This window comes from Engystomops pustulosus, chromosome 1 (genome assembly GCF_040894005.1).
Source record: "Engystomops pustulosus chromosome 1, aEngPut4.maternal, whole genome shotgun sequence".
Taxonomy (NCBI): Eukaryota; Metazoa; Chordata; class Amphibia; order Anura; family Leptodactylidae; genus Engystomops; species Engystomops pustulosus.
The window spans coordinates 7874230-7946318 of record NC_092411.1 but is presented as its reverse complement, the minus strand read 5'-3'; positions in this window follow the sequence as shown (position 1 = coordinate 7946318).

The following is a 72089-nucleotide window of genomic DNA, read 5'->3' as shown; positions in this document are numbered from 1 at the left end:
TGTTTTACCTTGGAGTAAATTTCCTTCTGCGCATGGTGTCTCATTCATGGCTATAGGTATGTGACACTTGATATTCTGATTTTACTAATTGCTTATTAAAAGTTATATTTTAACATTGTATGCACTCACTTCCCCTTTTGAGCTAATTTAAGCAATTGGCTTAGTTATAGAAAACAGAGGGTGGTCATTAATGGAACATTTTCAGATTGAGTTGAAGTTACTAGTGGGGGCCAAAGGGGTCAGTATTGGGGCCACTTCTTTTTAATATTTTTAATTAATGACCTTAAAGATGGTATAAACTGTTGAGTTTCAATATTTGCAGATTATACTGAAGCTCTGTAAAGGAGGATATTAAAGCATTACAGAGAGATTTGTAGAAGCTTGAGGAATAGGAGTAGAAATTGCTGATGAGGTTTAATGTAAATAAATGTAAGGTTACATACTTGTGCCATGGAAATTAAAAGTATAATTATGTTATAAACAGTTTCTTAAAAACTGCAGCTGAAAAAAGACTTGGGGGATAGTAAACTTATTAGGTAAGTTGGGCTAATTAGGTAAATAAAATAATGGAAATAGATTCTCATGATACGGAGATAGTTTTGCCCTTATACAAATACCAGGTCAGACGACACATGGAATATTGTGTACAGTTTTGGGCACCGGTGTATAAAATGGAACAGGTGCAGAGGAGAGCAACCAAGATTATTAGGGGGATGGAGGGACTAGAATACAATGACAGATTATAAAATTTGAGATTGTTCAGCTTGGAAAAAAGACGGCGGTGGGGGTGATTTCATTACAATATACAAATACCTGAATGGACAGTACAATGATTTCTCCAAAGATCTTTTTACACCCAGGCCTCTGACCAGGACAAGGGGGCATCCGCTACACCTAGAGGAGAGGAGGTTCTACCATCACCATAGACAGGGGGCATCCTCTACACCTAGAGGAGAGGAGGTTCTACCATCATCATAGACAGGGGACATCCTCTACACCGAGAGGAGATGAGGTTCTACCATCACCATAGAAAGGGAGTATACTCTATACCTAGAGGAAAAGAGGCAATTGTACCATCACCCTAGACAGGGGGCATCCTCTACACCTAGAGGAGAGGCAGTTCTACCATCACCATAGACAGGGGACATCCTCTACACCTAGAGGAGAGGCAGTTCTACCATCACCATAGACAGGGGACATCCTCTACACTTAGAGGAGAGGAAGTTCTACCATTGCCATAGACAGGTGGCATCATCTACACCTAGAGGAGAGGAAGTTCTACCATTGCCATAGACAGGTGGCATCATCTACACCTAGAGGAGAGGAGGTTCTACCATCACCATAGACAGGGGGCATCCTCTACACCTAGAGGAGAGGAGGTTCTACCATCACCATAGACAGGGGGCATCCTCTACACCTAGAGGAGATGAGGTTCTACCATCACCATAGAAAGGGGGTATACTCTATACCTAGAGGAAAAGAGGCGATTGTACCATCACCATAGACAGGGGACATCCTCTACACCTAGAGGAAAGGAGGTTCTACCATCACCATAGACAGGGGACATCCTCTACACCTAGAGGAGAGGAGGTTCTACCATCACCGTAGACAAGTGTCACCCTCTACACCTAGAGGACAGGTGGTTCTACCATCACCATAGACAGGGGACATCCTCTACACCTAGAGGAGAGGCGGTTCTACCATCACCATAGACAGGGGGCATCCTCTACACCTAGAGGAGAGGCAGTTCCACCATTACTATAGACTGGGGACATCCTTTACACCTAGAGGAGAGGATCTTCTACATCAATATAGACTGGGGACATCCTCTACACCTAGAGGAGAGGAGGTTCTACCATCACCATAGAAAGGGGGTATACTCTATACCTAGAGGAAAAGAGGCGATTGTACCATCACCATAGACAGGGGACATCCTCTACACCTAGAGGAGAGGAGGTTCTACCATCACCATAGACAGGGGGCACCCTCTACACCTAGAGGAGAGGTTGTTCTACCATCATCATAGACAGGGGGCATCCTCTACACCTAGTGGAGAGGATGTTCTACCATCACCATAAACAGGGGGCATCCTCTACACCTAGAGGAGAGGAGGATCTACCATCACCATAGACAGGGGGCATCCTCTACACCTAGTGGAGAGGATGTTCTACCATCACCATAAACAGGGGGCATCCTCTACACCTAGAGGAGAGGATGTTCTACCATCACCATAAACAGGGGGCATCCTCTACACCTAGAGGAGAGGAGGATCTACCATCACCATAGACAGAGGACATCCTCTACACCTAGAGGAGAAGAGGCTCTACCATCACCATAGACAGGGGGCATCCTCTAGTCTACACCTAGAGGAAAGGAGGTTCTACCATCACCATAGACAGGGGGCATCCTCTACACCTAGAGGAGAGGAGGTTCTACCATCACCATAGACAGGGGCATCCTCTTCACCTAGAGGAGAGGAGTTTCTTCCATCCACCATAGACAGGGGGCATGCTCTACACCTAGAGGAGAGGAGTTTCTTCCATCCACCATAGACAGGGGGCATCCTCTACACCTAGAGGAGAGGCTGTTATACCATCACCATAGACAGGGGGCATCCTCTACACCTAGAGGAGAAGAGGCTCTACCATCACCATAGAAAGGGGGCATCCTCTACACCTAGAGGAGAGGAGGTTCTACCATCACCATAGACAGGGGCATCCTCTTCACCTAGAGGAGAGGAGTTTCTTCCATCCACCATAGACAGGGGGCATGCTCTACACCTAGAGGAGAGGAGTTTCTTCCATCCACCATAGACAGGGGGCATCCTCTACACCTAGAGGAGAGGCTGTTATACCATCACCATAGACAGGGGGCATCCTCTACACCTAGAGGAGAAGAGGCTCTACCATCACCATAGAAAGGGGGCATCCTCTACACATAGAGGAGAGGAGATTCTTTTTTTATTTCATTTGAATTCTTAAATTAATAAATTGATAAAAAAAATAATTTAAACGTGTAATAATTATACTGCAAAATACCACCACTGATAAGAGACAGAAGATTTATGTTTTATAATATAACTAAAATGACGTGAGTCATTTTTTAGATTAAAATATTATCTTCTAGCTTAATTCACACCAATGTTCAGGTTTCTTCATTTATAGCCCCCGGTTTGAAGTGCATCAGAAGCTCTCATAAAACTCCATAAAATCACCGGGATTATTATCAGACGTGATAAATTACCCCCACAGCAGAAAGCCATTTTCTGGAGATGTTCGCTATGTGGTGAGTGATAGCTCTCTGACCCTTGTTGGGAATTGTTATTTATTTGACATAAAATAATTGTGTGTCTTCCTAATGTGGTGGAAGACGAGCCTAAATCATAGAGGGGAGAATACTCAGTGTCTCATCCCCACAAAGGAGAAACTCTTCCTTATTAGTAACTAAAAATGGAAAAGCTCTTTAGAATGGTAATTTTTAGAGGGTAAAATATAAGAAACACACAACAAATATAACCAAATATAAGATACAGTTAGTATACAGTGATGGGGGGCATTTGTGACACATTTGAGCTTATTTACTAAGGGTCCCGCAACCACACTTTCCTGGGATATTCTGACGTTTTGGGGGATTGTGCTGCTGGGACAGGTATTTAGTAAGGGAGTTTTGGCGTACGCGATCAGATTTTGGTGCAATCGCACCGACCTTCATGCGACAGAAATCGGGGGGAGACAATCTGACAGATTTGGACTGAGCGTGGGATTTAACTTTAATATTGTGTCTCAAGCCATGCACTTACATGCACTAGGAATAAGATGGTGAACTCCGGTGGACCTGAGCGGGGAAGCAACACATGCAGGATATCAGGCGCACAATCTTATTGAATCACGGCACAGTGCATTGTCGGCGGACAATGCACTTTTGGGAACTCCTCCGAACCGGGTAAGGTAATGTGCCCCATTGTGCCCTGGGTTATGCTCCATCATGAGGTTATACCTTGCCTGGTGTCTATTTTGCTGCGACCATGTTCCACGTTTGGGGTTCTGGTATCGCCAGATTCTAGGCCGAACGGCCAATGTGGCAATTTGACCCAACTAGTCATGGAGACCCTTGGCCAATAGCATTGGCTAGTTAAAAAGGGTCTCAGTTTGCCGGATAGAGGGTTTGTCAAAGGGCAGAGTGGACTTACACATTTGATATAGCCTGCAACAAGAGACGTAGGGTCACCTCACAACTCAGATATATTGCCAGATGGGCGGCTGAGCATGAACCTGAATGGGAACATCGAGTCCACTCATCTCGAGACGCAGGGTTTGGGCTAATGTCAGCACAAATCATGGCTTGCACTCCAAAAAACTGGCTTACAAGCTCTAACATTCCCATTTAGAGATTTTCAAGTCTAATTTGACATAATATATTGGTGAGTTTATTGTCAGAAAAATGTAGCATAGCAACTTCCAAGATCGTATCATAGAAATATGCGTGCAGCGCGCTACTCTAAAATATGTCAAGCCAAGACAAAAGAGCTAGTAAACCGAATAAAGCATGTACGCCTGCACTCAGTATGGGGGACTTCACAGGGTTTTTATGTCCCTTGGTCTCCAAACTGATGGGGAACCCAATAATTAGACCCCCAGCGGTCAGACATTTAATCGCGATTCTGTTATTTTGTAGGAAAATCGCTCTTAATAGAAAGGGCAGAATCGCTCTACCATTCTATTGTATATGGCTCAAAAGAAGTAACAATTACTCCAAATGCAACCAAATAACCAAAAAGAGCCCCTGTAAGGACTGGTGTCTGGTTTTGTAATCTGCATTAATCACGGGTTCCATCTAACTAATTAATAATAGTACATAATAAGTTGTAAAAATAAACAGATTTTAACTAATTTATAAAAAGCACAGACACATTGGGAGACATTTTTTATACACCAGTGCATCATACACCGGCATATGATATAAGCTCTGCCCCTCCCCCATGCCAGATATATCAGAGTGCTCCGGCCCTTCTGCTGCACCAGGCCCTTGCTCTATTACCAGTGACCCTTCAGGCTTAAACTGTCAGTGGCCATAGCACTTGGAGCCGATGAGCAGGGAGAAGAAGCCGAAGGTAAGTATAGATTTTTTTACATTTTTTTCAAGAAGGCCCTTTTGTGGACATTACATCAATGATGTTATGATGGGGGGAGCTTATGTAAAGGGGGCATCTGAGGTGCACATTGCATTAAAAAGCGGATCCTGAGGTGGACAAATTTTTTAAAGGTGGGGGTAATTTATATAAAGGGGGTATCTGGGGGAACATTCTGCTGTGGAATTTCATTAAAGGGGTGCATCTCCAATGGACATTTCATTAAAAGTGACATGTGCTGAGGACATTTCTTTAAAGGGGGGGTCTACTGAAGGACATTTCTTTGATGAGGTGCGGCTACTGCTGGACATTTTATTAGAGTAGCGGCTGCATTTTCTACGCTAGGTCTTATACTCCAGTAAATAACTTTTCCCAGTATTTTATTGTGGTAAAATTAGGAGCCTTATCTTATACGAGAGTATATACAGTAGGGCGTGGGAGTTCAGCTGCAGAGCACAGAGGCCGGGCCGGCCAGGGGCAGCATCCACATCTCCTACACTGTCTGGGAATTTATTTAAAAAATAACAAACACCACATACTCACCCGCTCCATTCCCCAGCAGCTCTCCTCTTCCAATCTTCCGCTGTGATGCCAGTAGATGATGACGTCTGGCACCTGCCGGCTTCAAGGCTGCAAGGGAACAAAGTTACTAGAGAGAGCTGATTGCACTCTGCATCCTCATGATATTCAACACTACCTGTGTTTGAGGGACACAGATAGAGTTGAAGCCCTGGCACGAGCAGCAGGGGTGGAGCTAACACCGACAGGGGATGGGGTCTTCATTGACAGGGGCAGAGCCAAACTGTGTCAGGGCACATCGGTGGCCCAGTCCAACCCTGCACCTAAACACTGGACAAATGAGCACCAGGGAATGAGCACCATGTCTTTCTATTGTTTTTATGTAAAACATGTGTTGCCTGTTCAGTGGAAATGCATCAGAGATCAGGCCAAGCCCCTCCCTGCAGACTTTGAATTCTGTTTTAAAATGCAATTCAATTGCTACATCTGAATGCATCCTCAATCTGGAACACCCACAGAGGAATTGCAGACAAGTCATGGTGGATATCTCCTGGGCCAACTGCAGAATATCTGATGTGGACATTTAAAACTTTAACCAAATTTTCCCAATGTCGGTAAAACCTATGAAGAAATTAACATCTAAATTCCACCGAAAAATGTATAGATGCTACTGATTTTGGTCGATTTTCCAGTAATTTTTGGCATGGACTTTCCAGCACCCAGTATGTGTGGCTAAAAAGAGAAAAAAATTGTGAAAATAAACTATTTTAAAACTACTACTCCCAGAATTCCCTAAGCTTGAAAACCACAGGTCACAGATTTTTACGGCCGTAAAGTGAGGTACCAGAAGACTTGGCTTTGTCCACAAGAACTTGTAATCTACATGCAAAGCCGCATTCATCCTCTGTCTGCGCAATGGACCGGACTCAGATATATTCACAGAATGGTCTCTACAAAGTGTTTGTATTACTCCGTAATGTGTATTTATACGGTTTTGATAAGAAGGGATATAAAAACTGCAATGACCAAAATTAGGCTTTAATTAGCCATGTCCAATGCGCTATTCTTAATTAATTGAATCCGCAATTACTTTATAACTCTGCAATCCGCTCACACAAAACAATAACAACTTTTAAGTGCTCGTCTCCTTCTTCTCTTCTTCTTTTGGTTCTGTTTTGGTGAAGTTGAAGCCCGAGAAGCAACAACGACCTCGCCGGTTTCAATCATCTCCAACGAGACAGACGATGCAACCGTTCCGAGGTGACAACAGATGGCAGCATTGACAAAGGTTTGGAGCAGGACGTCTCCTGAAATCAGAAAATAGCAAAATGCCTCCTTGTATTTGACACCTCGTGTGATAATATGACTCTTAGTATATTGTTAGTACACTAAAAGGAGAAAATGAGGGTAGTTGTCAGGATAATTGTTGACAGAATGGACACAAATGTAACTCAGGGAAGAGAGGACGAGGGCTGAATTAAAGCCTTGGAGAGGAGAACATGAAAGGTCTGATATTTCTATTGTTAGCTCCTGACTTGTGTGTAGATCCTCTGCTATCACTGTAAATGATATTGCAGGCGGTCCCCTACTTAATGACACCCGACTTACAGACAACCCATAGTTACAGACGGACCCCTCTGCCCACTGTGACCTCTGGTGAAGCTCCCTGGATGCTTTACTATAGTCCCAGACTGCAATGATCAGCTGTAAGATGTCTGTAATGAAGCTTTATTGATAATTCTTGGTCCAATTACACCAAAAATTTTGAAACTCCAATTGTCACTGGGGCAAAAGAAAAAAAATTGTTTAGAACTTCCATTATAAAATATACAGTTTCGACTTACATACAAATTCAACTTAAGAACAAACCTCCAGACCCTATCTTGTATGTAACCCGGGGACTGCCTGTATAAGCAACCAACATATTTTACTAAAAACTGCATTAGGGGCAGTTTATGACATTTAACACAAGGATGGGCCACTTACAGTCCCCAGAGAAGTGGTGAGGATTGAGCTGGCAAGTCACACACAGTAGATTTGGAATTTTAGGGGGCCTTATGCAAAGTTTTGTCTTAATAACCCCAATAAATACTTCCCCAATTTTCTGATGGCCAAGGAGGGACAAAAAAGGCAGTGCATGCTCCCAGAACACTTTGCTTGCAGGAATCTCTGGTCACTCCCTCCATATCTCCCCGGCTTCTTTTATTGCACCTTATGGCCCACCAACAGCTCTTGAGCCCTAATGTGATTGCAAACTCTTTACCCTCCCAACGAAGACCTGTATCTTTAACACATATATTGTACTAGTAGCACTTTACTTCCCTTGTACTAGAGGAAATTTTCTAATTATGTTAAGTGAGTTCTTTAGAATTGGCAAAACATTTCTATATTCTTTAAAATGGGCTTCTGGACCCCTACTACATTCCGGATGGGTCATCAATATCTGGTCATTGGAAGTCTGACACCCAGAATCCTCAACAATCAACTGTTCTGGCTTCCTCTATGCACTATAATATACATAGTGGACAGTTTTATAAGTCAAAGGCTCCATCTAATGTTTAGTGGCAATATCTGGGAACTGCAGCTCAGTCCACATTTAGAGGCAAATTAACTCATTGGGGCACATTTACTAAGGGTCCGAATCACGTTTTTCCAACAGGTTTTCCGATTTTTTAAATTGTGCGCCGAATTGCCCCAAGTTTTTGGTGCACGCAATGGGATTGTGTCGCATCGGCGCCGGGTTCCATACGACAAAAAACGGGGGGCGTGCCCGTTGGAAAACTGAACAGATTCGGAAAAATCACGCTATTTAAAAATAAAGTGTCGCTTGATACACACTTACATGCACCAGGAATAGGTGTACCTCGGCGCAGCACCTGGTGGACATCGGGCGCACGACCTTAGTGATTCGCCAGAAGACCCGAATCCTCGTCGGAGAACGCGCCGCTGGATCGTGACAGGACCGGGTAAGTAAATGTGCCCCATTATGGCTGTTATGTGGTGAACTTGACTTCTGCTTCTTATTCCATCCAGCTCTAGTTACAGCTCCAGGATGCAGCCACATCAGTTGGTGACAGCAGAATTTGGGTCAGACCCCACAAACCACATACTTGATGGTCCATCCTCAGGAGAAGGAGACCAAGATACCCCTTTAAATTCTTTTTTTTCATGAGTGGTTTGAAGCCATGGGTCTGTTCTACCATAGAACATGAAAAATGTCTACCCTCCTCCTAAATGTATTGAAATTCATCCTTGCCGGGGCTGTGTATACATCCAAATTCTTCTATTTCATGTCCGTGTCTATGTTTGCTACGATCCAAAGACTAAATATAAAATTAGCAAAGCATGCGCTGAAGAAAGTGGATGATAACGTCGACGCTGACATTTTTTTGGAGAAAATAACCTCTCAATAATCCGTAGCTTCTGCCTCCCAGCCGTACAATGGCGTCTTGTAGACTGTTAATGACTTATTGTCAGGATTTTAATACTAATATTCCGAAAACAGAATCAGACTTGTATCAAAACAATGAAATGCAATGTTGCAATCTCCATGAATTATTCGAGTTATAATGGGAAGTGCTGAAGATGCACATGATAAGACAAAGCGGGAGTGAAGGCGACGAAGGCTCGAAACTCATGGATCAGCTCTACACAAGAGAAAACATCTACTGGAGGACACTATTCCACGTAAAGCTTCACACACTATGGATGGAGGGTGTGAGAATTGTTGATTATTTTCAGTTTGAGATGGGATCATAATAAGGTTGGAGGAGTCCCATGGCTATGGTAAAGAAATTTGGTAGAAACATCTTTTACCAATTATGAAATCCAGATCCCTCCTGACTCCCTATCACAGCAGAGGGAGCTCCTCAAACATCTCCAACAAAGTCATATTATGAAATTAAAAAAAAAGCACATACGCCACCACTCCACACGAGGGGGTCTCCTGAGGCTGCAACAAGAGTCACGATTGTCCTAAAAACAAATATTTTAAGCATAACTGTGACAACCTCATATTGGCCTCCATGACAATAATGACAACATGGAATCGACTAAAAATGAAAAGTTTACCATTCATTATTGTCAGGCTTCTGGGATAGTGAACCTCCTGGACCACCACGGATAATGGCACTAGCCGACACCTGGGACCGGAATCTAAATGGCACCCGGTCTTCACCAGAGCCCACCGTAATGCGGGTTGGATTTGCTGTGGCATGGTACTATCAGGTCGTTCCACAGGCGGGATTTGTCCTCGGTGGCAGCCAAGGTCGAGGTACAAAGTCAGCAGGCAATCTTGTGGTTGCGGACAGGCAGGTGGTCAAGGCAGGCGGCAACAGTTCAACGTCTGGGACAGAGCAGGACGTCAGGGCTGGAAGCGGAGTAGCAGAATCGGGAACAGGTCTGGGGTCACAACAGGAGGTCAATATACAGGAACTAGTCACAGGCGAGAGCTTTTTCTGGGGCATATGAGTGCAAAGATCCAGCCGGGGTTGCTGGGAGAAGTTGACTTTTAAACAATCCTGGGAAGTGGCCAGCGCATACTATGAGGCTTTGGTAATTACTATGGCATCACATGTTAAAACCATGGTGTCATGACAATCACCTTCCTTCTAAAATAAACTAATTATGCTAATGAGTCTGAAGAGCTCTGGGGGTGTTACCAGAGCCCATCCACACTGTAGCTTCCCAGATTGTTACACTGTGTAGGAGCACTTCCCTTTTCTACTTTGTGAGATAACACCAAGTGCCACTCCCAGAGCCCTTCAGGCTTATTAGCATGATTGTAAAAGTTGATTTTAGAAGGAAAGAGACCAAGGATAACAAATGTTTAGGTTATGTTAAGGATGCTAAACTATAACACGGGCAATGTCTCCATTATAACAAGAATCACTAGTGCCCCCCTCGTCATAATACCCCTTTTTCAATCTCAAGTGGTGGATATTGATGAATATAAGAATGTTAGAGTTGTCATGGTAACAAAAAAAATTACATCACTGACAGCATGAAACTAATTTTTGTGAATGGTTGGCATGGTACCCATAATAGTTGTTTCAATATCCATGAAATACCATGGTTGTCATGGTAATGATGACTATAAAATCACCATTAAATGGAGCCCTAATGATATTGAGTCTTAAGAGCCATTTTCAATATAATCTATGGTGACTATGTGAATCAAGGAAACTCTGAAAATCAACGATGTCAGCATGATGTCCTGACTACATGGAAATTATTAGTGTGATGTCATCCTTATACCGGAGTCACTGGCTGAACTTTTTTAGCATGTAACTGTATTTATATGCTATTTCTGGGTCTAGAATCTGGATTCATTTTGAGTGTAGCCTAGGATCAGATTTTTTAGGGGGACGTGGGAACTTTCGTCAAGTGATTAAGCAGTGCTGCTACTTACTTTAGTACTGTCTGCAAACTCTCCACGGAACTTTGTTTACAGGTCTGAACACTGATGCATAGGAGGAGTTGTAGCAGGAGAGTTATTAATCATCCTGCTCCCTCCCCTTTCGTTATGTCTGTCAGTGAGATGGACTGTGAGAGAAATGTAAGTCGGGGTGGCACACTGTTGTGGTTATGCAACACACAATGTATTTGTTGAACTTTGTTGTGTATAGTGATGTGCACACGCAGAGCAGTGTGGGGGTAATGCAGATTTTTTATATTTTAACAGTGGTTCCTGTAATTGTCTATAGTGCCAACATGCCTAAAGGAAACCTACCACTATCGATCTACCTATTAAGGTAGATTCGGTGGTAGGCGCATCTAACATATGTAAGAATAGCCCCTTTTAGGGCGAATCCTTTACTTCCCACTATCTTTTTTAATCTTTAATCAGGGTAATATGTAAATTTTCTAAAGAGGCTACTGCGCACACTCATCCGCGAAGCCGGAGTTCTGCACATGCGCATTATCTCCAGCTTCGGAGCCAAGATTGTGCAGCTGCCGGCCTGCGTTCTGTTCATGCGCAGAATTCCAACTTCGCAGATGACTGTGTGATAGCTCCTCCTTTTCTGGTTTGTGGATCAAAGCTACTGAGGCTACTGAGGTGTGGAGTAGCCATGCTGTGTAGCCTCAGCTTTGGCTACTCCGTGCCCCAGTAGATTCTTTAAAAAATGTGCATGTTACACTGATTAAAGATTAAAAAAAGATAGAGAGGAGTAAAGGATTAGCCCTAAAAAGGGCTATCCTTTTATACTTTAAATGCACCTACCACCGGATCAACCTTAAAAGGTAGATATGTAGTGGTAGGTTTCCTTTAAATGAATTTGTCAGGATCAGGTGTAGTGGACCCACTGTACCACTGCAAGCGATGACACCTGGGAGCGGAGTCTAAGCGGCACCTGGTCTGCACCAGAGCCCGCTGCAAGGCGGGTTGGACATGCTGTGGCATGGTACCACCAGGTCGCTCCAGAGGCGTGACTTTGCTCGAGGTCGTGGCCAAGGCAAAGTGCAGAATCGTAAGGCTGAGACAGAGTCGTGGACAGGCTGGAGGTCAGGACAGGTGGCACGGGATCGGAGTCAAAAACAAAGCAGAAGATCAGGGCTGGCAGCAGAGGAGCAAAGTCAGAAACGGGATCATAGTCACAACAGGAAATCACACTAAACCCACTGGGAACGGGAAACAAGCTTTCTCTAAGGCATAAGGCACAAAGATCCAGCAGGGGACACAGGAAGGAGTTGGCAATTTAATAGGGAAGGCGGCCGGCCAAATCTTCGAGAGCTGGTGCGCGTGCACCCTGGGAGGCGGGGACGCATGCGCTGGAGCGCTGGGAACGTTGCTGCAATGGGGGAAGGTTAGAGCTGCAGCCGGGCGACATGGGTCGCAGAAGCACCTGTGACAGTATTTTTGGGCATTAATCAATATTTTATTCAATATATTGTGGCAGCTTCATGTTCTTAATTGGATGTATGTGAAAGAGGCACAGTGGGTGATGCCATAAGAAGTCAGGAGGTTTTGAGGTCAGTGCGGTGAGAACAGGGAAAGACTAAAACTATCCAATGAGGGAAAGGTCCAGCTACATATATATTCAGAGACAAGTCTAACGGAAGGGATTTTTTGAAATATGGCCAACCGCGTTAAAGGGTTAACATCCAGCACTGATCACCGGGTGTTCTGGTGCAGGTTTGAGTACCCTAAGCAAACTTTTGTTTGAGGTTTGTCCGAACCTGGCAAACTCAACCTAAATGGATACAATCATCCCTAATTCTGAATGAATCACTGATGATTTCATTTATTTAGGGTTGAGGAGTGAAGTGTAAATACATTTATGGGGTTTGGCCTTTGGGAGGAGTCATAGTGATCTGGAAGAAGAAAAGGAAAGCGAAAATTAGTCATCAAAGAATCAAAAAAATAAATAAAAATAAAATGAAAATGATACTTTTGTTTGAATTAAAATTAATATATAAAATTCAAAATAATAAAATGTTTACAATCATTTGATGTGTGGGGGGAGGGGTTATTGGTTAAGGACTTGAACTGAACTTTCAGGGGAACGCCCATCCCTAATCATGAAAAAAAAATAATTAGCATGGGTTAGTGAGACGGAAAAAAAGGATAACGAATCTCATCAAGTGGTTAATTAGTATGAATTTAATTTTTTTGGAAATGTACATTATTGCGGCATATTCCGCCTTTGACCCCTTATATTACACTGTTCACAGTGATTGTCTGTTAGGTCACAGCGATTGGATGATTGAACTCCATAAAAGAAAAGAGAAATGTTTTCAAGTTTTTAAAGCCGGATATGAAAGCAGAAATAATGATTTAATATTATTTGACTGGTCTTGTGACTGGCACGCCGCACCGTTGTAATAAAACATGGCTTGTATTGAAAGCATCTGTCACTGCAGATAAATGCAATATAGAGAAAAGCGCAATTCACAGTAGTCACAACTTGATGGATCTGTTGGTAAACAATAATGTTTTTCACTTGACAACTTTTCTCGGTTAATTTTCCTGGCGCCGGCAGATCTGCCTGGTAATACCCTATAAATAGAATCAGCGCTTGTCTCCTATTTAAAAGTTATTGTTCACGCCAAAAGTCTTAAAGCCGGCCTCACCTCTCAACAAACTTTGAATGCAACCGTAGTCCTGAGGAGCAACAACTGGGCATTTTGAAATTTCTAGCAACATTCTCCTCTGCAGTCTCTGTTTGCAAATTGCAGTTGTCTCTGAGCTGCCGATAGGAGAAATGTCCGCCCTCTACCCTACTGCACTGAGCACAGGAGCGTCACTACAAGGGTAGCAGCCATAGCAGCTGCTATGGGGCCCACAGTTTCAGGGGGCCCCGTCATCCAACCTGACACACTAAAAAGTGAAGGGTGTGCACCAGTATATACCTAATATGCTGCACATTGTACAACATAATGGGGCACATTTACTTACCCGGTCCTGTCGCGATCCCCGATCTGGACTGTCCAATGAGGATGAAGTCCGGCTCGGTTCACCAAGATATCCTGCATGTGTCACTTCCCCGCTGAGGTCCGCCGGAGTTCACCTTCTTCTTCCTGGTGTATGTGAGTGCATGTCTTGCGACACAATTTGAATTTTAAATCCTGCACTTAATTTGAATCGGTCGGGTTGTTCGACGGCACCGGCCCCTATTTGTGTTGCATGAAAGTCGGCGTGGTTGCGCCAAAAAACCCTTTTAAATGCGGTGCAAATTGAAAAAAGTCGGGAAACCCGACCGGAAATGCGGTCAGTGGACCCTTAGTAATTGTGCCCTAATATGTATATAACATATATGTGTGGGGCAGCATTGTGGCTCAGTGGTTAGCACTACAGCCTCGCAGCACTGGGGTCCTGGGTTTTATTCCCATCCAGATCAACATCTGCAAACAGTTTGGATGTTTTTGCATTTGTTTCCCCCCACACTCCAACCTGGTAGGTTGATTAGATTGTGAGCCCCATGGGGACAGGGACCGATTTGGGAAGCTCTGTGCAGTGCTGCGGAATCTGTGTGCGCTACATAAATAAAGGAATTATTAATTATTATATGTGATGTATATATGCTGTACATGTATGTGGTGTATGGTATGTGTATACCTTATGTTGCATATATGCTGTATGTTTGTGTATGTCACTGTGTGTGTATATGCTCTATATGTGTGCACATGATTGTAAACATATGTGATTCTAATTTGCATGTGTGAGTATGCAAATATGTATATTTTTGAAGTAGGAAGAGGGGCCCCATTCAGAAGTCTGCTATGGGGCCCTTCCTTTCCTAGTTATGCCCCTGATTGAGCTTTCTGTCCGTTGTCTAGCATGATGGAATTCAGCAGAACTTTTGGACTTATAAGAAGCTTAGGAAGGGAGGTGGGAGGATGATAAGAGCAAAAGTAAGTGAAGAAAGAGGAATTTATGCTCGTAAAATACAATTACCACAATTTCTGCTATTAAATTATTTTTCATTTATGCCAAGTTTGTTGAAAAATAGCTGACAATTAAAGGAGATAGCTGTGAGAAATGAGCATTATGCAGCAGACACCCATGGTGAACACCCATGATTAGTGGTGGCAGATGAACCCGGATGCTCTTCCATTTCAATACCGTGGTTGCTGCAGGTCATTGGAGGTGGTGATCTGTTGCTAAGTCTCTCAAACATCCAGGTCTCTCATAGATTGATCTGAATTAGACCCAGTCATTGTCCGATTCAGATGCAGTAAAATCACAGTATACTGTAATACATTAGTAATGTAGTCTTGTATCAGTGATCAGACCCCCTAGGGTTTAATTACCCTAGGGCAGTGGTGGCAAACCTATGGCACGGGTGCCAGAGGTGGCACTCAGAGCCCTCTCAGTGGGCACTCAGGCTGTTGGCCCAAGGCAGAGTTTGCAAGAAGAGAGAGGAGGTGTGGACAGGGTCAAGTTATCATTGGAGCTCCTTCTGTGTGACCCCTGAATCTTCCTTTTCAGGGCTCTGTTAAGGCAAACCAAATTTCTTCTCCTTTAGACATATTGGTGCCCTCAGGACCATTGAAAGATGTGGTATAGCACAGAGCAAGAAGATTGTAATAAGTTACTGCTTGAATTGCCGTGTTGGCACTTTTCAAAAAATATACAGGTTTTGATTATTCCCTGTGGTGCAGCCCATAATGGAAAATAATATCCAAATGTCAAATTTGCCATTTTTGGCATTGTGCCAAGAATAACATTTGATCAATATGGTATCAATGAAAATGCCAGATTGTCCCACAGAAAGTGACACCTTAGACAGGTGTGTACACCAAAGTATGAAAAAGTTACTGGTCTCAGCGTGTGATGATACAGCGGTCAAATGTCTTTGTATAGAAGGTTTTCATTTTTTAAGTCCATAAGAAAATAATTTCCAGAATTTTTTTTCCAGCTTCCCAGTACACTGTATGGAATTTTAAATGGTGCCACTAGAGTACAAATTGTTATGCAGTAAATAATCGCCTCTATAATCAGAAAAGTAAGTTATGGCTATTAAAAGGAGGGGTGCAAAAAGCTGAGGCACAAAAACAAAAACAGGAAGTGGTGGTAAGGGTGAATGAAAATATATAAAGTCACGAGTCATCAAGGGAACTTTGTAGCTATTCAGCTGACAAACTCTTAGTACATATGCACACTCAGGGAAGCCGTGCTGCATACATGTGTTTTGGATGGAAAGAGGGAATATGTCAATGACCATGCAGAATCTTATCTACTTCGAGGGGATCTGTCTATATACTGTATATAATGTATAAACTAACCAACTTTCACTAAACATTTCTTTGAAAACTGCAATTAAACAGAAGTAAAACTATCCCTATATTGTTCCTCCCCATGCTGGTAAAGTTCCGTAGACAGTTCAAAAATTTGACTCACCATCTATGCAGATTCATATCCTTCTAGCTCAGCGTCACCTCCAGAGGTCCAGAGGCTTTGCTACATCATTCACCCAGGAATAAGGCTATATTCACACTGCTGTTGCCCGCCCGTACCGTACCGTAGCGGGCAACGGCAGTGTACGGGGAGAGGAGGAGGAGGTGAGCGCAGCTCACCCCCGCCCCTCTCCATAGCAACCTATGGCGCACGGCGCCGTATTACGGGAAAAGATAGGACAGGTCCTATTTTTTTCCCGGGTACGGAACGGTACGGTGCCGCGCGTGTGCTGCACCGTACTGCTCCCATAGGGTGCCGTGCGCCCATAGAAGTGTATGGGGGACGTATATCGGCCGTATATACGTCGGCCGTATATACGTCCTCCATACGTTCGTGTGAATGTAGCCTTAGAAAGATGCTGGCTATATTTGAATGACTCAATGAAGAGAAATCAGCTCCTCTTTCACCCCTCCCTTAGAAATTCTCTTAAGTGAGTTATACAGTCAATGTCTCCTTCATTCCTGAGGATGGAATGATCTGGAGATGCGATTGAGCAGGGGGGACATGTACGGTATATACAGAACTCAGCTCAGAGAATGATTGGACTCATATGGAGTCATTTTCACAGATGGTAAGTCAAATACATGTGGAGCTTTTTGTGGAACTTTAAAGACATAGGGAGAAAAAATATTAGGATAGTTGTTCTGCTGTATAATAACATTTTTCAAATATATGCTTACATAGTGTGGGGTAGTTTATCTAGCAGGTTCCATTAACAAAAAAAGAATTATTGTGATTTCCCATTTTTAATTTAAAATTATTATCAAAAGCAAGTAACCCAGCAACAATAAAAGTGCTAGGTAGGGGGCTATAGGTTATGGATATGCAAATCAGCTTACAAGTGCATTGTGGGTGGGTCTAAGTTACCTACAGGAGCTGTGATGCAGAAAAAAGTAGAAAAAGAAAACAATTTCCGAGACATTTTGAAGCACTTATGGTTTTGTGTAGAAATAATGGGGCAAATTTACTTACCCGGTCCCTCAGAGTTCCCGAATTGTGCATTGTGCACAATGTGCCGCGATTCACTAAGATGCGCCCAATGGGGGTCATTTACTTAGGGTCCGATTCGCGTTTTCACGACGTGTTACCCGAATATTTACGATTTGAGACGATTTTCCCTGTATTGCCCCGGGATTTTGGCGCAAGCGATCGGATTGTGGCGCATCGGCGCCGGCATGCGCGCAACGGAAATCGGGGGGCGTGGCCGAACGAAAACCCAACGTATTCGGAAAAACCGCCGCATTTAAAAACGGAAAATCTGTTGCGGAGATTGCACTTACCTTCACTCAGCCTGCCTCGGTGTATTCCAGTGCGTTCCGATGCTCTTCATCGCAGCAGCGCCACCTGGTGGACGGCGGAGGAACTGCCTTAGTGAATCCCGGCCGGACCCGAATCCACCGCAGAGAAAGCGCCGCTGGATCGCGAATGGGCCGGGTAAGTAAATGTGCCCCAATGTGTGCCCAATATCCTGCATGTGTCACTTCCCCGCTCAGGTCCGCCGGATTTCCCCTTCTTCTTCCTGGTGCATATAGGTGCATTGTCTTGTGACACAATTTGAATCTTGAATCCCGCGCTCAGTCCAAATCGATTGGATCGTCCGATGGCCCGCCCCCCGAATTCTGTCGCATGGAAGCCAGCACACAATGGCATAACTAGAAGCTGATGGGTCCCAGTGCAAAGTCTGTGCCAGGCCCCCAACTATAATGTAAGGTTTATAGTAATAGTCTTCTCATATGGGAAAGTGACACCATAAGGGCCCCCCTAAACCTCTTGGGCCCGGGTGCGATCGCAACCTCTGCAACCCCTCAAGTTACGCCCCTGCCAGCACAGCTGCGCCAAAATTCGATCGAGTGCGACACAATCCCAGCGCAAACCCCTGTTAAATACCCGTCAAAGCTGCGCAAAACCCGAAAACCGTGAACAGTCCGACGAAAGTGCCATCCGGGACCCTTTGTAAATAAGCCCCATTAGGTCCACAAGACAAGTATCTATTTTGGAGCATGAAAAACGCTACAAGAAGATTCCTAATAATTTAAAATGCGCCCATCTAGTGTTCCCCTAGGCACAACCTGAATTAACGAAAAAATAGCAAATTCTATTCATCTAATTTACCTTGTTGTGATAAAAGATCCGTAGGGAGTTCAATTATCCCGTGACTGGCTAATTTCAATCGGCTTTTTTTTTCCTCTTCTGACTTCACTCGGATTTTATAGATCTGTTAACGAATACCCCAGAAGACTCGAAGCTTAATGGAATTTGTATTAAAACACTAGGCAAAGTGTCCCGGGCAGAAGGTCGCCTCCATTTATTCTCATTATAAGCCAAGGAGGAGCGGGGAGGGAGACGCGTCTGTATCTCTTCTGTTGTCTGTGTTATGATTTATCTATTATTATATATTGGTGTTACACAAATTGCCCCACACGTTTGATAGAAAGATCCAGAAAGACGTATGAGATCATCTAATTTTTAATCTCGGAGAGGTGAGAGGTTTAAGTGGTCCAGTTATTGTTTTTATATGAGGTGACCCGTGACATTTCGGTTGCCATTTACTACTCAGAAAACAGGTCAAGTTTTACAAATCACAAAGTTTCGCTGCCTCCTTCACTTCGGGGAGAAGGATCTAGAACAATGTTAATTATGAAATGGCCTTTCGGGCTATAAATAGAGTCACGGTGGAGAACAGTGTATGGATTTTCCAGTTAAAATTTTATTTTATTTCGAGTTTCAAAGGTTTGACCAGGATTTAAAAAACAAAAAAAAACTTTAGTAAATTCCCTAAATCTACTAAAATAAAATAAAATGATTTCTTATTTTCACAATCCAATGCTGCAAACCCCCCCCCCCCCGCTATTCCCAGTCTTAGGTGGCATCCAACCTCCATTACCTGCCCTAAAATATACATGGGTACTATTGATTATGAGAGCACCATACAGGGATCCTTCCCTGAGCTCCTGTGCAGCACTCTCTTACACCTGATGATGTCATATCAGTCCCTGCAAATACAACAGGAGCCAGAGACATAAGCACCAGTATGCAGTGGGAACATGGGAGCGGGAAGTGGTTTTCTTATTTTACAAAGTGAACATATGAATGGACCTATATACCACACACCCCTCTAAATTTGCATATAGATGATGCACCCCCATCCCATATATGCTTAACTGTGGGATGGGGGTGCATCATCTATATGCAAATTTAGAGGGGTGTGTGGTATATAGGTCCATTCATTATGGAGGAAGCACTGGGTATGTGCTTTGTTTATAGTGCAAGCATTGTTCTTCTGCTCTATTGCTGTACGGAACCTGGTTCTGGTGCTGTATTCCATTACAGATCCTGGTTCTGATGCTGTATTTTTCTATGGAGCCTGTTTATGGTGCTGTATTTCTGTACATAGCTTGGTTCTGGTGCTGTATTTCTCTATGGAGCCTAATTATGATACTGTATTTCTGTATATAGCCTGGTTCTGGTGCTGTATTTACATAATTGGGCACATTTACTAAGGGTCCGGCGGGCGTGATTATGTCGAATATTTCCGATTTGGGCTGAATTGCCCCGGGTTTTGGCGCATTCGATCTGATTGTGGTGCATCGGCCCCGCAACAGAAATTGGGGGGCGTGGCCGTCGGACAACCTGACGGATTCGGACAAACCATAGAATTTAAAAAAAGAATTGCAAGATCAGCACTTACATGCAACGGGAAGAAGAAGGTAAACTCCGGCGGACCTCGCCGCAGCAGCGACACCTGCTGGATATCGGGCGCACGACCGTAGTGAACCCCGGCCGGAACCGAATCCTCATCAGACAAAGCGCAGCGGGATCGCGACTGGATCGGGTAAGTAAATGTGCCCCACTGAGTATAGTACATGCAATGTATTTAATATATGTAATTTGTGGCAGGACACTGTTATAATGTTATAATTAATATTGTGGGCATTGCCCTTTAGGGTAAATTATCTAGAATCTTCCCTGGTTGCTAACATGATAACTCCATAATAGCAACCATCACACCAGTGACTACAGAACAACATATGTTACTCACCATTAAAAAATAAAAAGGACTGGGAGCATCAGAGCTGCAATGCTGGATCACCTGGGGAGAATAAGGTGAGTTATATTAGTTTAAGAAAAGTTCAACCATAACAATTAAATTAAAGGAAACCCAGCATGAGAAATCTACCATGAGAAGTAGATCTGGTGGTAGATTCCTCCTCCCTCTAATCTGTACTTATAATCCTGGAACCTAACTTGTTGAAAACTTTATTTTAGTAAAATGTAAATTAACTGCAGAGGCTACTGGGGCGTGTACTAGCCCTGTTGGGCTCTGAGAGCTAAGGCTTCTCCACGCCCCATTTTTGTGCTGGAGTGACCATCTGTCATAGCAGGGTTGGGTTCACACAGATAAATGACTAACACTAGGCAGGGGTGTGACCTTTTTCCCCAAACAGACCAACTTGATCTGCAGGACATGTAGAACAAACTGTATCACCTGGATGTCCCTACAGGAGTGGGTTCAGAAAGCTGATTGGATAACACTAGGAAGGGGTGGAACCTTTTTTGTAATAATAAGGTAAACATATAGCATCAAAAAGGGACTGATGTTGCAAAAGGAAGTTCACCTATGGAGTCCGAGACCAAAATATAAATCTTGAAAAAAGTGATCTGAATCAATAGCAGGAATTGGGTCAAGACGTGAGTCACATAACCTGAGGGAGTGTGCACCCCTAATCTTTGAGCTTGGTCCCTTAAATTTCATTGTGCTGCTCCTGCAACAAATTTTTTTGGTTACAACTGTACATGGTCACAATAAACAAGCGGGCTAGAAAAAAATATATATACTCACCCCCAATAATACCCTGCCATTTGCTTTAAGACAGCTGGTTGGCTGGAGTAGTATTTCTACCCATTTCCTGTTGTGGTGGGACAGGAACAGGAAGTAGAGCTCAGGAAAGTCCTGGAAAGCAGGGACATAGCTGAACACTCTTCAGGTCAAAAGTTTTTCTTGAGACCAACACACAACTTTTTCCTCTTGCCTCATGCTTAGATGCAGCGGCTCAGCTCTATGTATGGTAGATACCGCTATAACATTGTATGAATAGCAGTTGTACATGATGAGAAGTGATGACGCTCAACTTACTGTATATTCAGTGATCCTTTTCTGAAAGTCGACATCTGTCACCCTTGCAGCTGCATACTTCTCTATAGCGTTACTTAACCCATTATATGTAGACCTGCAGTTCTTATGATATTGAATGGGAAATAATTTCAAAGGGGGAATAGGGAGTGTCTGACAGCACAGAGCCGGTTTTATTTATGATGCTTAAATTGCCAAAATTCAAATGTAAGCAAGGCATAGTAAAATGTCTTGTTGTCCCTCTGGTTTATGTGCCAAATCACACCAGTGACCACTACAACCTCTATAGTTATGCCACTGTTTGTAAATCATCATGCCGTGAGTGTGAGCCCTATTTCTACTCCCTAAACTCCATATTTATGAGTGGGATAATACTTCAACTACTCCATTAACTTAAAGTCATTGAAATACATATCTCATAATGTAAAAGGTATGCCCAACATGTGAAATACAACAGACCAGGCCACAACTACTAATTCGTGGCAGAAGTGCCAAAAGAAATTGGTTGGGTCTTACCTGTCTGTAAGGAGTCTAAGGGGAGTCCAGGGGGAGGAGCCTGACTGCCAATAAATAAAGAGAGTGGTAACAGCACTGGCCCTAATGAACCATATATCTGTGCATTACCTAATATCCCCATTAATTAGCTTGTGCCCTAACAAGGGCAGTCACAGAACTGATTCTAAGTCAAGCTGGAAAGTCCGAGTGTTTCTAGGATTATCCAAGATTGGCCTTTCCTCAGTGGATTAAACAAATTATATCAGGTTATAAGGTGAATACACTCGACTTGAGGCTCTAAGTGGGACAGTGGTCAAACTCACTAACACTTTGGTGTATACTGATGAGTGTCATTACAGGACACAACGACAAATTCATCTCTGCTCCATCGGTACGTCATAAATCTTTACAACAATTCTAATTTCCTCAGTCCTCTCGCTGCACATACCACCGGTCTAAGACGTCCCTCACTACGGAGGTGCGATCCACCTTATTTAATTAAAGCAACATGATAAATTATGCATAACAGGCTAAATTACCCCCTAGGATGGCAAATCTGTCGAGATACAGTGTCTTCCACCCGGGTGGCGAGTTATAATCCACTTTCCTCAACGTTCATTAAATAAATGTTAACACGTGGAACCGATTATGCAAAGAAGATTGTTCATTAATCACCGTAAATGAAATACCGACATCGGCATATTTTAACGCTCCCGATCCCCCCCCCCATTAAACAAACCCCAACAAATTAAAGGTGCAATTTCCTTTCAATTTTTTTAAAAATTTTCTTTGCAATTGTGTTATTGTTTTTTTATTCCGACGTGATGTATTTTGTTGTTTTTTTTTTTTCCCTTAACAAACAAATTTGTCAAGTCTTGTCAATGATCTAAGCGGCTCGGTGTACTGTCTCTTCTGCTGGAGCAAATGCAGAGCAAATCTCAGATAAATTACGTCCCCTTTCACACTCTGCTCCCCTGAGGATTTTTACTCGCATTTCCTCTGTAGAGATATGTCAGGCAAAAAGACAGAATGGAAGTGTGAGAGACAACGAACTGGCAGCAGCCATCTATTCTAAAAATACCAATTATGCAAATAGTTCCAAGAACACATTGAATGTTTTCAGCTCTTGAGGCATAATAGGTTATATTACAAACGCTGCTAACAATTATCAATTTACCAGGATACAGCCATTTTGCTAAGCATCCGAGCTTTTTTTTTTTTTTATTATTACGGCAAACGCAGAGCCTTTGATAAATGTAGGTATTTATTAGCTCTAATCTTTGCCGGAAAATAGACTGACACTCCATGTTGCAATGAAATGAAATATAATAAACGTTTCTCCCATTATGTAAATTAGTGTCTTCTGTTGACATGCAGGAAGATAAAAAAAAAAAGGCATAAAACCCCATCATAAAAATATGTAAATAAATGTCAGCGCAGACTCAAGTTTTAGACCGAGGCAAGAACTTCATACAGAAATCGGCGTAATTGAGAGCGTCAGGTTTGGTTTAGTTTTTGGGTGTTTTTTTGGGTGGCAGAAGGTTTTTAAAAAGAAATGTGTGCACTAAATGTGTTGTTAGGATCCAACGCAGAGATGACAACCGACCAATATATATCTAGTACAGCGTCCAAGGTAGCAGAACACTGACTCTATTGAATACATCAATTGGAGTCAGTGCCCAACGTACAATGGGGCTCATTTACTTACCAGTTCCTTGGAGTTCACAGAAAGTGCATTTACGACTATAATGCACGTCTGCCGCAATTCACTAAGATCGTGCCCCCGATATCCTGCATGTGTCGCTTCCCCGCTCAGGTCCCCGGAGTTCACCTTCTTCTTCCTGGTGCATGTAAGTGCATTGTCCGTGTATAACGCGCTGTGCGGGGAGTCACTAAGGTCCGTTCTCCCGATATCCTGCATTGTCGCTTCCCCGCTCAGGTCCCCGGAGTTCACCTTCTTCTTCCTGGTGCATGTAAGTGCATTGTCCATGTATAATGTGCTGTGCGGGAAGTCACTAAGATCGTGCTCCTGATATCCTGCATGTGTCGCTTCCCCGCTCAGGTCCCCGAGTTCACCTTCTTCTTCCTGGTGCATGTAAGTGCATTGTCCGTGTATAATGCGTTGTGCAGGGAGTCACTAAGATCCTGCACCCGATATCCTGCATGTGTCGCTTCCCCGCTCAGGTCCCCGGAGTTCACCTTCTTCTTCCTGGTGCATGTAAGTGCATTGTCTCGTGAGTGGGATTTAAAATATTGCTTTACAGCTATTACAAAGCACACCCTGAGAGCTGCAGGTTGAAAAATTTGGTGATACAATGGCTGAGGCATTATTAATGTGATACCTGTGTCCTGATCAATGAACATAGGGCATCAGTTCACCTAGTGCTCATGTTTTGTAGTATACTTCTATTTAGCATTTTGTTGGACCATGGTTTGAAGGGATGATGTACTGATTTCATTATTATTTATTTATAGAGCAGCATTAATTCCATGGTGCTGTACAATCAATAAGAGGTTCACATCCATTACACAGAGCAAATACATGTACTAATACAAAAACTAAAGACATCTGAAACAAGTGGAAGGAGGACTCTGCTCACAACCTATATGGGAGGGTAGATGGAGACACAAAGTGAGGGCACAATCTATATGGGAGGGAAGATGGAGACACGAGGTGAGGGCTCACAATCTATATGGGGGGTAGATGGAGACAAGAGGCAAGGGCTCACAATCTATATGGGAGGGTAGATGTAGACACAAAGTGAGGGCACAATCTATATGGAGGGAAGATGGAGACACAAAGTGAGGGCACAATCTATATGGGAGGGTAGATGGAGACGAGAGGTGAGGTCACAATCTATATGGAGGGTAGATGGAGACAAGAGGTGAGGTCACAATCTATATGGAGGGTAGATGGAGACACAAAGTGAGGGCACAATCTATATGGGAGGGTAGATGGAGACGAGAGGTGAGGTCACAATCTATATGGAGGGTAGATGGAGACACAAAGTGAGGGCACAATCTATATGGGAGGGTAGATGGAGACAAGAGGTGAGGTCACAATCTATATGGAGGGTAGATGGAGACACAAAGTGAGGGCACAATCTATATGGGAGGGTAGATGTAGACACAAAGTGAGGGCACAATCTATATGGGAGGGTAGATGGAGACAAGAGGTGAGGTCACAATCTATATGGAGGGTAGATGGAGACACAAGGTGAGGACACAATCTATATGGGAGGGTAGATGGAGACAAGAGGTGAGGTCACAATCTATATGGAGGGTAGATGGAGACACAAAGTGAGGGCACAATCTATATGGGAGGGTAGATGGAGACACAAAGTGAGGGCACAATCTATATGGGAGGGAAGATGGAGACACAAGGTGAGGGCACAATCTATATGGGAGGGTAGATGGAGACACAAAGTGAGGGCACAATCTGTATGGGAGGGTAGATGGAGACACAAAGTGAGGGCACAATCTATATGGGAGGGTAGATGGAGACAAGAGGTGAGGTCACAATCTATATGGAGGGTAGATGGAGACACAAAGTGAGGGCACAATCTATATGGGAGGGTAGATGGAGACACAAAGTGAGGGCACAATCTATATGGGAGGGTAGATGGAGACACAAAGTGAGGGCACAATCTATATGGGAGGGTAGATGGAGACACAAAGTGAGGGCACAATCTATATGGGAGGGTAGATGGAGACAAGAGGTGAGGTCACAATCTATATGGAGGGTAGATGGAGACACAAAGTGAGGGCACAATCTATATGGGAGGGTAGATGGAGACACAAAGTGAGGTCACAATCTATATGGGGGGGTAGATGGAGACAAGAGGTGAGGTCACAATCTATATGGGAGGGAAGATGGAGACACAAAGTGAGGGCACAATCTACATGGGGTGAGGTCTCAATCTATATGGAGGGTAGATGGAGACACGAGGTGAGGTCACAATCTATATGGAGGGTAGATGGAGACACGAGGTGAGGTCACAATCTATATGGAGGGTAGATGGAGACACAAAGTGAGGGCACAATCTATATGGGAGGGTAGATGGAGACACAAAGTGAGGTCACAATCTATATGGGGGGTAGATGGAGACAAGAGGTGAGGTCACAATCTATATGGGAGGGAGATGGAGACACGAGGTGAGGTCACAATCTATATGGAGGGTAGATGGAGACACAAAGTGAGGGCACAATCTATATGGGAGGGTAGATGGAGACACAAAGTGAGGTCACAATCTATATGGGGGGTAGATGGAGACAAGAGGTGAGGTCACAATCTATATGGGAGGGAAGATGGAGACACAAAGTGAGGGCACAATCTACATGGGAGGGAAGATGGAGACACTAAGTGAGGTCTCAATCTATATGGGAGGGTAGATGTAGACACATAGTGAGGGCACAATCTATATGGGAGGATAGATGGAGACAAGAGGTGAGGTCACAATCTATATGGGAGGGTAGATGGAGACACAAGGTGAGGGCACAATCTATATGGGAGGATAGATGGAGACAAGAGGTGAGGTCACAATCTATATGGGAGGGTAGATGGAGACACAAGGTGAGGTCACAATCTATATAGGGGATAGATGGTGACACAAGGTCTAAAAGGCAAAACAGGAACACTAAATGGAAAGCTTAAAAAGCATAGGGATAAGTGTAGGGAAACCAACAATCGTAATCCCACGAGATACAACACAGTATGAAATATCAAACACAGGAATTGTGGTGCGGCTAAAAGCTCACACGCTGATACAGACATCGTAGTTTGGTGGCGCAGACGAGTTCCACCAACTTGTTGAGAAATGGCCGCCTCTGTTGCATCTGTGGAATATGGACTATCATTGATACACTCCACCTCTCCATATAAGAACATGGATCTCTACATAATAACTAAAGCTTCTACCAACACAAGAAGATATTATTTCTGATATTAGCTTAAGGCTACATTCACACAAACGTATGCCGGCGGGCATACATTCGCAGCAATGGAGAGGAGGAGTGGTGACCTCTCCCCTTTCCATTGTAAGGCATGGCACACGGCGCCGTAACACGGGGGAGGATAGGACATGTCCTATCGCAGTGGTGGCGAACCTATGGCACTCAGAGCCCTTTCTGTGGGCACCCGGGCCATCTCCCCAGCACCCCAGACAGGACTCAAAGAATCTTCCTCCAGTTCCAAGCAGCAAAGATGCTGCTGTCAGTCATATTTTGATACTTACTTCGCTACTTGGGACTGTAGGAAGAGGGAGAATGAGTAGACAGGGCCGAATTATCTTTGGAGAACCTCTTGCCAGCCCCACGATTCTCTGTGTACAGAGGGACACTGGAAATTTTCCATCTTTCTACTGTGTTGCTGTCCTTAGGAGGCAAATCTGAAGTTGTTGAACAGGGAGCAATAAGTTACCGATTTAATTTTTGGGTGGCACCTCATGATAAATAAGGGGTTTTGGGTTCAGTTTGGGCACTTGGCCGCTAAAAGGTTCGCCATCACTGTCCTATCGTTTCCCCGTGTACGGAGCGGTATGGTGCCACACGTGTGCTGCACCGTATCGCTCCCTGCCCCCACTGCCAGCCTATGGGGGACGTATGTACAGCCACAAGCTTGCGGCCTATGGTCGTGTGAATGCAGCCTACGAGTGTTACTTTGCTGACCTGGTAAAGTTTGTAACAAGAGGTCAACGCATCCCCTATGTGTAACACCCTGATTCATAAGCACCCTGCATCATGATCAGTCACTTTAGGGGGTTAATAGATATTTTAACCCCAGTGCTCATTTTCCTTTTTGTCTTGAATATTATGTCGATGTTCTGCCCACACTGCGATGGTTAGGACCCCTTTACCATTAGTATAAGAAATTCCATAAATGTTACGATGAAAAAGGAGTTTTGCATTGGAGACAAGGATTTTTTTTTTCATTTTCCAACCTTGTTTAAGGGGTATTCCCATTTCAGCAAATACGTTTTTTTGTTTGAATTATGGAAAGTCATATAATTTTCCAATATACTTTCTGTATCAATTCCTAATGGTTTTCTAGATCTCTGCTTGCTGTCACTATAGGAAGAATCTATGATTACTTCCAGTGGACAGAATCTGACCATGGTCACACAGGCGCGCGGCTCGTTATATCACACAGCTCTGATTACTCTCTGTGGCCGTAACAAGCCGTGCTTCTGTGTGACCACGGTCAGATTTTTGTCTACTGGAAGTAAACAATGACGCTTCTTATAGAATGACAGTAAGCAGAGATCTAGAAAACCATTAGGAATTGATACAGAAAGTATATTGGAAAATTGTATAATTTTTCATCATACAAACAATAACATTAATTTGCTGAAATGGGAACACCCCTTTAAGTTTAGACTGTCATAGTAGCTTGAATGGCAAACGCAACATAACTTTAACCTAAAATCAAGTAGTACCTGTCCACATGGGGCTCAGTGTGAGACACATGCAACAGTTTACAATTCTAAAGAAGCCTGAAAGATATGTGATAGGTCATCTACCTCCGGCGCCACCACCAATCAGTGACAAGCAGACAGCTCTAGGCCTAGTGGTCAAGCCGAGTCATTGCATTCAAGTAAATGCAGTAGCCAGATCTAGCCACTACGTAGAGAATGGAGCTATTTTCTTCTTACATTTGAGAACAGCTAATTGGTAGCACCCAGTGTCAGCCACGAAAAACGGTCATCCAAAGTTTATCATAAAAAACCTCTATAAGGTCAGCAAAGTCTTACCAATACCAATGAAAAACATAGTCAGTTTGGTAAAATAATTCTTTTGTTTTTTATAATCTTTTAGATTGAATTGACTCTTTTTTAAATTTTATTGTTGATTTATTTTTAGATAAATATTTTTATATTTATTTATTTTTTTGGAGGTGTTTTTTTTTTCTTTTGCCCTTATACTATATTTTTTGAATTAGTGATGTTATCACGCACAAGTATGGAAAAAATCCACAGGAAATCATATTTAAGAACTCCGAATGCTGCATATCTGAATATATTTATGTAAAATTGACTTTAGTGTTTAAAATGTTTGTTGCCGAATAACTTGTAAATTTTATTCATCTCGGATTATATCAAAGATTAAAAAAATCATTGCCTATGTATGAGACTTAACATTCCATATTGGCGGTTAAATACTTTGGTAGATAATCACATGAATATTTAGCGCTTTTTAGCAATTTTTCAGATGATAAAAAGATGAAAGAACCTGAGATACAAGTTAAGCTTTAAAGATGACGTATTAAGGTTCAGCAGTAATACAGCAGTAATACAGAGCAACTGTGAGCCGTGAGGGACAAGCAGAACCGGAAATATTGCAGGTTGAATTGTAAAGAGTAAAATGTAATTTAACATGTAACTCAAGACAAGTAATGTCATGTATGTACATAGTGACTGCACCAGCAGCAGAATAGTGAGTGCAGCTCTGGGGTATAATACAGGATGTAACTCAGGATCAGTGCAGCTGTAGTGTTTGTGCTCCTGAGCTCCTGGAGGAAGATCTGCCACCTAGGGCCTGCTCTCTCCTCTCCAAGGTTTTGGGAATGAGTGAGTGAGCCAAGTCCCAGGCTCCTGCTTCTCGGACTAAGACGGCGGGAGGCAGGAGAGAACAGCAACCGGCCACTGTTATGGAGGACTCAGGGGTGAGACGTTCCACCAGGAGTCGTAGCAATGCGGCTCCTACTCCCCCTCAGAAGCGGAGAACCCAGAAGCTGGATGCCCAAGTTGGTGTGGGTGAAAGCAGTCATTACAGGGCTGGAAGTGTGGAGCGGAGTGCTCATGGAGGTAAGGCTGACCATGCAGGGGGAGGCTCGGCGGTGCAGGGGCCCCGGGAGTCCAGAGCCACCTCTGTGAGTACGAAAAGGTGACTAAGACCATGTGGAGGCTCCGGGAGGAGCTGCGATGTGCCCAAGCCAGGGTGAATACAGCAATGGGGAAGCAAAGGTCAAAGATAACTGGTGAGATTAAAAGACTGAAATCAGACATTGGAAAGCTTGTTATAAGAAAAACAGTTATTTTTTTAAAGAAAAACTATTAAATGATGACAGTTTTGCAGACATGACTGATAAGAGAAAGCAAAGGCTGGTGGGTTTGCAGCCCAAGAGCCAGGTGGTGGAGGAGGATTATGATGACAATGAGCAGCAGGAAGACCAGCAGGCCCCTTGCAGGACAGCCAGCAGTAACACTTTGCTCAGGGGAGGACAGTGACACCGGCAGACAGGTAGGGGCGCTCCTGGCGCAGATCCAGCGGCTTGAGTCCCCAGCGTGCATGGAAAACTTTTCCTTTGGAGATAAACTTCCAGAGGAGAGCGGCCAGAGGAAGGCAAAGACGACCAGGCCAAAGCAGAAATAAGAGGTAAAACTACTTTTTACCCCCCTTCCTGTAAAGACCCCATGGGCAAAATGCAGCATCAGCTCACTGTGCAAGCCCTGCTATCCAAACTCTCCCTGACTGTCGGCCCGTGGGGGGCGCTCCATCTAGCACCAGCACTGTGGTCTGCTCCCGAGGGGGAGGGGGGGCAGCCTGGTGTCGGCGGTGGTTCTGGGTCCCAGTCCTTCTATTATTCCATGAATTAGAAAGTACTGTTTAGTATTGGAACTGGAAATGCTGAAAAGAGACATCCTGTAGAGACTGGTGAAAGATGGACTGCAAATAAACGCAAACTGACATCTGACGCTGAAGGAGCAGAGGGCAAAAGTCAAACTGGGGTTGGGGTCACCTCTGGACAGACCATGCGGGCAGGGAGAATTGGTGGTCTATGCCCCCATGGCCAAAGATGCTGAGGCTGTCCTGCCGTCCGTCGTTACTGCCGGTCTAGCAAGTGTGATTGGTGCTGTGGCTGATGGGTCGTTATCAGGGGGAAAAATTGCAGGTGATGGTGTTGCTGTGAGTGGAAGTGTTGCTGTGAATGAGGGGGCTGTTGTGAGTGGGGACGCCGCTGTGAGTGGAGATGGCGGTATGGAGAGAGGTATTGCCGGGACTAGTGGTGCTGCTATGGTGGGTGGTGCTGCAGTAATTGGAGAGGTTCCTGTGATCAGAGATACTGGTGGGGCTGGAGGTGTTGCTGGGACTAGTGGTGCTGCTATGGTGGGAGGTGATGGTGTGGTGGGATGTTTTGCTAAAAAGCAAAAAAAATCCTTCTGGATAGAGAGGCATGGCCTTGGAGCCTTCCGAGACGAAAGAGGGAGGTCCATCACTGCATGGTCCCTCCCTACAGCGGGGCCTGGGTGGCACCCAAAGGAATGTGGTCCGTCTTTGGTGGAGAGGAAGTAAAGTGTGTCCTCCTAGAGCTAAGGTGGTTGAACTCCTTCTAGAGATGGGCTTCAAGGCAGTAGACATATTTTCCTTGATTCATAGCTATGGCACATCTGAGTTTGATGTCAGTTTGATCTCTTCTGGGGGAATTATGAGCTGAAAAATAACATGCCCGGTTGATGATACTTTGCTGTTTAGGCGGTGGTTTGCCACAATCCGGTCAAGAAGGTGCTTAAGCTTAAAGACTGATCTTGTATTGAGAACTGGCGGCCCATATCGCTTCTCAATGTGGCCCAAATTTCTTCTCAATTCTCAATGCTTCACAAAACAGAATGGATTTGGCAAAGGTGCTGTTTAATCAGCTGGTGCAGTTTCACCCTGGCTCCCTTTGGTTGACCACGAGTACCTCTGGTCTGTCATTCTGAGGTATGGCCTGCCGGGGGAGTTTGTAGATTGGCTGAAAGTTTTGTATGAAGGAGCAGACTTTTTCCAGCTTGTGAACAAGTTGGATCGGCCACTCTTTTGAGGTGTTCACCAGGATTGTCCTCTGAGCCCACTTCTGCACATGTTTGAGATTGACTCATTCCTTAGGAGAGTTGATCATGGGCCGTAGGTGGGAGTCATGATGGACCAGACGGCACTCTATGGGTGGTAACATATGCCGATGATGTCACGGTTTTTGTGTTCTCGTGAGGGGAGGCACAATGGGTAATGTTGGAGGTTGACTGCTACTCAGAGGCTTCTGGGTCCAAGATCAACTGGCTGGGAGAAGAAGGTCCAGGCTTTGATCCTCTGGACACATTTCCAGGGCGCCAAGACTCTGCCAAAGTTCTCGGAATCGAATTTGACCCGGGGCATTACCCCATGCAAAACTGGGACAGCAGGCTTAAGTTCACCGCTCAGAAGGTGGACCAGTGGAAGGGTTGGTCTTTGACCCTGAGGGAAAGGGTGAACTTGATTAAAACATACCTGCTTCCATTACTGATTTTTCTGGGCAATGTATGCATGTTTCCAGAACCCCTCTGGACTCGGGTCTACAGTCTGTTCTTCCAGCTCTTAAGGGGGAATAGGCTAAACCTAACAGTGAGGGAGGTTACTTACCACACGAGGAGACAAGGGGGTTGTGTATGGTCAACACTGTGGTATTCCTAGTGAATACCTTTCTTAAGATCAATGTTGCAAACCTCTGGAAAGAGAGGGCTCTTCCGTTGGTATACTGGGGAGGACCTCTCTCCTTTGGAGGGGGTTCTCCTTTAGTGTCCCTTAGTCTGTCATTTCCCCTCCTGGTGTTGGGCTGATTCTACACTGTAGATTTTTGTTTTGTGTTGTGAGTATATAGTGATGTAGGGCTTGCAGGAGCCGAACCTGGGCTTTATGTGGTATTTTTGTTGTTCATTTTTGCTTTCTATTGTGTTTTCTTTGCTATGTTGTAAATAATGTATATTTCGCATATAGTGTGGTTATGGGATATACTGCTAGGTTGGGAGGGGGTGATGGTGATGGGATTATTTCCATTATGTACTGATATTGAACACTGTTCTGGACTACTTAACACAAACTTTGGACGTTAGACTAGTGTCTGAGGGGAATGGAAGGGTGTGGGATTTAGTTTGGTGTAGTATTGTGTATTTTGTGTTTGTACGTCTTTGTTGTTTATGTGTTCAGTTAATGATGTGATAATCAGTTGGGTGGGGTTTGTGGTATTTGGTGTTTAATCATTTTGGTGTTTGTTAAGTTATTGTTATTTCTAGGTATTTTTGCCAGGTGTGAATGTGGCTGAACCAGCAGGTGAGTTATTGTAAATATTTGTATATATTGTATATAATGTCTGGCTTATGTTTTGTGCTATTGTTATGTTTTACATTTTCAATTTTAATAAAAGATCTACAGGATTTAACTCAGGATCAGTACAGGATAACTAATGTCAAACCTTAATACGAAAGGTTGGTCTGAACCATGAGAGAATCATTGACCCTTCAATTGAGCCCAGGCTGTAACATAATAAACCCAGGATGTCCAGTGGGAAAGTTCATGGTTTCGTGGTTTTCTTCCTTAGATGGTGCAGTCAGTGGTGATGAGTAAGTGTTCCTGGTTTATCTGGCGGAACCGAGCCGGTAGATTTTCTTTAATATAGTAAAACTTTGTAAACATGGCCACGTTCTACTATTTCCCCTTCCTTCTCCAGATACAACTCGTCTACTTGAAGATTCCGATCACTGGTTACATTTCCCGGTATCAGTGTCTACATCAAGAGAACGAAAACTCAGAGATAAAAAAAATTTGTGAATAATTTATTATTTATCACAGATAACTCACATCCCATCTCGGAAGAATTTTAGGATTAAACTAAAAAGATGTTGTAGGTCATAAATCTTTTCACGAAATGCATCTTCGAATCCTACCGGGTTCTTCAATTCCCTCAGCGATCTCCTTCATTGTTCTTCTTTTAGATGACACCTAATTGTATTGTGGTGACAGCGGGTGGATATGGAAAGTGATGGAAAGAATTATGCAATAACAAAAAGAAAAGAAAGAAAAAAAATGTTGATGAGTTGTTTTAGGTCGAGCATCAATTCCTTGAAAGCCGAGACTTGTTCCATTATGCATCGCATTATCCGGAACCAAATAGCTCGGTACAAGCAACTAGTGGAAAGTACATGAATACTTTACAATGAAATATATTACTTGATACTCTCATTTTTACAAAGCAACTTCTAATAAAAGAAAGACTTTCAAGTCCTGGCTGAATGATTTTTTTTTCTTTCCTCAAATAGCCCGACTGCACCGAGGAAGATCAGAAATGTATATTATCAAAGTGCATCAGAAATATATCAACTCCATCTCTCATACGGTACATGAAACGTGCCGGTGCACTTAGCACTGACAGATAAACTTTATACCTCGAGTATTCATTAGTTCTATAAACAAAGACAGCGGAGAAGCTGCCAAGAGGAACTTTCATTTGCCGCAATTCCAGAAGGATTCTACAATTTATCTTTGATGGAATAACAGAGCTTACCTGCCGAAAATGATTGAAAACTGCAGATGGAATTTGGATGCCGGGGAAGTGAGCGAGATATTGAGCTAATAAACAGGCCTTATCCTGCACAGAGAGGAGACGGGAGAAACTACTGCAAACTTCTCAACTCAGGAAAGTAAAAGAATAATTTTATTAAAGGAGATTTTACATCTTATACATCGGGAATAAATTCTGACCAAAACTGGGATGGTTGGCATAACTTATAGTAAGTTTTATAATAGTTTATAGTAAATATATTCTTGTACATAGGGGGACAGTATTATAGTAGTTATATTCTTGTACATAGGGGGCAGTATTATAGTAGTTACATTCTTGTACATAGGGGACAGTATTATAGTAGTTATATTCTTGTACATAGGGGGCAGTATTATAGTAGTTATATTCCTGTACATAGGGGGCAGTATTATAGTAGTTATAGTCCTGTACATAGGGGATGTATTATAGTAGTTATATTCTTGTACATAGGGGGCAGTATTATAGTAGTTATATTCTTGTACATAGAGGGCAGTATTATAGTAGTTATATCCTTGTACATAGGGGGCAGTATTATAGTAGTTATATTCTTGTACATAGGGGGCAGTATTATAGTAGTTATATTCTTGTACATAGGGGGCAGTATTATAGTAGTTATATTCTTGTACATAGGGGGCAGTATTATAGTAGTTATATTCCTGTACATAGGGGGCAGTGTTATAGTAGTTATATTCTTGTACATAGGGGGCAGTATTATAGTAGTTATATTCCTGTACATAGGGGGCAGTATTATAGTAGTTATATAATTGTACATAGGGGGCAGTATTATAGTAGTTATATTCTTGTACATAGGGGGCAGCATTATAGTAGTTATATTCTTGTACATAGGGGGCAGTATTATAGTAGTTATATTCCTGTACATAGGGGGCAGTATTATAGTAGTTATATAATTGTACATAGGGGGCAGTATTATAGTAGTTATATTCTTGTACATAGGGGGCAGTATTATAGTAGTTATATTCCTGTACATAGGGGGCAGTATTATAGTAGTTATATAATTGTACATAGGGGGCAGTATTATAGTAGTTATATTCTTGTACATAGGAGGCAGTATTATAGTAGTTATATTCCTGTACATAGGGGCAGTATTATAGTAGTTATATTCATGTACATAGGGGCAGTATTATAGTAGTTATATTCTTGTACATAGGGGGCAGTATTATAGTAGTTATATTTTTGTACATAGGGGGCAGTATTATAGTAGTTATGCAAGAATAAACAAGAGGAGAAAAGCGTCCTTCTGCACTAGCTTGAGTAAAAAACTTGAAAGTTTTATTAGTATCAAAAAAGAGTGATTAGATTGCTAATCTAGTAATTTACCTACACATCCATATTATTCATGTCTCTTTTTGCACTCACTAGTCACATGACCTCTGGGCATTTCCTCCTGTCACATGATATGGAGGCAGGTCTTTCACATGTGATCTGGGCTTTAAATGTCGGTCAGTCTATATGCTTGCTAGGTATGAGTAAGGACCGCTAAAAATGTAAAGGTCCGAAACGCGTCACCCAGTCGTCACCCATGTTTGTACAAACATGTTTTTATCATGTTTTGTTATTTTTTCACTATGTTTTCGATTTTAATCACTCTTTTTTGATACTAATAAAACTTTCAAGATTTTTACTCAAGCTGGTGCCGAAGGACGTTTTTCTCCTCTTGTTTATTCTTGCATAACTACTATAATACTGCCCCCTATGTACAAAAATATAACTACTATAATACTGCCCCCTATGTACAAGAATATAACTACTATAATACTGCCCCCTATGTACAAGAATATAACTACTATAATACTGCCCCCTATGTACAAGAATATAACTACTATAATACTGCCCCCTATGTACAGGAATATAACTACTATAATACTGCCCCCTATGTACAAGAATATAACTACTATAATACAGCCCCCTGTGTACAAGAATATAACTACTATAATACTGCCCCCTATGTACAAGAATATAACTACTATAATACTGCCCCCTATGTACAAGAATATAACTACTATAATACTGCCCCCTATGTACAGGAATATAACTACTATAATACTGCCCCCTATGTACAAGAATATAACTACTATAATACAGCCCCCTGTGTACAAGAATATAACTACTATAATACAGCCCCCTGTGTACAAGAATATAACTACTATAATACTGCCCCCTATGTACAGGAATATAACTACTATAATACAGCTCTCTATGTACAAGAATAAAACTACTATAATACTGCCCCCTATGTACAAGAATATAACTACTATAATACTGTCCCCTATGTACAGGAATATAACTACTATAATACTGCCCCCTATGTACAAGAATATAACTACTATAATACTGCCCCCTATGTACAGGAATATAACTACTATAATACTGCCCCCTATGTACAAGAATATAACTACTATAATACTGCCCCCTATGTATAGGAATATAACTACTATAATACTGCCCCCTATGTACAAGAATATAACTACTATAATACTGCCCCCTATGTACAAGAATATATTAGTAGAAAGCTATATTATAAGACAATATTAATGCAATATTCATGGTAATATTTAAGACCAGTAATGACAGATTTTTGCATGTACATACATTTGTATTTTTTAACTAGATTTCCAAGATTTTGCAATGGTGTCTAAAGACATTTAAATATGTTATTTTTGGGTCATAGTGAGGTCTTCTGCTACATTATGAATGTTTTTACCTCTATAAAGATGCTTAACTTTTCTCATTTGTCCCTCACTTCAGCACAATAACCTGTTTTACATGTCTCACATATGGGAAAACAGCCTTGAAAGCAACCTCTGTAAATTTTAATTAGACATTGTGTTTCATGCTTATTCATCCAACAGATTGGTTTTTATACTTTCCATAGTTTCTTTTTTGTAGCCTGTAGATTTCTATCGGTGAGTGTACAGCCATTTCTCATTAAATAGTTTTGCAAAAGAAGAAACTTTTAATTAGGAGACAATAAAAAGAAGAAATGAATATTTAAATCTTCTACGCCGGGTTTTCGTTTTTATTTTGACAAGATCTTTTTACCCAATTACAGGGGCATTTTATTATATTATTGTCATATTTTGTGCTTTTCGTTTGCTTTTATATTTTGTAATATATTGTGATATTTTTTTTCTAAGTTTGATAAAAGATTTTGGGGCAGATTTACTTACCCGGTCCATTTGCGATCCAGCGGCGCGTTCTCTGCGGTGGATTTGGGTCCGGCCGGGATTCATTAAGGCAGTTCCTCCAACGTCCACCAGGTGGCGCTGCTGCGCTGAAGAGCATCGGAACGCGCTCAAGTTCACCGGCCTATTACTAGTGAAGATAAGTGCAAGCTCCGCGACACTTTTTTTTTTTTAAATGCAGCGGTTTTTCAGAATCCGTCGGGTTTTTGTTCGGCCACGCCGCCCGATTTCCGTCGCGTGCATGCCAGTGCCTATGCGCCACAATCCGATCGCGTGCGCCAAAATCCCGGGGCAATACAGGGAAAATCGGCGCAAATCGGAAATATTCGGGTAACACGTCGGGAAAACGCGAATCGGGCCCTTGGTAAATGACCCCCGTTGTTTTTAGCAGCAAAAAAAGGATTTAGCTTCACTTAAGCTCAATTCGCATCGCTAAAAAATTTTATGCGTTTTAGCCAATTTTGAGTAAAAGTAAAGCATGATGGAAAAATTTGCATTACTACAGATGGTCCCCTACTTAAGGACACCCGACTTACAGATGATCCCTAGTTAAAGACGGATCCCTCGGAGCATTGTGACCTCTGGTGACCTCTCTGGATGTTACTATAGTCCCAGACTGCAATGATCCGCTGTAAAGTGTCTGTAATGAAGCTTTATTCATAATCCTTGGTCCTATTACAGCAAAAAATTTTGAAAATCCAATTGTCACTGGGGCAAAAAAAATTTTTGTCTGGATCTTCAATTATAAAATATACAGTTCCGATTTACATACAAATTCAACTTAAGTACAAACCCATGGAACCTATCTTGTACGTAACCCGAGGACTGAAAATTAATTTGAATAAATGGGTAGTACCAATTAAAACTTTTTCTTCTTTTTTTTTTTTAGGAAAAAGTTTTTGGAGATCAAGCACCTTTGACTTTAAGTTTGTTTTCCTTAAAGGGTTTATCCATGAATTTGGAAATCCCCCAGAGTAACAAGTATCAAGCTAAGAAATAAAAAATGTAAATATTTAATCAGCTCCGGCTTTGTGTATTGGACTTCCGGTTTACTGCTCTGCACAAGACTGTAAGTTCCAATGGGGTTCATGGACCATTTTATCCATGTGTGACCTTCTCAGAGCAGAAGACAACATATGAAGTAAAGTCCCTGGAAATGGAAGTGACATCCCATGTCTGAGGAGGACAATTTTTATATGAAACAAGCCCAAAACCCGAGGTAACGCAGCAATGAGAGAAGGGTCTAGACCGGTGATGGCGAACCTTTTGGAGCCTGAGTGCCCAAACTTCAACCAAAAGCCACTTATTTATTGCAAAGTGCCAGCGCAGCACTTTAAGCAGTAATGTATTTCTCCTTGTTCATTGACAACTTTCAATCCTTCAGCCTCCTAAAGACACCAACCCAGTTGAAAGGAGGACGGCAAATTCATCATTGTAGGAAGGTTCTGCAGGTAGGTTCTGTGAGTGCTGGTGAACTTCATTCTGGGGTGATGGCCTGGGTGCCCACAGAGAGGGCTCCGAGTGCCACCTCTGGCACCAATGCCATAGGTTCGCCACCGCTGGTCTAGATGCTTTTTTACACCCATATTAACATTAACGGTTATGTTACATAGAATTGTTTCCCCTAAATCCCTTCCTCATCCAATCCCTTCCTTTCCTTGGTTGAACTTTGATATACATATACAACAATGTAACTATGTAACCAGGATCTGGAGTCAGGTAAGTATGTGTTTTTTTTCTTACCGCTTCTCCGGCCCTTTAACTTTAAATATGTATTTCTCTATGAAAGGTTAAATCTCCTATAATCGAGGAAATTAGAAAAGTTAAGGAACTTGAGAATCGTGGAACCTGTGGAGACAATAAAGGTGGTGTCTTCTCCCCAATTGTACAGACCTCAGTGAGGATGTCATGCATCTGGCACATAAAATCCGACGATGACGTGATCATGAAGTGCCCCCTTTCACAGTCCAAAAAAAGAGGCTTTTACAGCAGATCCTTTATGCTGTTCAATATTATCACTACAGGAGGTAATTTTCTCCTTGTAACTTGCTTGACTCTAAAAGGTGCAAATTATATGAGAAATAAAACTTTGCAAAAAAAGGTAAAAAAAAATTTATTTATATATTATATGACAATAAAACCTTTTAAAAGCTCTTATGTCTAAAACCCATTATTACAGCCAGACAATACATGTAAGTTACCAAAGTGACAAAAAGGGGAAGGGGGAAGGGGGGAGGGGGGGGGGGCACGTGCTACTCGCAGGACAGGCAATACATATTACTTACCAAAGAGACCAAAGCAGAATAGAAAATTATTCTGCTACTTTGACAACAGTTAAAAAAATAGAAATAATAAATACATATTTAAAAAGTTCTCACTCTTTGAACACTTTAGGGCAATGGTGGCAAACCTATGCCATGGGTGCCAGAGGTGGCACTCAGAGTGCTCTCTGTGGGCACTCAAGCTCAGCACAGAGTTCACCAGACAGGACTCAAAGAATCTAACTGCTGTTCCACTCAAGTCAAGATTTACTAATCTCAGTGCTATTTTAACCCTTTAATTGCCAAGGAAGTATCCCATATGTCTTCAGAGGTTGTCACCTCAGTAGCCAAGCATGCATGAGATACATCCTGGATTATAGGATCCATAACTTTGGATCCCTGGCACCTACAATCTCTTGTCATCTTTGGACTGAAGGAAAAGCAAGAAGGTGTGGAGAAGACCGGATTATCTTTGAAGGTCCTCCTGCTGGCCCCACGACTCTTCCTGTACTGTGGGACCCTGGAGAGAAGCTACAGTGATAGTCTGGATATGCTCTCCTACTTTCAATTGTATCGGTTTCCTCAGGAGGAAGGTATGATTGAAATTAATATGTTACTACTTTTACTGGCACTCTGTGATAAATGAGTGGGTTTTGTTTGTAGTCTGGGCACTCGGTCTCTAAAAGGTTCGCCATCACTGCTTTAGGGAATTGTTTTAAGACTGGTACTTAGACTAAATAAGCTCAGTTTTTGCACTTCTTGATGGATTACTACCGGTAAGAGGATCCAACCCAGTAAATCCAGTGCCGAGTGTCAAAGATCTGCTCCAGGTCAGACCTAGTGGGGATTTCAGAAAAAACATCTGAAGGCTTATGTACATATAGTGGGTGATGGCATCACGTTCCTGACCACCCCATCACCCCCACAGTGCTTGGTGGAGCAGAGTGCCTGGCACAAATGGCAGAGAAGGCATTATATATTATCTCTACTAAACCTAGAAAACTCATTTTGGTGTCCCTACAAATAGAAAAAGGTTAGACAATAAGTCCTCTTGTTTTACTTAACTTGGAAAATATTGAAGTAAAAGAAAAGGTAAGGAAATCTACAATAAATGTGCCTAAAGGGGAAAGGTAAAAACTGTACTAACTTTCTATTTGCTCCACTTTCTCACAACAATGCCCAAGCACTTTGAGCTGTATCCATGCTTTGGCCATGCAGTGGTCACTAGGGTGAAAGCAATTACGTTTTTGCTGAATTTGACATTCTCCCCACTGGGAGTGGCCACTGCCAGTGATGAACGGACGCAATGGTTGGGTTTGGCATTTTGTTTTGGCTGCCTTACCAAGACATATTGCCAAAGTGGCTACCGAGCAGCCAATCCAACAAATTGAAGTCCCTACAATTTGGCCATGGCTATAATTGGCCATGGGTTAGACAGCCAAACCCGAAAGCTGAACATGAACATTGGGTCCACCTATCTCTAGCCACAGCATTTACTCGTGTGATAATAATTCCAATCTGGTCATTGGTGTTAAAAATAAACTAGGTCCAAATTATTTTTTTGTCAATTTATTCCCCCAGTAAAATAAAAATAGACTCTTTATTGTTCACTTATCCTATCGATACTAACATAAGATTAATGGTAGTTTTTCATTATTTTATAGTTTTTTTCTTGTATGATTGAACCGTGTTTCTAAGTTTGTAGCCTCTACCTAGGGCAACATGATCAATAACTTGTTGGCACGAGTAAGACACATGTTCTCAACTGCCTATGGAATCCGAATTAATGATTACACTCTGGATCCTATCAGGAAACATCTCAACTGGGCCAAAAATCTCCATTATGTCTCTAAAACGGCAACATATTTATTTACAAAGCCACGTTCCATCTCCTTTGGTGTCTCTTCTCCCAGTGAAGCAGAGTTCAATGTTTTGTCTTGATAATGCATCACATCATAGCTTGTAATTTGTGTCAAAAAATCAACCTGATAAATTTATCAGGGAATTGTCAGGGAAGGAAAACAACTTTACTTGATGTCAACTGGGACATTTTAGTTTTTTAGCACTTAGCGATGTGTACGACTCTTGAATATATTTATTGCATTGATTTATAAACATGTTCTCTGCAGGCAGTAAAGTTGTTAGGGGCAAAGAAGAAAAATGTTGAGCTGTGTGAAATGAAAATATATTGAAATAACAGAATAATATTAACTGCAAACGTAATGTTAACCTGCTAAGACAGAGGATACATGAGCATTAGAGAATCGCGATTCTGAATACTACGCAAGAATATAGATCTCAGGGGGGTTTGAAGATAAGAGGAGCATTAGTTTGCACAGCTCTGAACTTGTCAAAGTTTGGGTCTGTTATAGAAGCTCAGCTCCATTAAAATTAAGACAAAAAAACAACGGAGGGTGGTGCCTCGGGTAATAACATCAGATAAAGGAAAATAATCAACAACGGTCCCCAATGGGATGCTCACTGTAAGCCACCTTGGCTACTATGCATGTAGTCCTTTCGTAGGGTAGTAGTATCTCGATGAGTCCAAACCTGGTCACGGTCTGCCTCCTCTAGCCAAAAAAGAGAAGCAGTTGGTTCCAAAGAAAAAAAAGGAGTCGGCGATGTATAGTATATAGGAATGGGTCGGCTAGACCTTGTGGGCACTGACCACCGGTACAGGAATATCAACGGCAGTGATAAAACTCCAAAATGATAACATTTCCATTTATTGCTATAAACTTAACACTTAAAATTAAAGTGTTAAAAGACTTAAAACAAAGTCTTAAGATCCTCTAACGAGTTTCGGGTCGGACGACCCTTTTTCAAAGATAGGAATCTTTGAGAAATTTTTATCTTTGAGAAAGGGCGTCTGACCCAAAATGCGTTAGAAGGATCTTAAGACTTTGTTTTTAAGGCTTTTAACAATTTATTTTTATGTGTTAAGTTTAAAGCAATAAATTGATATTTTATTAATTTGGAGTTGAGTCAGTATTCACTGCCGTTGATACTCCTGTACCGGTGGTCAGGGCCCACAAGGTCTATCCGACCCATTCCTATACGAAAAAGTGAGATGAGAAAGTCTTCTGGAAGAAAGATCCACCACATTCAGTCACTTCAGGGGGACATCTCCGATTATGTGGCCATTTTGGTAAGACACATACATTTATATTATCTCTGGTATGCCTGGAACTGTACAGAGAACCACAACGCACATATCTAACCTTTTTAGATACCTATGCATCACCACAAAAACGAAAATCAACTCTAGAAGGTAGAGCAGATCCACCAAAGGGAAGAATTATCGAAGGAAGGTCACACACACATTCAGTTTGAGAAGATGTAGAAACCCTAAGCCACGTTCACCAGACTCCAACATAACTGAATTACAAGAATGGAGACTCCATGGTAGGTTCTTCCCATATGACCCTATTCTAACTCTACCTCCCAACTTCTAACAAAATTGCTCATTGAGTTAAAAATGTGATTTTTGTACCATTGCCTTTTTTTGACTACCTATAAAAGAAATTAATATGTGATAGTGTAAATTAATCTGTAAAATTCTCATACAAATGGCTATCTTCATTTGCTGCTAAGGACAACTGATCTACATACTGGTTGATGTTTTCTGCATAATGCAACAAACACCTGGTATGTTTGAAGAGCGCTCAGCCTGTTTATGGCACCATGACGTATAAAACCCAAACTTCTGGTTGACCATTGCTGTTTGCCTCTGCTCAACCCTATTACCCTCTCAACCATTATCCCCTCAATGCATAATGATGTACATGTATGCCGTAATGCTTCAAGGATGTATAAAGAGGGCTCACAGGTTGAGCCTTCTTCATACATGGTGGGTGTAGGCTGCATAATGCAGCTAACACCCACCGCTAACACCTGATCATGGACGTTAAAGGGAACCTACCACCCCGATTCTACCTATAAAGGTAGAAGGGGTGGTAGGTGGATGAATGGGACGTGAGGATAGCCCTTTTTTGGGCTAATCCTCACGTCCCGGGTGTCTTTTAGAAAACTTTATTTCTGGCATATGTAAATTTTTTGTGCGGCTACTGGGGCATGGAGTAGCCGGACATGAGGCTACTAGTCGCGACTACTCCACGCCCCAGTAGCCACGTTACTCCGCCTACCATTTAATCTTCGGCGCGCAGCTCCTCGTAGCTGCGCACCTACGTCCTGGTCCCCTGCGCTCTGCTGCGCGGCCACGGCTCCGGGGCCGGAGCTACTGCGCATGCGCAGAAGGCCGCAGATGTTGGAGGACCAGGACGAGTAGCTGCGCGCCGAAGATTAAATGGTAGACGGAGTAACGTGGCTACTGGGGCTTGGAGTAGCCGCGACTAGTAGCCTCACGTCCGGCTACTCCACGCCCCAGTAGCCACATAAAAAAAATTTACATATGCCAGAAATAAAGTTTTCTAAAAGACACCCGGGACGTGAGGATTAGCCCAAAAAAGGGCTATCCTCACGTCCCATTCATCCACCTACCACCCCTTCTACCTTTATAGGTAGAATCGGGGTGGTAGGTGCCCTTTAAAGACTTACCTGTCACTGGCAAAACCAACAACGGCAGGTAAATGCCTGGGTTGGATTGTCGCTCCCTGTTAGGCCATAGGGGAGAGACACTCCATTCTGTATGAGACCTGTAATAGGGCAGGATCTGTAACACTGTACCAGTAGAACACTGAAATAGATCCCTAGCAAATTCTCCATATTTTTCAATACTATAGTATTGCAGTATATGGTAGGTATGATCAGACCCTGAAGGATTAAAATACCCTTAGAGGTCTAAAAAGTAAAAAAAAAAGTAAAAAAAAAAACTATACAAAATATTTAAAAATTTAAAAAGAACAAAAAGTTTAAATCAACCCCTCTCCCTACAGCTGATATAAAAATAAACAAATAAAATCATAAACATGTTAGTGGTGAAAAGGTTGTACCGCCCGCAAAATGGAAGCAATGCTAACGTCAACACATGCCTGCAAAACACGACACCTTATAAAGGTCTGTATGCCAAAGTATAAAAAAGGGCAAAATCAGAATAGGTCACAATAGGGCAAAATGGAAAAAAAGTTTTGTTGGAAAGGTTTACATTTTTTAAAATCTATTAAAATATAATAAAACTATTTTTTAATTTTTGGTATCCCTGTGATTGTACCGACCCAAGGAATCAAGGTGAGGTGTCATTTGGAGTTCACAGTGAAAGCTGTAAAAATGGTGTGCAAAAGAAGATGCTGCATGTGCATTTTTTCTGTAATTTTTATTACATTTGGAATTTTTTTTTATAGCTTTCCGGTAACTGTCATGGATTATGAAATGCTGTCACCAGGAAGTACAATTTGTTACACAACAAGCCCCCAGAAAAATAAAAAAAGTTAGGATTTTTTTAAAGACGCGGAGTAAAAAATGGAAACACAAAAAAAAGATCTATCAATAACAGACAATTAGAATCCTGGGTAAACCTTATACAGGAAGTCCCCAGGTTATGTACAAGAAAGGTTCCATAGGTTTGTTCTTAAGTCGAATTTGTATGTAAGTCGAAACTCTATATTTTATAATTGTAGCTCCAGACAATTTTTTTTTTTTGCCCCAGTGACAATTGGAGTTTCAAATTTTTTTGCTGTAATTGGAGCAAGGATTATCAATAAAGCTTCATTACAGACACCTTACATCTGATCAGTGCAGCCTGGGACTATAGTAACATCCAGGGAGGTCACCAGAGGTCACAGGGGGCAGAGGGCTCCGTCTGTAACTAGAGGTCGTCTGTAAGTCGGGTGTCCTTAAGTAGGGGACCGCCTGTACTAGACAAGTTAACCCTTTTCAGCCAGGGACTCCACAGCTCCACTACGACCACTTTGATATCTCCTGGCAGATGTTTTTGACATTTAAACTCAACCCGAGAGACCATAAAAGATTCCATTTGCTTCATTATGTATCTAAGAAAGTGAATAACTATAAAGCTCAGCTCGAAAACTTCATAAAACAATCCAGGACTTTCCAAAGTGCTCTAATAAATATACATTTTGGATTAATCTCAGAAAATGCCATATTTTTTGCTTTATACATTTTTATCCCCCCCCCCCCCCCCCATCCATTTTCTGATGTTCTGCCTGTGATCTATGCGGTGACATTTTGAAGGATTATTGAAAAGCTTTTTGTAGTTGAGATAATGACTTTGAAAGCACTTACCGTCCTGTGCCAGTCAGATCGGGCATTTTTATTCTTCACCATAGAGATATTAATAATAATGTTATCATGTGGACTGTGAATGACACTGTACTTAATGGGAATGCGGCTGTCAGTAAAGCGCCGTCCGTTTTCTTGTTGCTAAGGAAAGTTAATAAATCACTCAAATATCCGCCGTATTTACTTGTAAATCATTATTAATTTTCAAGAAGAACTCAACCCTGAATTTTGACATTGAAGGAAGAAATATGTGCGGCTGCCGGATATCCAAGGGCTCGTTTCCATCTGGTTTAATGAAATAATTTGTTACATTATCGTTTAATTAAAGGGATATTATAAACCGGCTGATACAAAAAAATACGTTATTCTAGGGTGGGGGGAGTGATTCTTTATATTCATGCTGTGACCTCTATATTGTCACATCCCTTGAAATTAAAAGCTTCCTGATATTTGCCTATACATAGAGCCACATAGGGGCACATGTATCATAAGTCGGGCTGTTTTGGGGAATTTTTAAGGCTTAATAGTAATAATAATTGCTTTATTTATATAGTGCACACAGATTACGCAGCGCTGCACAGAACTTGCCAAATCGGGCCCTGTCCCCAATGGGGCTCACGATCGAATCAACCCAGTGGGGCACATTTACTTACCCGTCCCTTGCTCGATCCCCGCTGTGCGTTGTCCGACGATCATGGACTCCAGCACCATTCATTAAGATGGTGCGCCCGATATCCTGCATGTGTCGCTTCCCCGCTCAGGTCCACTGGAGTTCACCATCTTCTTCTCGGTGCATGTATGTGCTTGGACTTGCAACACAAATTCAAATGTTAAATCCTGCTCTCAGTCCGAATCCGTCGGATCTCCCAACGGCCTGCCCCCCGATTTGTGTTGCGAGAAAGCCGGCACATTTGCACCAAAATCCGATTGCATGCGCCACACTACCCATTTAAATGGTAATCATCGGAATATCCAACGCCTCTGCGGTCCGCGGACCCATAGTAAATGAACCCCAGTATGTTTTGGAGTGTGGGAGGACCCGGAGGAAACCCACGCAAACACAGAGAGAACATACAAACTCTTTGCAGATATTGTCCTAGGTCAGTGATGGCTAACCTATGGCACTGGTGCCAGAGGTGGCACTCAGAGCCCTTTCTGTGGGCCATCACCAGAGATGACTCCAGGTATCTTCCTGCAGTCCCAGACAGCCCAGGACTTGCTGTGCACAGAGTTATTTTAAAGTGACAGCTCGACCTGGGACTATTTCTGCTTTATTGGTGCCTCTGGGTGCTGTATCAATGAAAACTGTGACAGAGCAGGGAGCATAAATCACAAATAGAATTTCTGTGTTGGCACTTTGCGATAAATAAGCGGGTCTTTGTTGTAGTTTGGGCACTCGGTCTCTAAAAGGTTCGCCATCACTGTCCTAGGTGATACTTGAACCCAGGACCCCAGCGCTGCAAGGCTGTAGTGCTAACCACTGAGACACCATGCTGCCTACAAGGCTTTTCTGCTGGTCAGATGTATCTTAGTGTATTTTACTTATTGATACAGGTGACGTTTGGTCCTTAGTTAATTTGCGACTTTTTAAAACAAAAGTCGCAAAAAGTCTCTAAAAGTCACAATCAAAAGCTGATCAGCAAGCTAATTTGGACGCCTGGTCAGGGGCAGCCATAGATTAGTGCCAAAATTTGTGACTTTTTTTAAAAAAAAAGTCACAACTTTTACATCTGGATTCAGGTGATAACTCAGGGAACACTGCCGAAAACTAGACAATGAACTTTGAAGGGAGACAGTTTTAGGCGGAAAAAAGTCCCAAATGAGCACAAGAACCATGAAAATTCTCAAAAATGAAATAAAAAGGTAAGCCAAAAGTTTGATCTATGTACCTTATAGTGTTCAAATAATACAGTGCATACTCATGATACTACATCACCCTGCCATACAGTCTACAGCCACAATCATGCTCTAGAGTTTCAGAACTTTTAGTCTCCCAGAGATAAGTCCTGAACACAGGCAGCTCCAGTCACATCCTTGGCTTCAATAGCTCTGGATATATTTTTGGGGGTCTACAAACCTCAAAGCAGTAGACTCGTCTGCCAGCCTTTATTTCTTCTCTCCGTCTGCCTGTCTAATCTAATCAATCAATATTTGGTGGGACGGCAGTCTATTGCCGTTTTTGAAGTGACTCTGTCGATCTTCTGTGGACGTAGATCTTCTTCTTATCAATCTCCTTGACGTTGAAGGTGTCATATCATCACCTTCAAGACGTATTGGGGGGGGGGATTTATTAAGATTGGCGTTTAGAATGGAAGTCTTAAAATTCGCCCTACCGGTGGTCCAGCACCAATGTTCATTAATAGGTCCGGGCGCTTAGTGAAAACTTTGCCAGTGACAACCGGTGGACTAGGTCCTATGTGGCAGAGTTTTTTGTCTTGTCTTTGCCGGTTTTCCCTACGCCCACTCTGCTCCCCACCCGGTCTATGACCCGACACGCCCATAGTTGTGTGCAGGTTGTAGAAAAACGAAAACTGCTGGGAATGGGGAGATATATCTGGTTTCTCCAACAGAAAACTGTCAGAGAAGTTGGTTCCTCTTCACACCGAAGATAGTTCTTAATCAAACTATGATGTTTGGGATCATTGTCCTGATACACAATACATTTAAAATGCTTTCTTTGAGAGAAGTATTTTTATTTTGCTGCAGTTTTTGCACAGTATATTTTAAATATACATGTATAGTGTCAGACTGGCCCACCAGAGGGCCAGAGAATCCTCCAATGGGCCCTGGTTCAACCCAATACTGAACCACAGGTCCAGCAGAAAATAACCCAAGTGTCCTGGGGGATAATGAAAAGCGGGCCCCCAGATTTATCTTCTCTGGTGTGCCTTATGAACCCCAGTCCCACTTTGCATATATATACAGACGGTCCCCTACTTAAGGACACCCAACTTACTGATGACCCCTAGTTCAAGATGGATGCCTCTGCCCCCTGTGACCTCTGGTGACCTCTCTGGATGTTACTATAGTCCCAGGCTGCAATAATCCGCTGTAAGGTGTCTGTAATGAAGCTTTATGGATAATCCTTGGTCCCATTACTACAAAAAAATTTGAAACTTCATTGTCACTGGGGCAAAAATTATTTTTTTATCTGGAAGTACAATGATAAAATATACAGTTTTTACTTACATACAAATTCAACTTAAGAACAAACCTTCGGAAGCTATCTTGTACGTAACCTGGAGACTGTCTGTATATATATATATATATATATATATATATATACATACATACAGCATATATACTCGAGTATAAGCCGACCCAAGTATAAGCCGAGGCCCCTAATTTTACCACAAAACCTGGGAAAACCTATTGACTCGAGTATAAGCCGAGGGTGGGAAATGCATTGGTCACAGCCTCGCCAGCATATAGCCTGCCGGACCCTGCCCCAAAGTATATAGCCAGCACCTGCCCCCAGTATATAGCCAGCCCCCTGCCCCAGTTTATAGCCAGCAGTGGGGGAAGCCAGAAAGGTGAGTTTTGATATATTTTTTTACTCGAGTTTAAACCGAGTTTGGGTTTTCAGCACATTTTTTGTGCTGAAAAACTAGGATTATACTCCAGTATATATGGTATGTGTATATATATATATGAAATCATGACCACTCACCACAATGACAGCTATATACTGTATGAGGACAAACATTGACTATGATTGTGAGTTGCAACGACTTAAGACCTGTTCTCTGTGCATCCAGTACATGACAATTCCTTTGTGCACTTCCTCCATATACTTTATGGTTCAGTGAGCAATGAAATCCTGAGGACCACGAGTGAAAGAAGCAGAGTTCCTCTTATCTCTGTCTTTTCAGAAGTTCTTGAAGGAGTAATTTCATAAGATGAGCTTAAGACAATATTGTGTTCTTGACATTTTGTTGTATCCTACTGTAGATTTAACCACTTTATGAGGAATAAATTGGAACTTGTGCTGAAAATGCCCCGGGGATATGATTTCATTTCTATGACTGAGCATAGAATCTCAACAAACACCGGAGAAATCTTCTTGTGGATACCGGTTCTTACACTCATAAGAAATCCTAAAAAAAAAACTAGATTATGGCCACATGTGAAATAAACTGTATGATCTATAAAGGAAGTGATAAAAAAGAGGGATTTTTTTGGAAGTCGTGTTACCTTACAATTGGCTTTGGTTGAAGCATTTGTGTAACGTGACTGTAGACCACAATGTGAAACGAAGAGTTCTCCATATGGAGAGTTTGCCAAGTAATACCGCCATATAGGCATGTGGAGACTCAAAGCCATTTATGCTCCACTAAGGAATTCTGGGAAATATGTTTATACATTGGAAAATGTATTTGCATATTTCACAGATTACAATATGACCGAGGGACAAAAGTATAGATGTTCAATGTAAGCAGCATATATCTGTACATAAGAATGTTCCACTACCCTCACCAACTCTTTGCATCCTTGTTAGCGTAGCTACTAGTGATGAGAGGACCCAAGAGGGATCGGGTTGAACCTGGAATTAATTTTCTCGATTTACTACGAGCGTGCGCCCGATATCCTGCATGTGTCGGGATTCCCCGATCAGGTCCCTGGAGTTCACCTTCTTCTTCCCGGTGTATGTAAGTGCATGGCTTGCGACACAATTTGAAATGTTAAATCCCGCACTTTGTCCGAATCCGTCGGATCGTCCGATGGCCTGCCCCCCCCGATTTGTGTTTCGTGAAAGCCGGCACAATTGCGACACAATCCGATCGCATGCGACACAATCCCAGGGCAAAATCGGGAAACTCAACGAAAATGAGGCCGAGAGACGCTTAGTAAATAAGCCCCATTATGAATGTTACGAGTGGGAGTGAGCACAAACATCAAAGTCAAAATGGAACTTCTGTCTGAACGTTGGGGTTAGAATAGAACTTTATTTATTCTGCCAGGAATTTATTTTGTACATTTTAGCGCTGTGCATAAGGATACATTAAATTAAACAAAAACTGAACACAAATTTTCAAAAAGATCAGAACATTCACAAAATTATTGGTATTTTTTTTTTTTTTTTTGGGTCGGGAGGCTAGCTACAGATAACAGGTCTAGTAATGGGCCTAGTCCCATGCCTCTTACTGACTAAAAGTATTTTTATTATTAAGGGGTTCACATACATTACATTAAAATTAAAAGAAATGCAAGTACAAAATAGAAAGCTACAGTGATCAGGACACAAGTGGGAGGAGGACCCTGGCCGTGATCTATATGGGTGGGAGATGGAGACATGAGGTGAGGGTGCAGTGCAGTTAATGCATGTTGTAAGCAAACCTGAACAGGTGGGTTTTCTGGTTACATTTGAAGGTTTGGAAAGTGGGGGGCAGCCATTTTGGTAGAGAGTTCCAGAGTATGGGGGAAGCACGGGAGAAGTCCTGGATGCGGTTGTGGGAAGAGCGGATGGTAATAGAGTAAAGCTGAAGGTTCTGTGAGGAGCGGAGATTACGTGTGAGGGGGTATTAGCTGATGAGTTCAGGGATAAATGGGAGGTTGTAGGGGTTGTAGGTTTGTAAAGTTCGATTTGGGTAAACAAATAGGGGAATCATTGCACCCCCATAACGTCTGGCATCTACATATCAGCAAGCACCCTGCCAACATTTCCATCTAGCACCAGTCACGGGTGTTAACGGCAGGTGGTGGGTAATTTGTAGAATGCCTAACCTAAACTTCCATCCAAAGTCCTTTTCGGGAACCCTAAGACGCAATGTTGCCTGGTCCCAAACATTGGGGGGCATTTATCAGTGCTTCTATGCAAGTTTATGGTATAGAAGAACTGAAATAATCAAAATTTTTTGCGTGCTGCAAGAAATAGCGATTATTTTTGCTGCTACGACAACTCTACGCAATGGGGGGGCGTTGGAGTGGTATGGCTGCCAAGGAAATGTCCCACCATGGGGCATTCCTGCCCTATGTATGTGTACTTTTTAAAAAATTGCAAATGATCTTTTCATTCACAGGTTTTCTGTTATAGATCCCTTAACACAACTGTCCCCGTATATTAACCCCTTAAGGACAAAGCCTTTTTTTGTTTTTGTGTTTTCATTTTGCGCTTCCAACCATCAAAAACCTTCAACTTTTCTGTGCATGGAGCTTTCTCAGGGCATGTTTTCTGCATGACAAATTGTACTTCCTATTGACTATATTTATTATTTCATGCTGTGTACTGGGAAGCGGGAAAAGAGTTCCAAATGCAGTGAAATTTATAAAAAAACGCATTTGCGCCAGTTTCTTGTGGGCTTGGCTTTTACGGTTTTCACTGTGCGTCCCAAATGACACCTCTTCTTTACTCCTGTATTGTGTTGTTATGATCACAGGGATACCAAATTTATATAGTTTTTATTATGTTTAATATATTTTTAAAAATTAAAAAAAATTTGTACAAAATTGTTTTACCTTCAATGTACAGACCTAAATTAGGTGTAATTTTTTGTGGGGCAAGATGATGGGGCTTATTTAGTAAGGGCACTTTCGTCAGACTTTCTGACGTTTTCAGGTATTGTTACGGCTGTGACAGGTATTAAACAGGGGATTGTGCCGCATGCGACCGAATTTTGGCGCATTTGAGCTGGCTTTCATGCAACAGAAATCGGGGGGGGGGGGGGGCGTGCTGCTGGACGATCAAACTGATTCGGACTGTGCTCAGGATTTAACTTTCAAATTGTGTCGCAAGACAATGCACTTACTTGCACCAGGAAGAAGAAGGTGAACTCCAGGGACCTGAGCGGGGAAGCGACACATGCAGGATATCGGGCGCACGATCTTAGTGACTCCCAGCACAGCGCATTATACACGGACAATGCACTTACATGCACCAGGAAGAACAAGGTGAACTCCGGGGACCTGAGCGGGGAAGCGACACATGCAGGATATCGGGCGCACGATCTTAGTGACTCCCAGCACAGCGCATTATACACAGACAATGCACTTACATGCACCAGGAAGAACAAGGTGAACTCCGGGGACCTGAGCGGGGAAGTGACACATGCAGGATATCGGGTGCACGATCTTAGTGACTCCCAGCACAGCGCATTATACACAGACAATGCACTTACATGCACCAGGAAGAACAAGGTGAACTCCGGGGACCTGAGCGGGGAAGTGACACATGCAGGATATCGGGTGCACGATCTTAGTGACTGCCCGCACAGCGCATTATACACGGACAATGCACTTACATGCACCAGGAAGAAGAAGGTGAACTCCGGGGACCTGAGCGGGGAAGCAACACCTGCAGGATATCGGGCGCACGATCTTAGTGAATCATGGCATAGGGCATTATCATCTGACAACACACTTTCTATGAACTCCTATGGACGGGTGAGTAAATGTGCCCCGATGTTTTCATTACAACCATTTTGGGGACTGTGCAACCTTATGATCACTGTTTATGATTTTTTTTATGTGTTGCAAAATGGCAAAAAAATTGTGCTTCTGGCACTTGGAAGCTATTTTCAGTTGGGGTTCACCAATGGGAATAACCCATTTTTAATATTTTGATAGATATGTTTTTTTGGGGTGCGATGATAACTGACATGTTTATGGTTTTATTTGTTTATTTTTATATCAGTTCCTGGGAAAGGAAGGGTGATTAGAATTCTAGCTGTTTACAATTTTTTTTAAACTTTTTATAAGTGTTTTTACTGTATTTGCAGACCCCCTCAAGTACGTTAACCCTTGGGAGGCTGATCACTCTTACAATGTACTTCAAAAAAGCTGTATTACAGTATATGATTTACTGTTGAACTGTTATAATGTGACACCAGCACATTGTAACAGATCTCCAGAAATGACATTGCCTAGAGTTTCATACAGACTTCAGGCTGTCATGGCGGTGGATCATTGCTCTCTGAAGACATCATGGGGAGCGACAATCTAAACCAAGATGGTGGCTTCCTGTGATCGGTGACAACACTAATTGCGGGTGCATAATGCAGCAAACACCCAATCTTTTATGTAGAGGGCTCAGCCTGTGAGTCTGCTTTCTAAAACATAATGGGGCTCATTTACTAAGGGTCCGCGGAGCACATTTTTGTCAGGTTTCCCGACAATTTCCGTTTTGCACCACATCGCACCAGGGATTGTGTCACACACAATCGCATTTTGGTGCATCGGCACCGGCTTGTACGCGGCATAAATGGGGGAGGCGGGCCATCAGACAACCCAACGGATTCGGATAACGCGCAACATGTAACATTTAGAATTGTGTCGCAAGACACGCACTTACATGCACCGGGAAGGAGAAGGTGAACTCCGGCGGACCTCGACGCGGATATGACAGATGCAGGAACTTGGCCGCACAATCTTCATGAATCGCGCTGGACTTCATCCTCGTCAGACTGTCCGAATTGTCGATTGCGACAGGACCGGGTAAGTAAATTTGCCCCAATGACCCCATGATGTGCTTTTATGTCATATACTGTTAAAGTGTTAATCACCTGGTTGTAATATTATGGCTGATCAGTACGCTGTATATTTATATGTACAATATCATAAATCAATTAAGGATTATTCTTCGCTGGCAACACTTAGCATCGAGGTGAAGGTTTTGTATTATTAAATAATCCTAATTAACAATCGAGTGGAAACCAAGGCTGAAATATATTAGATTCTCCAATTAATAATAAAACACCATTGTGACTTGGGTCCTCACCGCGCGTCCAATATGTGTAATTAGTGCAGGTTTTTCTGTTACTCTGTATTTATGGAAGTTGTAATAACCCCCGGTAGATTTGCCTTCCTCCGCCCATCCTCGCTATCGGTTAAACACAGCCTGCCGCGTGCACTAGAATAGAGAACTGAGGGACGGTGGCGTTTCCATCAGATTAAATATTAAAATTGGACCAAAACTCAAATTCCGGCATTTGCCTGCGTTAATTATGGGAACACATCTGTCAAATTTCTTCAAAGTACTGAAGGGGAAAGAAGGAAAGAAACAAAGTTTGAGAGACATTTTGCCAAACAAATCCACAAGGATTCATGGATGCCCATTGGCTGTAGATGGCGGCTCTCGTCACATCGCCATTCGATTCATCGCATTACGTTCTCGGCCTTTCTTTTCCTGGTGGGACTTGGTCTCTCGACTTGTCATGTTGCTGTTTAATTTAGCATTTTGGACCGAAGAAATCTGAATACATTCCCATTCTTGTAAGAAATTGCAATTACATGAAATGGAATTAAAGGGATGCAGATATTTAGAAAAGCCTTGGATTTTTAACATGATCCCTAGTATATCAAGGCAGTGGATTCTTATATCCAGGGCTGGAATTAATTAAATCAGAGTGCACTCTGAGCAAATACACATTTTTTAAAATTTCATATGCATAATTTTTTTAAGTTTTATTTTATGTCTCTGCGTTTTTATATTTATATATTTAAAAAAAATAAAATTAAAGGCAGCCATTTTTCCTAAATTTTTAAGATCCAATTAACTGAACCATTGGCAACAGTAGCCCGGAGACACCTTAGAGGACATTTATCATATGCTACTACATCATGCGCTGGCATATGCTATAAGCCCCGTCCCCTCCACCATGCTGGGAACATCAGGAAATTTTGGGCTCCTGATGTATCCGGTGGCCGGCAGCTAATAATTATGCTTCACATATATGATACCTCCTTCTCCCACATATTGTATAGTCATGTCAGCTTCCAGCTTCCTCTTTGCCTCCTGCTCCTTCACATCCATGTCAGCTCCGGCACCAAGACACAAGAAATGCCCAGGGTTAAAAGTTGACACTGTTCCCTCCCAGGTCAACAGTGTCATTGTCAGCCCATGACCGGGATCTCTAGAGATCGGCTTGTACCACTTCAACATCTGTGACCTGAAGTCACAAATTCGCTATGGCATAATACCATCCTAAAACCTCCAGCATCCAGGAGTTCACCCACCAAAATGGAGAATCACCAGTTTTAATTGTAAGTTTATAGTGAGTAAATGAGGTGATTGGGGGGGGGGGGCTATATTAGGTCTAGGAGCCTACTTATTTAAATCTAGCTTTTATAGTTGACCTTACAACATATAGTAGACAGACACTTGGAGTTGGCAAACCCGGAGGTGGAGCCACCCTACAAATAGGGGGTATTCATACTCCCCCATAATTAGCACTAGAACAAACTATGTACACTAGGGAGCAGGGGGTTATCACCACTTTGTCTGGTTCCCTTTACAACTTTGAGACTTTTTTTGAATCAGACTTGTGACAAAAAAATCTCAACTACTCCTCCCCCTCAGCAATGGTCTTTGCTAATTCTACACTGTCCGACCCATTCAGGATAACAAATGGGAAGAGACAGGGCTGCCCCCTAATTTTTTTCTATCTATCGAACCACTGACCCGATTTAGGTTGTCATCAAGTAATGGATATCATTACAGAATTCGGCAATGTATCCCATTATGAGCTCAATATACATAAATCCCAAGCTCTCCCATTACATATTCCATCAGAATCTCTTCATTACTTAATCTCCAAATACACATTAGACTGGCAAACTGCGTCAGTCAAAAACCTGGGGATCACTCTCACCATATCGCCCTTAACACTATACTCCAGTAACTATCCGCCATTGCTTGCCGAGATCTCTAAAGAATGTACAACAATACAAAAAGGGGAATTGTCATGGCTGGGGCACATTGCAGCCTTCAAAATGCTTTGGTTACCCAAACTGATGTATATGTTTAGGACCCTTTCCATAGTCCTTTCACAAGCGTTACTTAACAAAGCCCAATCAGTAGCCCCCCGCAATAAAAAAAAAAAAAAACTGACGTTCTAGACACATACTGATCAAACACAAAAAAGTGGGGGGACTTGGAGTACCAGACCTAAAAGCTTATCATCTGGCCACTTTCCTGGCCCAGGGCTCAACGTGGTATAATGCTACTAATAAAGCCCCAGTGATGCAAAGCGAATCAGCTATGGCTGGATTCACAGGAGACCTTCACAGTAAATTAATATATCTAGTACATATCTATCTAGGACAGTGGTTCTCAACATGTGGGTCGGGACCCCAGCGGGGGTTGAACGACCAAAACCGGGGGTCGCCTAAAGCCATCGGAGCCGAAATTTTACTGTGTTTTTACTGCGAGTTGCATGGTTTGGGGTCATCACAGCATGAGGAACTGTATTGCGGGGTCACAGCATTAGAAAGGTTGAGAACCACTGATCTAGGATATACCTATGCTCAAATCCACATCCATCCCCATGAAAGTGCTCCTCTTTGGTTGGAAGACCCTCCATAGAGTAGCGCCATGCCAATTAATATTGGCGGACCTCCGCTTCTCTACCCTAGCCCTGGCTATCCCCTTCACCTCTTTGGGTTAATGCAGGTGTCCACTCTTGTGCACAACTATTTGATGGTGATAGTCTGCTCTCCTTTAGCCAGTTCAAAAAACCAATACTCCATCACAGAAAATAAATTCCTACCCTACGCCCAGGTCACACATCTCCTAAAGCCCAAGCAGACGACCAAGACCACTTATAAATACAATACATCTATCCACTAAGAATGTGGGAATGAGAGCTAGGTGTTACTATTTCTCCTCAAGGCTGGAGTTAACACAAACCACAGGGCACTCAAAATCTCTGCACATGCGGAAACTGCTACAAAACTAATGCTACAGTGGTATGACACCCCCTCTCATCTGAGCCAGATTTACCCGGGTACATCTCATTTGTGCTTGAGGGGCTGCAGAAAGGGGATCACTCCCACACCTTCTGGGGATGCCTCCTACTATTCACCTATTTGTCAGAAGAGTTCCATTTTTTACAGCAATTACTCTCTCGTAGTATTCCCAGGTCTCCTCAACTAGCTGTATTACTTATAGGACTCCCTCAACTTATATTTTATGAGAAGAAACTTGTAGTGAAAATTACTGACCATTGCCAAGATTCTCATTGCTAGGAGATGAAAGTTCCACAAGATCCCACACAAGAAGGAGTTAATAACTGAAATTAATGCTGTATACACCTACACGCACTTCGAAAATGCGGCCACGGAACCCTTAGTAAATAAGCCCCAATATGTGTGTTCACCCCCTGCGTGGCGATTATGTATTCTATCAAACGAGCTGTAACCTGACTATTTACCCATTCCAAAACTATTTCAATGAAAAAAGACTCAACTGAGACAAAAAAAAGTAGTAGAAGAAACCAGACAATTGGACACATTGAGGCAGATTTACTTACCCGGTCCATTCGCGATCCAGCGGCGCGTTCTCTGCGGTGGATTCGGGTCTTCCGGCGATTCACTAAGTTAGTTCCTCCGTCGTCCACCAGGTGGCGCTGCTGCGCTGAAGTCCGCCGAGGCCCGCCTGAATGCACTGAAGTTCACCGGCCTATACTTGGTGAAGGTAAGTGTGTGTCCCGCAACACTTTTTTTTTTTTAAATGCGGTGGTTTTTCCAAATCTGTCAGGTTTTCGTTCGGCTACGCCCCCCGATTTCCGTCATGTGCATGCCAGCGCCGATGCGCCACAATCCGATCGTGTGCGGCAAAATCCAGGGGCAATACAGGGAAAATCGGCGCAAATCGGACATATTCGGGTAACACGAATCGGGCCCTTAGTAAATGACCCCCATTTACTTAGGAAGTCACTGGAGTGCACTAAAAGTGCTTTGTCCGTCTAATAAGCTGCGCTGCACAGACAGAACATCAGCGATAAAACTGGACCTATTCATGTCAAAGGTCTTGAGTAGAGATGAGCGAGTATACTCGTCCGAGCTTGATGCTCGTTCGAGTATTAAGGTACTCGAAACGGCTCGTTGCTCAGACGAGTATTTCCCCTGCTCGAGATCGAGCATTTAATTAAAAAAACACAGTGAAGAACAATGAAGAATAGAATAAAAACAGTGAACACAGTGAACACAGGATTATTTAAGTGAAAAACACAGTGAAAAACACAGTGAAGAATAGATTGCAGATGTTCGGCACATCTGCTTACCTGTCGGAAGATACGTGCGGAACGGTGCGAACAAAATAGTATGTGAAGAACAATATATATGTGTGAAGAACACATTGAAGAACACGGTGAACAGGACAGAGACACCGGGGAGCAGCACCGAGACACCGGGGAGCAGCACGGAGACATGGGGCAGCGGCAGCACGGAGACATGGGGCAGCGGCAGCACGGAGACATGGGGCAGCGGCAGCATGGAGACATCGGGCAGCGGCACGGAGCGGCACGGAGACATCGGGGAGCGGCACGGAGACATCGGGGAGCGGCACGGAGACATCGGGGAGCGGCACGGAGACATCGGGGCACGGAGACATCGGGGCACGGAGACATCGGGGAGCGGCACGGAGACATCGGGGAGACTTCAGTGGAAGAAGAGGAGCGGATCCCGGGGCAGCGTATCTCCCGACAAGTAAGCAGATGTGCAGAACATTTGCATTCTATTCTTCACTGTTCTTCACATCTGCTAACTTGTCGGGAGATAATATACGCGCGGAACAGTGAAGAATAGATTGTAGATGTTTGCATACATCTGCTAACTTATCAGAAGACATTCTTTTTCAATTAATTAACACATTTTATTCCCGAACCATGGTCCCTTTGAAAAATGCTCGAGTCTCCCATTGACTTCAATGGGGCTCGTTATTCGAGACGAGCACTCGAGCATCAGGAAAAGTTCGTCTCGAATAACGAGTACCCGAGCATTTTAGTGCTCGCTCATCTCTAGTCGTGAGGTATCTGCCGGAGAAGTGCTTTTTACTACAATAACCGCACCCCATTTTTGAAGTATAAAACTTTCATACTTATACTTATAATAACAATAATAAGACATTGAAATTATGGGTCACAGGGGGTCCGTTATTTAGAAAATTCACTGTAAACTGTTTGAATTGACTTTTTGTATCAATTAAATAGCAAAATTGCTGTGAGAAGGTTCCAGTACGATATAATATTACCCAGATTACTTCCTTTGTCCTTTTGTTCCGGTATATAATAGTCTTTCTGCCGTCACGCAGTGTTTTGTTGACAGAGATGATTGCCGTCTTCTTCTTCCTAAAGAACTTTGCCATAATCCGGTTCTAAATTAAAACCAGTGGAATAGCCGTGACACAGATCCTTCCCTGTTGGTCGCGGGGCCTTTTGTACATCTTGTTGCTCTTTTTTTAATAGTCAGATGTTATCAAATTAATCCTGTCTACCAGCAATTTATTTTAGCTCCATTTGAGATTTACTAAGGGCTTAACAAGACATCCGATTTTTGTCTGTGGTATTAGAGTTTTTAAGACTCTTAAAAAGGCTTAGAAGAAATTGGATGTGTATCCTGTAGGGGGCTGCTTTTTTGGTTAAAACTGAGAAAAGAGCTGAAATAGATTATTGTAACAATATTATATTTGTGCAGTTTATACATTTATTGATGATTTAATTTTTTTAAAATTTTTTAAAAGTGTTCCCCACAGGGGCCTAGCCTTTTCTCTTGGCCTGGATGGAGCCGGGGCTCGCAACGTCGGAGTGGCTGGCTGTTGCAAACCTTAGGTACGCAATGGTCAGGGTGCTTGGTATATGAGAACAGAGACCTTGTCCAGAGCCTGGCAGGTCTCCAGCAGGTGGTGTGCGCAAGAAAATGTAGGGAGAGGATGATATAATAGGCAACTCCAATGTGTAGATAGCGATCCCTGATGATGGAGGATGGGGAGCCCGTGATGGTGAACAGCCTAATCCAGGGATCACTCGGAGGCACTGGATATAACTTACAATTCTTTATTGGAACAGCAAATAGCAGGCAACGACCTTTAACATCAGCAGAATTTCAACTGGAAGGAGATAAATGGTCGGAGTGCAGGTCTGCAGGAAGATGGTTGCTCACAGCCTCACAGTAATGGCTTCAGGCTGGGCTGGTAAATATGGAACAGAGTCCTGATGGTGGATCTCTGTCCTCAGGCCTAGTCTCTTGGGACTGGCTAAGGTGTCAGGCATCAGTCCTGAGTCACCTCTGCTTCCAGGTTGGGGACACTGGCTCTGCAGCACTGACCTGTGCTGCACACTTCTGACTTCTGCTTCAGGACCGACCTCCTGGTAAAGACAGAACCGCAGACTAGGACTGACTCATGAGTCTGAACGATGAGCTCCCACCCTCAAGGGTTTTTATCAACTCCCTTTGTGAGGCAGCAAGCACCTGTCCAACTAGCTTACTCCTTCCTTACAATAAGTACAGAGCATTTAATTGGACAGTATAATTAACTCTTAGCCTCCCAGGCAGAGATTTACAGCTGCATTTACTGTGTTTACCATGTTAAAGACCTCCTAATGAGGTGATCAGTCTCACCAGGTAGCCACTGACATGGAGAGGGACACTTTCACAACACCTACCTATCCCACGCATTGGCAGGGGCGTTGAAGTACTAAATAGTGATTAACCCGTTAAAAAACAAACTCTGATGAACCTGAATTTTATAAAATCAAAACCCCAACTTCCTCCTTCTCACTTCCCCAACTCGGCAGATGTATTTAAATTGCTGCACTGTACAAGTGACATCACAGGAAGTCCCCACTCCTGCTGCTGTCATGTGACCTGCAGTTGCTACAGGCAAATCCATTGGTCTCACCCTTCTCCGGGGCTCTGGTTCAGCACTTCCTGTCGACACAGCTCTCTCTACATACAAGCAGAGATTGGCAATGGTGGGCAGCACAGCGCTCAACTGGAGGACCAGGTTTGATATTTTTCTATCCCCAGAACCTATATACAAAAAACCTGATCCCGGACAACCCCTGTAAGTAAAAATTTACATACACACACATACAGTACCTGATATTAAATCATGACGGCACTGTATATATAAATTGAAAAATAAGCAGCTCTCCAAACAATTGAGGAAAAACTTGTTTGAGGATTGCTTTCCAGGGCTCCAATTGTTTTCCAATTGCTGCCTACTTTTAAGTTTCTTGTATCAAATGGAGAAATAGCCATTGTCTGATGGTTAGCATCCTCCTATATATACTCAAGGAAAGTCCAAGCAGACACTCACAATGGTCGGTGCACGCCAAAGGTTCTTCAATGTATATAAAAAGAAAATGCAGCACTCTAATCTATTGAAAAAATGTGGCTCTTATCTATTCCATATCAGGTAATAGCTAATCACCTGGTATGGAAGAAACGCATGTATATATCCTACCCTAAGATCTTTAGCACTTTATCCCACTCAACCCCTTCCCGCCGCGGCCCTTTTTCGATTTTGCGTTTTCATTTTTCACTCCCCACATTCAAAAATCTGTAACTTTTTTATTTTTCCATGTACAGAGCTGTGTGATGGCTTATTTTCCGCGTAACAAATTACACTTCAAAATGGTGGTATTTAATATTTCATGCCGTGTACCGGGAAGCGGGAAAAAAATTCCAAATGCAGTGAAATTGGTAAAAAAACGCATTTGTGCCGTATTCTTGTGGGCTTGGATTTTACGGATTTCACTGTGCACCCAAAATTTCTACCTTATTCTTTGGTTCGGTATGATTACGGGGATACCAAATTTTATAGGTTTTATAATGTTTTCATACATTTAAAAAAAATGAAAACCTCCTGTACAAAATTTTTTGGGGGATTTTGCCATCTTCTGGGGTTAATAACTTTTTCATACTTTGGTGTACAGAGCTGTGGGTGGTGTCATTTTTGCGGATTTTGATTACGTTTACAATGTTATAATTTTTAGGACTGTACGACCTTTTGATCACTTTTTATAGAATTTAAATTTTTTTTTAAATGAGCGCGATTTTCCGTTACGGGGTTAAACGCAGTGAAAAACCATTATCATATTTTGATAGATCGGACATTTTCGGACGCGGCGATACCCAATGTGTTTATGATTTTTACTGTTTATTTATATTTATATCAGTTCTAGGGAAAGGGGGTGATTTGAATTATTAGGTTTTTTTATTATAATTTTTTTATTTTAACTTTTTTTTTATTTTTATTTTTACTATTTTTCAGACTCCCTAGGGTACTTTAACCCTAGGGTGTCTGTACGATCCTATCATATACTGCCATACTACAGTATGGCAGTATATGGGTATTTTACTACTCATACAGCACATGGTAATGAATGGGTTAACCCGAAGTAGCTTCGGGTCTTCGTGAGACCCAAAGCTACCATGGCGACGGATCGCCGCTCCCCGATGACATCACGGGGAGCGACGATCCACGGAAAGATGGCGGCGCATGCCGGCGTCGATCAGCGGTAAAACACCGCCGGCACCGATCGCGGGTGTTACCGGTAAGCCTTTGCTGCAATATGCAGCAAAGACTTACCGGCTATGGAGAGGGCTCGGCCCGCGAGCCCTCTCCATGTAACGGGACCCGACATGTGACGTAGTACTACGTCACATGTCGGTATGGGGTTAAAGAGGACCTGTCACCCAGAAATTCTGCACTAGGAGCTGCTTACTAAAGTGGTGTTATAATGATAGCTTTATCAGGAACCTCAAATAACACTATCTAACATCGCTGTAAAGTACAATGGATTCATGAGGGGACGGTCCGAGGTGCTGCCTCTTCCGTGGACGGACTTACCCTCTCCATAGGGCAGCAGTGACTGCCGTGCGTTATGCGGCAGTCACAGCCCCTAATCCCGCCCACAATCCCTCCCCTCATGAATACGCTTTGAGATCGGTCGATTATACTCTGCAGTGGTGTTAGATAGCGTTAACAGGTTTCCGATAACGCTAACAGTGCAGGGCTGCTGCATTTGTTTTAGCACTACACGCTGCTTACTTTAGTAAGTTCCGAATTTCTGGGTGACAGGTCCTCTTTAAAGAGAGATATAAAATATTGGGAGAAATCCCCTCATGTAATACCATTGAAAACAATGTATTGCCCTTAAGCTCTTATTGTTTTCTATGCCAAATACGATGTAATATTGTGAAATTGCTAATTTTAGAGACACACGAGGCTTGTGTATGCATGTATATGTTTGTACGTCATCTGCTGTTATATTTTGTTAATACAAAAAAAAGAAAAAGAAATTAGAATAACACTATTAACTTTACTCATATTGTAAGCTTGTTTTTGGTACCATATCTATGAAGTAATCTTGGTTCTGCTACTATATTTGTGGATTTTAACTTGGATTTTGCTTTGTTTCTAAGGAGAAAGCTTGGTTATGGTTCCATATCTATGTAACAAATTTGGCTCTGCCACTGTATATGCGGGACACAGTCATCATACAGCCCAGGGTCCTTGGTTACCCTAATCTGTCCCTGGTGATTTAACTTTATTGACAAATACATGAGGACATAAGTGCATGTTACACAGAAAAAATGTATTTTAGATGGCATGTTGTCAACACCTGTGGGCTAAGTCCCTGCCTAAAGCAGGTAGACCGCCCTGACAAGGGCGAATCCACTATCAGGAACCTAACTGACGGTCCTTGAGCGACCTTACAAGATGACAGGGAAGACTTACTTTGTCTGGCAGCTGCTGGATGGTGGAGCGGACAGGTAACTGCAATACAGGTATAGGCCAGTGTTCACACTGGTAACAGAAACCGACAAAAGACAGACAGGAAGGTGGGGTCACACTAGGAGGTAAACAATACTGAAGGACAAACAGCAGTTACAGCAGTGGAGTCAAGCAAACCGGGTCAAAACCAAGATGGCGGCAAAGGTACAGATTCGTATAGCAAATAGAATGGTCAGTAGGCAAAGCAGAAGTCAGTACACAGAATAGCAAGAAACGCAAGAGCACTAGATACACAGAAAGACTGAATAACCAGCAGCCAATGAAGGGGCTGGGAAGAATATAAGGCAGTAATGGACACCGCCCCCAGCATTGACTGGCTCAGCCGTCCATCACTCAAACTGCAGCTGCAGGCAAAACGAGTACAGAGGCACACCCAGCTTTCCCAGGATCAGAAATGCAGCTGTCAATAACAAGCAGCTCTGGATGTGGTTTTCCAGCAAGAAGCCTGAAACCTGATCCCATCAGAACAATTTGCGAGTTCTGACACATGTTGTATCTTTTCTCATATTTCACATCTTATGTCTCAAAATCCGATATATTGGGCACTGCTACATCTTAGACATACATATATAAATTTGAATTCCTCCAATAACTTCTTCATAAATTCTCGCCATTATGACACTTTTAACACTGAGTCGGTGAGTACATTAAGAAAAAAAATCCCTTTAACATTAGATCATAAAACACGTGCTGATGGCTCAAGGTTAATGGATGCATAAAGCAAAAGTAATTCCGTATCAAATCCGGAGATGATAAAGATTTGGACACATGCAGGACTAATAATCTTTCTATTACAGGTGCCCTATGCCAGCGACGAGCAGAAGATGTTGCACGCTGACATTTACTTGTCACAAAGCTAAGGGGGAAGAAGAAATTGTTCCTGCCTCGTGCCGACCCGGTCGCTAACCTTCCAGCTCCGAGCCATAATTGGGGTTCCACCGAGCTTTAACATTTCTATTGATTTAATAAGCTGAAGAGCATTTCCAATCACAGGAAGATATTATAAAACTATAATTTGATTCACATATCAAAATGTTAGACGTCGTTCTTTACTGCGGTGAAATATTTCATTTGCTTCAGACCCAATCCTGTTCTCACCTAATGTTACCGAATGGTGAAGAACCTTGTGGGAACGGCGGCTGACACTTTTATACTTGTATAATCTGTAGACAGATTCCCGTTCCCATCGTAAGACATATTAATAACATAGAGGATGACACCGCGATGGGATTCATTTACACCTTTATTTGTTAGGGTAGTGTCCTTCCAAAGTTTTTAACAACTTATTAAGTTTTTATTATCTTTAAAAGGTCAAAGAAAGACAAGTTGTCTCAGTGGTTAGACCAACAATCATGGGAAGGGCTTGACGTACATATTTGTCCATGTTTAATAGCTGTGTTCATTTGCCAATCTTAAAGAGTTTTTTTTTTTAGAGATTTTGGTAAACCTCTTGGGGGCTAAGACAAGTGTATTTACATTGCTTTGGCTTCTGATTCTTCCGGTTTTCAGTAGTTGCACCCTGTTGGATGTGCCAGGGGTTACAGGACCCATTTGGCCAATCTGTGGTCTCCTTGGAATTCATTATAATGCTTGTGACATCAGAGAAAGTGATGTCATGTGGTCCAAGGACACCATGGACAAACCAAAGTGGGTCCGCTGATACCTCTGCTGATACTGTGCTGAAGACCGGAATCGGGAGACGGAGCATGAAAAGTCCACTTTTTTTTTCCCACCTCAGCCCCATAGGTATTTGATCACTTGAAATCACATAATGCCTCCATGGAGTTATACTCATTCCTCCCCATCCTCCCTGAAGGCATACTGTGATTTCATGTGATCAGATACATACAGGGTCGGACTGGCCCACCGGAGGACCGGTGGATCCTCCGGTAGGCCCCCGTTACCTCCGCTATGGCAGGGGCCTCCATGCCGATCTGAGGGCCCTGCCAGCAAGGTCGCACGGGTCCACAGTGGGCTCCCGATATCTCCGCTACGGCATGGGGCCTCCATCAGGGGCCCCTGCCAGTGAGTGACAGTTCTGGTACTCGATGGGGCCTTAAGTGGCCACTCGAGTACCATCTCTGCTGTAATGGCATTGCTGAGTGTTTGTGCGACACGGCCGTTTTTATTCCCCGCACGCGTCGCACTTTGACCCCTGTTGCGCGGCAGCGTGATGATGCACTCACGCTGCCGCGCATCGGGGGTCACAGTGTGACTGGTGCCGGGAATAGAAACGGCCGCGGCGCAAAAACACTCAGCAATGCCATTACATTGTGAGTTCCACTATCGCGGGGAGAAGAGAAGCGGAGGACGCGGGAGCGCTGCGACAGGTAAGTGAGGTTTATTATTTTCATCTAATAGTCTTAACTATATAATAGGGGGCCACAGAAGTAAGGGGCTACATCAAATAAGGGACTCCATTGCAGGGATCAATGTTAAAGGGGCCACTACAAGACTAAATGTAATAATGGGACCGGTTGCAAGAATATATAATTAATGGCCACTACAGTAGTGGTACGGTCCCAATATATACAGGATAGGGGTAGTAGTACTGTGCTGTGCCCATGTATACAGGATAGGAGTAGTAGTACTGTGCTGTGCCCATGTATACAGGATAGGAGTAGCAGTACTGTGCTGTGCCCATATATACAGGATAGGGGTAGTAGTACTGTGCTGTGACCATGTATAAAGGATAGGAGTAGTAGTACTGTGCTGTGCCCATGTATACAGGATAGGAGTAGTAGTACTGTGCTGTGCCCATATATACAGGATAGGGGTAGTAGTACTGTGCTGTGCCCATGTATACAGGATAGGAGTAGCAGTACTGTGCTGTGCCCATATATACAGGATAGGGGTAGTAGTACTGTGCTGTGCCCATATATACAGGATAGGAGTAGTAGTGCTGTGCCCATATATACAGGATAGGAGTAGTAGTACTGTGCTGTGCCCATATATACAGGATAGGAGTAGTAGTACTGTGCTGTGCCCATATATACAGGATAGGGGTAGTAGTACTGTGCTGTGACCATGTATACAGGATAGGAGTAGTAGTACTGTGCTGTGCCCATGTATACAGGATAGGAGAAGTAGTACTGTGCTGTGCCCATGTATACAGGATAGGGGTAGTAGTACTGTGCTGTGCCCATGTATACAGGATAGGAGTAGTAGTACTGTGCTGTGCCCATGTATACAGGATAGGAGAAGTAGTACTGTGCTGTGCCCATGTATACAGGATAGGGGTAGTAGTACTGTGCTGTGCCCATGTATACAGGATAGGGGTAGTTGTACTGTGCTGTGCTCATGTATACAGGATAGGAGTAGTAGTAATGTGCTGTGCCCATGTATACAGGATAGGAGTAGTAGTACTGTGCTGTGCCCATGTATACAGGATCGGAGTAGTAGTACTGTGCTGTGCCCATATATACAGGATAGGAGTAGTAGTGCTGTGCCCATATATACAGGATAGGAGTAGTAGTACTGTGCTGTGCCCATATATACAGGATAGGGGTAGTAGTACTGTGCTGTGACCATGTATACAGGATAGGAGTAGTAGTACTGTGCTGTGCCCATGTATACAGGATAGGAGAAGTAGTACTGTGCTGTGCCCATGTATACAGGATAGGGGTAGTAGTACTGTGCTGTGCTCATGTATACAGGATAGGAGTAGTAGTAATGTGCTGTGCCCATGTATACAGGATAGGAGTAGTAGTACTGTGCTGTGCCCATGTATACAGGATAGGAGTAGTAGTACTGTGCTGTGCCCATATATACAGGATAGGAGTAGTAGTACTGTGCAGTGCCCATATATACAGGATAGGGGTAGTAGTACTGTGCTGTGACCATGTATACAGGATAGGAGAAGTAGTACTGTGCTGTGCCCATGTATACAGGATAGGGGTAGTAGTACTGTGCTGTGCTCATGTATACAGGATAGGAGTAGTAGTAATGTGCTGTGCCCATGTATACAGGATAGGAGTAGTAGTAATGTGCTGTGCCCATGTATACAGGATAGGAGTAGTAGTACTGTGCTGTGCCCATGTATACAGGATAGGAGTAGTAGTACTGTGCTGTGCCCATATATACAGGATAGGAGTAGTAGTACTGTGCAGTGCCCATATATACAGGATAGGGGTAGTAGTACTGTGCTGTGACCATGTATACAGGATAGGAGAAGTAGTACTGTGCTGTGCCCATGTATACAGGATAGGTGTAGTAGTACTGTGCTGTGCTCATGTATACAGGATAGGAGTAGTAGTAATGTGCTGTGCCCATGTATACAGGATAGGAGTAGTAGTACTGTGCTGTGCCCATGTATACAGGATAGGAGTAGTAGTACTGTGCTGTGCCCATATATACAGGATAGGAGTAGTAGTACTGTGCTGTGCCCATATATACAGGATAGGGGTAGTAGTACTGTGCTGTGCCCATATATACAGGATAGGAGTAGTAGTACTGTGCTGTGCCCATATATACAGGATAGGAGTAGTAGTACAGGCGGTCCCCTACTTAAAGACAACCCATAGTTACAGACAGACCCCTCTGACCTCTGGTGAAGCTTTCTGAATGCTTTACTTTAGTCCCAGACTGCAATGATCAGCTATATGGTGTCTGTAATGAAGCTTTATTGATAATCCTTGCTCCCATTAAAGCAAAAATGTTTAAACTCCAATTGTCACTGGGGCCAAAATTTTATTTGTCTGGATCTACAATTATAAAATATACAGTTTCGACTTACATACAACATAATTAATAAGTAGTATCACTGCAAGACTTTATAGATGAAATGATTAATTGGAAATGATATATTATGAAATTAAAGGGAACGATGTAAAATTTAATTTATTAGGTGTATCATTTTATTTACTCAGGGTTGCGTATTGTTTAATACTGAGGAGTCGCAATATAATATTTGATTTATGGAAAGGGCACAGTATGGCTTTTATTATGGGGGTATATTTGGTATTTGTGAGGAGCACAGTGTGGTCAGTTGTGTGGTGAGTGGTAAATATTATTTAGGAGCACAGTGTGGGACATTATTATCCAGGTGACATTATGCTGTAGTGACTGTGATATTTTTAGTTGCACAGTGTGGAGATGTGCCTCACAGAGATGAAGGTATCAGGTGAAAATTCTCCAGTGATAAGAAAAAAAAAAGGGAGAAGTCGTCCTGCAGTTCAGTACCCAAAGGAGAAGACGTGTAACATGTAAGGTACTGAATCCCACTTCTGAGTCTGATAACTGATTACTGACCAACTATCTAGACTATAATGTAATTGCCTAGTTCTTATGTGCTGCAGAGAACATACGAAGGAGGTGAAGGGTTATAGTTAGTTATTCTTATTGGTAAGTTGGTAAGCACAATGCAGCCGCTGTGAACTCCTGGGAAATAACAAATATTTCTAGGTAGCGGTATGGTGGGCCCCCCAAATCAATTTCTCTGGTGGGCCCTAGGCACCCCAGTCCGACCCTGGATACATACATGGGGTAGATTCTGCAAATGTTAGTGGGTAAAGGACCTTAGATGACATCACCCTGGTCACATGATATGAAGTGCTCAATGGTGAGAAGGAGGCACAGAGCATGGGGGTGGCATGCAGTGAGACTGGGAGAACACAGCCCCTCACTGCTGGGGATGTGAGGGAAATAAGTTTTGGGCTAAAATAAGGGCTGTATGGGAACCTGGCACCAGCTGTATTTGGGAAAAAAGTGGGGAAAGGTTTCCTTTATCCTAACAATTTTATTACATTATACTAAAACAGCAGACAAATGAGTTTCATGTAGGGCCCTTGCACTCCATTTTTTGCCCATACAATCTAATAATAAAGCTGAGTGTATGTTTGTATGTGTGTGTGTGCATGTCTACTAAAGGAATCTACACTGTCGTATTTACAATCACCAAATTTTGCACAGCTGTTTTGAGTATATGATGGAGAAAGTCAGGGGCAATTGGAGACAGACAGTGTCAGAGACAGTCTGACAAAATCAAAGACAATAAGAGACAGAGACAGTGAGAGAAACCTGGAGTCAGAGACAGAAATGGTCAGAGACAGACAGAGACAGAAACATAGACAGTCGGAGACAGACAGACACAGTCAGAGACACTCAGAGACAGACACAATCAGAGACAGAGACGGTCAGAAACAGTCAGTGCCAGAGACAGTCAGTGCCACAGAAAGACAGATACACACAGACAGAGGCAGTCAGTTGGCACAGCTGTATGTGTACTAAACCTTTCTGGTGCATAAAAGGTACTAGGATAATCTGTTATGCTGTGCAGCTCCGATCTTTGATGGATGATAATGGTCTCCTGGGACTTTTTAATGGGCTTGGCTGGTTTGCCGAAGATTTTATATTTAACGCTAAATGTCCCAGGTAGAGAAGCGCAACAGCTGATCTGATTTTTGTTAATGAATAGCTGAATAGCCCACTTCCTAGTTTTGGTGGGACTCCCTCCTTATTCAGTAACATGGTGACATCTGAGCCATTAAGGTTTCTTGTATTATTCCTCTGGGTATTTGGAAAACCCCAAATATGGCAAGTTCCATGTAAAACCGTCCTGGTATTTTAATCTATAAAGAGTCTTTTAGCAACATTGAGCCTTGTCTGTGTGTTTAAAAAAAAATTGCTGATTCAGTATAAAGACTGTGGGAGTTATTTATCATTGTTTTTCATGGACGTAAAAAAAAAATCTCAACATAGTCGCATTGAGGTTTTTTAATCTCACAGGGTCTTTTCCACCTCGTCATTGATCTACTGCTAGTGCAACATTGTGCAAAGCCACATTCATGACTTGGGATTTTGGCAAAAAGTCTCAGAAAAAGTCTCATAGTTACTCCAGTCCCCGGTTTGTGCATGTGCTGGGACTTTTTATGCATTTTTACACTTTTTTGGGACTTTATGAAAAAAAATACGAGACAGAAAGTAGACATTAAAAGCGTCTATTAAAGGGCCAAAGCCACTTTAATGAATCTGACGGAAAGCGGAACCCCAAAAATAGATATAGAAAGTCCCAAGGAGCTGCCTAATGATAAATAACCCCCTATGTTACCATGAGAAGTATTCCTCATCCATGTCGGCTTCACTAGGCTGCATTCATATGATGTATGCACGCCGTACCGTAGTACGGCGGGCATACATCGGCGCCGGGTAGAGGAGGAGGGGGAGAGCGCTGCTAACCCCGTCCCTCTCCATAGCTTAACATGGAGAGGGCACCATATTCCGTTGAAAGATAGGACATGTCCTATCTTTCTATGGGCTATGGAACGGTACGGTGCCACACGTGTGCTGCACCATACAGCTCCTGTACGGCGCTGTGAGGCCATTGCGATGTATGGGGGACGTATATACATCGAGCGTATATACGTCCCCTATACGTTCATGTGAATGCAGCCTTATTAGTATTTACTGAG